The 72,089-nt window shown below is 40.8% G+C and overlaps 2 protein-coding genes across 2 annotated transcripts; both read right to left on the minus strand.

Annotated features, from left to right (window-relative positions):
- Positions 1-7,101: 7,101 nt before the first annotated feature.
- MSH2 (mutS homolog 2) lies at positions 7,102-57,312 on the minus strand. The gene is made up of 16 exons (XM_080615581.1): positions 57,218-57,312; positions 54,536-54,690; positions 53,852-54,130; positions 53,377-53,523; positions 52,185-52,334; positions 49,691-49,824; positions 34,074-34,273; positions 28,898-29,007; positions 22,100-22,223; positions 21,523-21,673; positions 18,494-18,591; positions 16,410-16,655; positions 14,708-14,912; positions 14,070-14,317; positions 9,939-10,111; positions 7,102-8,348 (listed from the first exon to the last, which is right to left on the minus strand). Exons 2-16 carry the CDS (start codon positions 54,653-54,655, stop codon positions 8,178-8,180), a joined length of 2,556 nt encoding a protein of 851 aa, XP_080471707.1. The 5' UTR covers positions 54,656-54,690; positions 57,218-57,312; the 3' UTR covers positions 7,102-8,177.
- Positions 57,313-64,273: 6,961 nt separating this feature from the next.
- On the minus strand, positions 64,274-69,166 carry EPCAM (epithelial cell adhesion molecule; the record flags this gene model as incomplete). The annotated part of the gene is made up of 9 exons (XM_080615520.1): positions 64,274-64,315; positions 65,003-65,044; positions 65,448-65,642; positions 65,770-65,871; positions 66,240-66,303; positions 67,482-67,547; positions 67,842-68,082; positions 68,635-68,739; positions 69,103-69,166. 9 exons carry the CDS (start codon positions 69,164-69,166, stop codon positions 64,274-64,276), a joined length of 921 nt encoding a protein of 306 aa, XP_080471646.1.
- Positions 69,167-72,089: the final 2,923 nt, after the last annotated feature.

Raw genomic sequence — 72,089 nt, forward strand, 5'->3', positions numbered from 1 at the left:
GATAGCTCTGTGCCAAGCTGATAGCAGGCTAACTGTAAGGACACCACTACACACTGCCTTCAAGCTTGAATTTAAAAGAATAAAAGCAAGAGACCCTACTATTCCTTAAAGCAGCAGCTGCAGCAGTTGCTCCTGGTTCCCCTTGGTTTACTGGGTGGGTGTGTTTGTTCCATCTCTGTGACGGAGACTGCCTGGGTGCAGTGCCTGCAACTCCTGGGGTAGGTACTGAGCTTTGGGGTTTGCACCAGACACCCCTCACATGCCGACTCGTCCTCCTGGAAGGGTCAAAGAGCAAGTTTTCAGGCATTATCTGCAATTGTCAGGTTCCTGTGCTCCCAAGAGAATCTCTTGTTCACATAAAACATCTTCAAGCAGCCTGACGCCTTACCTGATTTCCTTTGATAGGGAAAGAGGAAAAGATCGATCCTAAGAAGTGCATCCCTCAGGATGCATGGGAGGCACAGGGAACTCCTGAATGGTTTTATTTTCTCTTATGTGCACAGAATAAGTGAGCATCTAGTCACTGATGGAGGCATGGCTGGAATCCCTTAAAGTCAGTAGAACTGAACTTCACAATAGTAATTGGCAAGATGTTCATGAGCTCCCAAAGCTTCCCTGTAAAAAAATTACACTTTTATCTACAGATAAGAAGGGAAAGAGAGATTAAACCACTGAGAACTACTAAGAGCACAACAGCATTAGCGTGGACCCATGGGTGAAATCAACAGCCAGTCTAATCTTGGGGAAAAAAAACCCCAACATTTACTTCATGCAGTTCCTCCGATTCACACCAGATGAGCACATCTCTTACATGACAGATTACACAGAGCTAATCCTGTGTCTCTCTACAGCAGCAAGATAAACAGCACTGCGGTTTTCTCATAACCAGTGTTGTACTATAATATATTGTGCTCAAAATGCAGCCCCTACAGCACAGAAAAAGGGGTTGCTGCAAAATTTCCCTTTTGCAAATTGATTTCCTTCCTAGGGGAAAAGAAAAAGAAGAAAAATATATTAAATAGCTAAAATACTTGAAAATGTATTTCTGATTACTAGGAATAAGACTCGGGTCTGCTACAGCCTTTTTAGCTCTGCTCTAGCTGTTGCTTTGTTGAAGTGTGAGTTGGGTTCACCATATCGGGGCAGGCAGGTCCAAGCTGGGGTCCCATGGAGGCTGCAGAGCACCATCTGTCGAGTGTCTTCAGCATCACCCATGTTTTGAGGAGGCCAAACTTCCCCCTCAGAAGACTGAGCATCTTAAGCAAGCTACCCACCCATGCAAGTGCCTTATAGCACTGGCAGTCCACCACCTGCTTAATAGGGAAGAAATTGTTTGCAATGAGGGTGATAGAATACTGGCACAGGTGGCCCAGAGAGGTGGTGGATGCCCCATCCCAAGACCAGGCTGGATGTGGTTCTGAGCAACCTGATTTAGTTGAAGATGTTCCTGCTCATTCCAGGGGCTTGGACTAAATAAGCTTTGAAGGTCCCTTCCAACTCTAACTATTCTACGATTCTAAGTGCTGTTCATTTTCGAGAGAAACCTCAGACAGGCATTTTTGTTCTCACTGACGAAAGGTAACAACTAGAACAAAATATGAGTGGCCATAGGACTGCTGAAACAGCATCTTCAAGAGCCCTTGCAGAGAAAGGACAACCCGTGCTGGGGATCAGGCATCCTACAGTGACTTGGACCAACGGAGGCAACATCACACAGTCAGCACCACTGGAGCTACCCCAGCTACTACTCCCAGCCACTGCAGTCACTTTGCAGGCTTGGGCTTTCGTGCCAGATTGGAGAAGTGCAGAGCTGCTGACAGCCAAGCCCTGCTCTGCAATTTGTTCTGGTTGGTTGGTTTCGCAGTGCTCAGGGTACTGTCACAGCAAGCAACATAAGATTAAATAACTGCACTGGCATCTCCCATGCTTACTGCATGGATGGAGGTGGAACTTGGTGCTTTGGTTCCTTGGTTGGAAGTAATGAGATAGTACTGCAACCCCCTTCCCAAACCGTCTCTCATCCTTGCTGATGTGTGCATCATCCTTCATGGTAAAGCTGCTAGGACCTGTATGAAAATGGAACCTTCAGCAGGTTCACACACAGCTCGCAGGTTAAGAAGCTGATTTGGTTTTAAACCCTGGGGGCTGCTTGAGTCTCAGTGTGGACACACGTCCATAGAAAGAAGGAGCATCTCACAGAGCTCATGTGCAAGTCCTTGTTTTCCCACACCTCCATCACTAGCCTTTTGCACTTTAAAACACATCCTTTAAAACAGCACACAGGCACAGAGCAAGCAGGCTTTTTTCTTTTCTTTCAGTGTCACTGATTGCTCTTAATGTGTGAGTGAATTGTTACACTGCATCCCAGTGTCCCTGAACTGAATGATAAATGCCACAGCAGAATGAAGATATGAGAGATGACCAACTGCAAGCAGAAAGAGAGCAGGAACTTGAAAAATCTATTACTGCCCAAGGTGAAAAGAGAAGCAATCAGAGGGTATAGAAAGTGAAACTCTGATGCTGTCTTCCCAGGCCACAGCAATAAGAAGACTTTGTACAGCCAGAGCATCTGCACTAAAATCAGCATCAGAATAACCTTACTGTTAATTTTGGTGTTGAACATTGATATGAAGCTTGATTTTCACTTTGACCTTCTTCATTAGCACATCAAAGCATAAGGAAACTACTCGCCATTATATTGTGACCCTGAAATCCAAGGAAGGGACATTTAAGTCAGCAAAAACCTACAGCGGGCGGAAAGGCATGAGAGTTAATAAAAATATCCAGGGGGAAGACGATTGCTTCTAAAGAGCATTTCCAATGATCATCTCATTATCTGCAAGGCTTGCACTGTGGTGACACACCTTGTCATTCCTTGCAAGACTTGGGACCAAGCTGTGATGACAGCTACATTTTTGATCCTTTGTTGTTGAAACCAGAGGCCCTGGGGAGGAGGTACAGCACAAGGCCAGGTTTGATGGACTCAGCTCTAGCTCCCTACAGAACCAGCTCAGCTGCACCTGCGGAGGAACAGCAGATCCCAGGCAGCTCCTGATGAGGTCGAGGGGATGCAGAGAGGTTTACAAGCTTGGACTGTGGGCTGCCAGGGGCATCACAGTGGTGTGGGAACAGCCACACAAAGGGAACCAGGGGGCATGCTGAAAAGACCAACAATCTCTGGTCTAAAGGCCATAGTGGTGGATGTTTTCCTGAAGTTTTATTCCAATTCTTTGCACAAGATGCAGGACAGAAGAAAACAAGGTATTATTTCAAAATCTATATGAAATAACCCATGGCCCTCAGGGTGCAAACCAGCAACTTCAGCGGAGCTCAGACACTTTAGGAGTGCTGCCCAGGTTCCTGCCTCCCCCACTGGATGGTCCAGCAGCTGGTTGGAGATGGGACCAGACTGCCAGTGTGACCTGCTACAGCCCTCCCTGCTCCAGCTAAAGGTTTGCTGTGGCAGCCAGGCCGGTGCCAAAGCCCACAGCAACCTGCATAGGGACAGTTTTCTCCTCTTTGGAAAAATAAAGAGCAAATTAAAGCTGCCTGCTGTGCAAGCACACATGGGCCAGAGAGGTGGTGGATGCACCATCCCTGGAGACCTTCAAGGCCAGGCCGGATGTGGTTCTGGGCAGCCTGATCTAGTTGAAGGTGTCCCTGCTCATTGCAGGGGGTTGGACTAGATGACCTTTGAAGGTCCCTTCCAACCCAAGCTATTCTGTGATTCTATGGCTTTGCAGTATGCAGCAGGACCACGTGGATCAGCTGGGAAAATGTTTTCATAAGCACAGGCTATTTACTCTCAGCTTTTCCCTTGGCTCACGTTGTTTAGCACTGCTATTTTCAGCTTTCCAACCATCCCTACAAGGACAAATTACATCCCTACGGAAACTGACATGAGCATACAGCAGCTTGACCCAGGTGCCAAAGCACCTTTTTCCACAATAGTGAACAAGCAAATACATTTTCTCACTTCCAGAAAAGCACTACTCACTCCAGCTGCTGAAGCAAACACAGTCTGCCATCTGCTTTATGGTATTGTTTCCTTCAGCTACAGCCACTGCTGCTGGCCCATGGCAGGAGGGCAAGTCCCAGTGGCCACTGAGAATGATTAGAAACTGTCATTTTCTTCTTCAATAGCAGAGGTTGCTCCCTCCCAACTCGACTGACAAAGCAGCACATGTAGGGATACAGAGAGAAAAGCAAGAAATCTGAAGAGGGGCTTTTTACAAGGGCCTGTAGAGACAGGACAAGGGGGAATGGCTTTAACCTGACAGAGGGGAGATTGAGATGAGAAATTAGGAAGAAATTCTTCTCTGTGAGGGTGATGAGGCCCTGGCACAGGGTGCCCAGAGAAGCTGTGGCTGCCCCATCCCTGACAGTGTTCAAGGCCAGGTTGGACGGGGCTTGGAGCAACCTGGTCTAGTGGAAGGTGTCCCTGCCTGTGGCAGGGGGTTGGAACTGGATGAGATTTAAGGACCCTTCCAACCCAAACCATTCTGTGATTCTATGATATTCACCCCCGCCTCACCTCATGCAAAGAGCAAAAAGCACTGCTTATAGCTGAAGACACACATACATGAAATGTAGGAATGCCAGGTGCTCCCTTGTGTAGAGGAGCAGTGCAGGCACCTGGCAGGAGTAGGGAAAGGCTGCTAGCACAGGAGACGAATAAGAACATTGGAGATGCAACTGCAAACAAGGCTTTTTTTCAGCAAACAGGCAGCATCAAGAGGCAAGTTCTACCTGCAAGGGTTGTAGCCATCTCACAGAGACGGCAGCACCTCTCCCACTGTTTTTAAGGCTTCAGGCTCCTCTGGCCACTTGTTTTGCTTGTTCTCAGGTCAGAAAGATGCAAAGCATTCAATGCATGGACCTCATGCTACTTTGGATGCACAGCAGCCAACCACTCCTCCTTGTTTTTTCAAACAAATCTGTCACACTGCAGGATAATAAGGCCAAATGTCACACTGTTTTTTAGCCACAGAAATCTCTCAGCCTACATACTGGTTTTATATATGAAAACTCATTAAATGCAATGAAAACCAGTTTAAACTACCATCCTAATCTTCCACCAAAACAGATCAAACTGCTCACACAGTCCCAGACCTCAGCTGAGCTGCAAAAGCACCATCTCCTCCAGCAGAGCAATGAGCTCTCACACAGGCTTCCCTAAATCCAGAAAATTAAGACCATGAGCACTTCCAGTCACTTACAGAGTGGTTATCAACCCAAAACAGCTACATCCACTGAGAGCTGGTGCAAAGTCATTATGTACAACAAAGCCCAGGCCAGTAACATGGTTGTGAGCAGGTATCCAGTTCTCTGAGGCTTGAAAGTCTCCTCCAGCCAGCTTCAGTGCATCTGCCAGTAGGCAAGGGCTTGTTTTATGTCATGTTCCTGCCATTTCTGATTCCAAAACTACCTCAGCTCCAGTGGAGCAGAAGTGATCAAAGGAAGATAATTCCTTCACTATTTGATCATGTCTGCTCTTTTCTTTCACCCCATCTAATACAGTTTTCTTCACAAAGTGCCTTCCAGAGGAACAGTAACAGCACAGACTAAAACCACCACCCCTGCAGTAAGCATTCAGTGCCAAGCCTTCTTAAGTCAATGAACAAAGAGAAACTTGCACCTCCATTCAAGGCTGACAGTAAGCGGTCTCACCACTCCTCAAACAGCGAATTACTTTGTTCTAAAGCTTTGACAACCTTTGCATCCAATTGGTACAGCTCTGTAATATCCAGACAAGTTCTGGAACTGCTCCCATCTCATAAGTACTTTTTTGAGGGAAAAGCTAAATTTGAACTAGCAAAAATAGCCATCCTCCTGCTCACATGAAATCACACTACCTGTAACCCAGTTTGCAAGCAGCAGTGACATATGGAGACTAAACTCTGTCTGATCCTCTCTTGCCTATACCCAGCAGCTGCAGTGAGGGGGGAAAGTGTAGTGCAGAAAATAGTTGAAAAGATAAGGTTTAAAATCCTATTAACTTTTACCTTTCTTTCTTTCTTGTGAGTGCTGAAAGGCGTGAGAAAAACTGAATCCTTTCTGTTTCAAGTGTGTAACACTCTTTTTGAAGCATAGAGGAAAAAGTGCTGCCCAGAGCTGGTCCTGTCAAGGTACCAGCTGCATCACTCCCAAGCAATGCACACAAGTAGTGCTTCCACTCTCTAATGGGCAAATCTGGTTACACAGGAGCAGCCCTATCAGCATCCAACTGCAACACAAAGAAACAAAAGCAGCCTTTCCTCAGCATACTGCAGACATGCAGTACTGATGCACTGCGCCCAGAGCGGAAATAGTGGGACACAAAGATTGGAAACTAAGCCACTGAATGAAACTAGCAACCAGGTTCAAAGCAAAGTCATGGTCCCTCTTGCAGGAGGCAGCTCAGTGAGGCATAACTTGGCTAAGTGTGTTGTAGACATTGGAAGCTCACGCAGTGTCTAGGGGAAAACAGAGAAGCTCCTGGAAGAGAAAACCACCGACAGTTTTATGCCTGTTCCCATGGTAGGAGCAGGAAATCAGGCAAGGGGCATCTCTGATCAAACCACAGATATCTCACAGCACATGTAGGAAGCAGCTGCTCTAAGTATCAGCCATTGCAGTCCCTTACAAGAACTGCCTTTTTCTAGCGACAGTTAAAGCACTTTGATCCAATACAAACTGTGTGTCACTGCAGGATTTGATGCTCTAAATTGATTCTCATTGTCTATTTTATGTGTAATTCTGATAGCTTGCTTGAATCAACTGAATTTGCAAAACCAGCTACATTTTTCATTACTTTATGTAACAGATTTTTCCATTCACACACTTTTCCAGACACAGCTACTGAATACATGCATCAACTGTGCTGTTTGTAAATGCAAGTCTATTTTTGTCTTTACAAGCAGAATGCATTCTAATTTAAAAGACCAGAAAAATGTTATGCAGAACCCAAACCCCTCAAACAAGCCTTTTTCTTCTCTTGAGAAGTAGATCTAGTATGTCCAAGTTCTAGTTCAATGACAAACAAATGTTACCCAACAGCAAGTTGGACATCACACCTCTTTTATTACTATAGCTGAAATGTTTAAAGGCAAACCACTGCAACACATTAATCCCCAATACAATCCCTGTAACACAGCTTTAACAGCAGCACTGCTGTCCCCAGCACACACCCACTGATACAATCTCTGAACACAGCAAGAGTTTGCATAGCATCTTCAGCTTGATTTTATTCCTAAAATCTCATGCAATAAACACCTTTTCCCATTAATCTTTCAATACTGACAGTTTTAAATATAGGTAAAGCATTTGTGAGCTACAATTTAAAATGCTAAATTTCAAGGAGAATATAAACTCGTATCTGCATGCTTTCAAACTGTCTCAGTGTGATAAGCCCATTAGATAAAAATCACAGAATGGTTTGGGTTGGAAGAGACCTTAAAAGACCATCTAGTTCCAACCCCCTGCCACAGGAACGTGTTCTTTCTTCGCAGATAAACCTCTGACATCATAACCAACTCAGAAGTTCCAGTTAAACTAAATTCACCCCAACCTTTGCTATACTACAAATTCACCAAAATACGCAAGAGTTGTCACCACTCAGGCATGAAGAGCAGGTCTGTAGTATATTTGACTAGAGCACTGCCATCCACAGAGCCAACAAAAAAATCCCTCCTCTCCCCAACCTCCATGCAAATGCACATACAAAAATCTTATAACAAATTACATTGTTTTTCTCTAATGGAGCACTAACATAGCATTAATAAAACTTAATGAATTCTATCATACAAAAGAGAACCGTGGTACAGGACACAGATTTTGAGTGTGTATGGTTCGTTTTCAAGGCTGTGTTAGTTACGTGCCATCTCAATGGCCATACTTTCTAGCACACTTTCCTGATAAAGCATTATGCATTTTTTGTTTGTACAGTCAGTAATTCTCTCAATACTGAAAAAGCATTTTATTGAAAACTTCTAAAAGGGCACAGTGATCCAAACTAAAGCAGAAATCTGGCACAAGACGTGCTCAGAATTTTTTACAAAATAATTACAATCCAAGGAAAAGAAAAGCCTACATAAATCAGTACAAGTATCATAAAGCATAAAAGTTACAGCACAAGAAAATGATAGTTCTTGCAACGTAAAACATGCTTCAAGAGCTGTATCCTGTTCTCACACCTTTCATGATGTAACTTTTGTTCGGGAAATGATTTCATTCACAAAACTGTTGTTCTTTGCCAACACATCATTTCTCAGCTGTTTCAGCTTGATTTTGATGTCTTCTTCTGACATATCTGTCAGGGGCAATGCTTTCACTTCACAAAGAAAATCCTGAATTATCTTTTCACCTTCCTGAAATGGAGGAAAGAGAAGGAAAAGAAAATAGGATGTTCAGATTGCAAGCAGGATTCTTCCAAATTCTGTAAAGATCCAAGTATATTCATCACCAGAAACTTTTTTGTAGGCAAAAACCATGGTTATTTTTGCACATCCAATCATGTTCTCAACACCAGAACAATCCAGTTATACTGGTATCAGGAGTTCATTCCCCTTTCAATCCATGAGCAAAAGGCATCAGTTGATCAGTAGAAATAGAGTATTTAACAGTGATACCTCCTATGTGTATTCCACATTTAACTCCGGTGTGCAACTGCACTAGGTGAGGGTTGCTAGCAATAATATAGCCATATTCCACAAACTAGTTGCTTTTTGGAGGAACTGTAAATCAAAACCAATGTTTCAATATGCAAAATGCAAGAACAAATTGTAACCAAGCAACTGGAGAGTGGCCGTCACCAAGGAGAACAGATGATAATTAAGCTTTATGCATATGCTTTTACACAAACAGGCAAAGTGGAGCTTCTAAACAATCTGAACTGAATAGGAAGAACAAATATTTCAATGAACAGTATTCAGGATCCCTGTATTAGAAACAGTTTGCCCAGAATACAGAATTTTGTCCTATCCTCTGCATTTTGCATTTCAGACCACCACTACAAAGTTTTGTTTTATCATTTAAAACTAAAGCAGTGTGCTTTCAGTGCAGAAATCTCCACAGAACTTGGAAATGTGATAGCACACTTTTCCCTCTAAACACGATGTTAGCAAAGCCAGAAACATCTAAAGCTGTGCCATTCTGTTGCCTAGAGAGTTTATGAAATATTATGTATTACTGAAATATCCAAGAAAAAACCCACACTGCTGTATTTGTCAGAAGTGTTTGCCACATTAATTTAATTTACACCAATTTATGACCACACAGCCAGATCCACTAATCTAAAAAATACTATACCACGATACCTAGCAATCTAGCAAATGAAGGGTAATAGTGGAGCCACTGAGGTATTTGGATGGGGAACCTACTGGCACTAAAACATAGGACAAACCAGAGATCACTCATCCACAACATCAGATTCACTTACTGAACCAGAACAAATGCAGCAGACCTCTGAAACTGAAAATCAAGTTAACAGGTAACAGCCTCTGTCTAAAACAAAGGCTTTTTAAATGCAGAAAGTGCTTTGGATATGGGCTAACACTTCAAGGCTTCCATATACTGGAGCATTACCAAGACTACCGTGGAGATAAACGAGTTACAAGGCTGAAGTTTCAGGCCAACTGCTGGGACACAGAACTAAGATCTTTAACCAGATTTATATGCCTGCAGCAAGGAGGACCTGACTATTGGCACTAAGCAAGGCAAGTCATAAAGCAGCACATGCATTTTCTAGGAGGCTGCAACAGATATCACTGTAAGGACTCTTAAGCCAGCAAGACGACAACACAGGCTATTCTGAAAAGGCTTTCTGCAAGCTACTGCTTTCCTTTACGCTACCTGCTAATGAAGCTGCTTTTAAGAGAAAGCGAAGGGAGAAGAGAATAAACTATTTTGCTTGGGCTACTCCAGCTAGACAAGTTTAAAAAGCATTCCTGATAGCAAACCTCTCTCTCTTTGCAGAATTTCTTGGCTGGTGGTTCTCCTTCAGATTCCCTGGACTTGCCAATGTTTTGAAACTCTTCCAGTTCCAATGCTTTCTCTCTTGCACTTTCTATCACATGTTTTGGGAAAGCTGCCAACTCTGCTACATGTATTCCAAAACTCTGGTCACAAACACCTGGATACAGAGAAAAAAACAACAGTAAAGAATTCACATGAGATAATATGGCTACACAGATTATATGACCAAACTTGTAATAGTTCTCTGTTCTGAAGAATTAAATGCATGACATGGTTTGGTTCTCCCAGCAGTTTCTCATTTAATTTTGGACTACAGGGTCTAAAGAATATGCTGTTATTTAATTAAGCTCTCTCCGAACAGTAATTGCAGAACTCCAAAAGTGATTCAAGAAAAAAGGGAAAACTCTTCAGGCAGAAAGAATTTCCCTCTAGTATTTGAATGAAACTGAATAATGCTTTTTATTAAAGTACTTCAGCACAGCCTGTAGAATATAGTATATTAAAAATTATGTGAATTACATTTCTCACGTTTTTCTATATTTGAGTATTTGATATATACATTCACACATGCAAAATGCTGCATTCTCAATCATTCTCATCCTCCTTTGCATCAGCACCACTTAACTCCTCAGTCTCCAGGAGTCATCTTTAATTATATCAAAACCTTTCAACTTTAACTTCAGATTTACTTCAATTAATACACTTTATAATATTTGGTTGAGGAAGAAAAGTTCTTATAACTGCTCAAATTATACCAATTATACATAGTCACATAAAAATTTTCACTTCAGTATCAAAAGTCCTCTGACACAATCTGCCAACTCCATTCATCTCCATTACCATAATTCTGATTGGCCACCCACAAATATTACCACATGCTTTTAATTCCGGTCTCCAGCAAGGAGGTACAAATAACATATGGAAAATTATTCTTAACTAATCATCTATTAAATATTGGGTAACTAAAGAATAAGTGAAGGAAAATTTTGCATTTAGACTTTTTCTGTTTTATTAACCTTGCGATCTCTCAGGATTCTTAAAGAAAAACAACATTTTTAAGCAGAAATTGGACCTCAGATTGATTTTATATTAAAAACACACACCTCCCCAGACACTAACTCAGGTGTCTGCTCAAAGAATCCTGAGCAGAGGTATAGAGAACAGTACTTTCTGTGTCTCCTCTTCCAGTTGTCCTACAACATTCTTGAAGCATGAAGACAGGGACGAAAATACTATGAGTTCCTTGTAAAACATGCATGACATTTCAAATGATGCAAAACACTTGTTTCAAAAAGCCAGCTGTATCTGAGCTGTCCATACTTACATCCTTGCCTGAACCACATAACCCTTCCAAAAGGGAAAGGGCACAACACTACATGCAAAGACTTGAGTGAAAGACATCCAATTTGAGATGAGGTATTTTAAGATGAAGATTTCATAATGTTGTATCTATCTCATTTGACAGAAGTTTAAGTAGGTAGATACAAACTACTGTGCCTCTATGCCCAACAGCACTTCCAAGAAAACAGAGTGAATTGAAAGACACTGCATGTACAAAGAAAAGATGTGCATGACCGAAAATAGCAAAACCGATTGAAGAAAAATATTAAACCAGGCTTATAGAGTTTTTACTAGGACCAGAATGGATGAGTTAATACTGGTTGAATATATATATATAAAAAAAGGAGGACATGGAGGGTGTTAAAGAAAGAATTCACCCAGCTATCTGGGGGGTTTAATTGTAAGTTTTGCTACTCCAAAGGATTTAGAAGACAAAGAGTTTAGAATTAGGGTATATTATTTCCATGCCCAATCTAAGCACTCAAAATAAGGCACTTAAATGAAGATGGCTTGTTTGAAGATACTGTACTGCATCTCTCACTGCAATGAAAACACTCAGTTTCAATGTATGCTTGCAGCAATTTATGACTACACTTGTCTTCAGTTCCCAGTCATATTTAAAGCATTGATTTCAGCAAGGCACTCAGGGCTTTGAACCTTCACTTGGTGGAAGGAACTCAATATGTGCTGGAGAAAATGGGAGAGAGTAACCTACAAAAGAACCACAGACACTGCCTATCCGCTGGAACAAGCTGGGTACCAGGGCCACAGAACTTTGGACTAATACTCAGAAGCAAAGCCTAGGCATTGCCTAGAATAAATGCATGAACAAAAGGAGAACAAAGGTCATTTCTAAGAAAGAAAAGTCAAGGACACAAGAATTAAAAGAAATAAGACTGTGGCAGCTGGAGACATTCTAACTAGCTTTAAGCAGACTCTCAGCAAAGCCAGAAGAGAGCAGCGCTTCCAAGTCATGCTTTGACTCCCCTTGTCCAGAGCAGCCTTCTAGCTTTACAGAAAAGTACCCAAAACCTAATTGTAAGACTATAGCCATAGGGGAATACACAATTACAAGTGGTTATAAAGTACTCAAAGGGCAACAAATGAAATAATTTCATAGATTTTAAACCAGAAGAAATGAGTAAGAAACAGTCAATTAGTAATGTCATGGGAGTAAAACTAGCACAGTGCCAGCTGAATGAGACTCATATCATGATATGATAAAAACTCATTATCTATAGACACTTAATAGTATGGTGATAGCCTGTGAAGATAATAAAAATTATCTTTAAAAGCATAATAGTAAAATTTAATAACTGGACAGCATATGACATTCATTTCAGAACAATATATGCCAGAAGAAATGAACTGACAAGTCCCAAATTGGCTAAAGAAATCAGGAAATACTGGAGAGAGTTCCAGGATAACACACACAGAATATGCACTGATTATGAAATGCTGAGCTATTAGGATGAACTCGCCAAGTGAAAGAAAGTATTTGGTAGTGGCAACATGAAAAAACAGCTTTTAAAAGGAGGAATGAATTTTAGCGATTGTACCTGTAAGATGAAACCTGAAAATAAAAATATAAGAAAACCTCAGATTCCATGACTTGACATACGAGACAAAGTTTAACACCTTAGCCTTAATAAGGATGATTATATTTAGTAATTGTTTTAATAAAGATAGTAGCCTAATTCCTCAAATGCTTATTCCTTATTTGAGACAAAACCATTCCACAAGGTAAGTTGTTGATCAGATCCAGTACCGCCAGTGTTCTATAGTAATTACGTTCTATCGCTCTGAGTGTCACCTAACTCACTCCTTCCTTGTGGAGCTCAGGAAAGGAAATTAAAAAGATATTCCAAAGTGAAAACATGGTGTAATTGTATTCTGCCCACATTTTAAATCAAAATCTCAGACTAGAGGTTGGCAACCTGAACAAAATGGTCTTATGGGAACAACGAAATAGAGTTTACAAACAAAGCAGAATGCCATAAATGACCACACCTTGTAAGCCACAGTTACACAGCCCTGCTTTATTTTGCACAAATACAGGCTCCCACTGAAGGGAGAAAGAACAAAAGATTGGGGATATAGAGAAGCAGGAAGAAGCACTAACTGCGGCTAACAGAGGGGTTTATGCCTAATTAGAAATTTATCTGATTTATTACCAAAAGGAATAACTGGCTCCACTAGAGAATTTTAAATACATCCGACCTATCTTACACTAACAAAATAGGCTACTTGTTGGTTTACTATTATGCCATTTGCTAAAAACATGTGATTTTGTCTATATTCAACTACTGCATAAATTGGGCAACATCTTTCTTCAATGATCAAACCTTGTTACAATGAAATAGACATTACTAAAAACTGTCAGCACATAAAAGTTGTACTAATTTCTTTTAAAAGAACAACTTAAGGAACATAAACCTTTTCTGTCAGCAGGTTAAAATATCTGATTTTGGAAAACAGAAAATAACCTTTTGGAGCCCTTCTCTCTGCTCTTTAAGAAACAAAAAGGGACCAACCTCAAAAGCATCAACTTGAGTGGCAGAAATAACCTAGAAATCTTAAATAATCAACAACAGCACCAACTGTGTTCACACATGGAGAGAGCTCCTGCCATACACATGGTCTATAGACAGAGGAGAATACGTCTATTATGAACCCTAACACTGAAGTGAAACATGAAAATTCTCTTTTTCATTAAGATTTCTTCCTCTCTTAGGGTGAAATTAAGTTACCCTGCTCACCATTTACAGTCTTACCTTCCTTGACACGATAAAGCATCGTCAGTGTGTTGTCACTGGTCAGAGCAGTAACATGTAGGTTATTTACTGTTGGCACTTGGTCAGCAAGAGCTGTCAGTTCATGAAAATGTGTAGCAAACATACAGAAAGCACAGATTTTGCTAGCAATGTATTCTGAAATAGCCCATGCCAAGCCAAAGCCATCGTAGGTAGAAGTTCCTCTTCCCAGCTCATCAATGATTATCAGGGAGTTTTCAGATGCTGTCCTAGAAGCACAAGAGCATTTTACGATGTTTGAGAACAGCATGAACTCTGGATATTGGAATACCACAAGTTATGTTGCAGAGGCACAGCATAGAAGAGGCTAAAGAGGTTTTGTATTTACATAACAACATATGAATGAAGCACATAGTGTCTCACAGGGCTTTTCAAACTAGTTTCTTTGCCCCATTTAGACTTCGGCCTCCTGGTAGCAGCTCTATATGACCACTGAAATAAACAGAAGGCTACTTCAAGAACTTATGAGCCTGCTAAAAATTACTTGAGATCCTCCACTAGAGATCCTACATAAAAGGAAATCTTAAATGCATCTTTCTTATAGCACCTCCTTTCCCCATTAACCCCAACCAACAAAATCATGTAAGCACAGGTCTTACCTGAGGATTGAAGCAGTCTCTAACATTTCAGCCATAAAAGTAGACACGCCTTTCAGCTGGCTGTCTCCAGCTCCCACCCGAGCCAGGATACAATCCACAATGGTTACTTCTGCAGCATCGCATGGTACAAAACACCCAATCTGGGTCATGAGGACAATCACCCCTGTCTGTCGGATGTAGGTTGATTTTCCCCCCATGTTTGGGCCTAAATAAGGAATTTTGCAAATGAATTTAAGCAATGTCATCTTTTTCAATTCAGCAGTTCTTTAAAAAGGAAAACAAGCTCTAAATTAAAACAAAGAACATTTAAACTTATTACTCTCTGCCAGGAAGGAGAAGCAGACTTGTCTAACAGGTGCAACAAGTAGCTCCACTACTAATAATGCTTACTTGTATGTCTTACCGAATGCTGCTTTTTCAAAAGAAGGGTGAATAAAGAACATTAGGGGCCTTCATAAGTCTTGGGGCTTTTCAGAAGTATAAGCAAGCATTTAACACACATGTCCATACCTAAAACTAATAAGCTTGAAGTTCGAAGTCATCAGTATTGCGGCTTAAGAGAATGAAAATAATCTGCTTTCACCTCAAACAACAATTACAATTTGTCTGTAAAAATGAAATAGCTTAATTACAGGTCGGGTACAAACTAATGGGTGATTTAAATTACAATCTAAAGTGTTTCTGAATCAGCAAAAGCAAATATTAATCAGTTAATTTTAACTGAAGTACAAATGAAATAAAAAAATATTTTCCAGAAAACTGATCATTAAACCCAACCTCACACTTCTGCTGACCAGAAAAAAAGCATATTACCATGCATTTATTCAGATTTTTAGTTTTTCTTTTTGATTGTACGAGAAGTGTTCATTAATCATCCTCTAATTTCCAGTCTTTGCTACTCAGAAGGTATGTCAAGGACATCTGGATGGGAATTAACATTCAATTAAATCTATAAACACTAAAAAATGTTTTCCTGTGTGGTTAAATTACCTTAATTACACTAGAGAATAGGGGAAAAAGGGTACAGTCATTGAAACATGTTTTGCATTTAAAATTGACTTAAATATAAAACAAAAAAAACCTTAACAAAGAGGCTGCTTAAAATCTTGCCTACAGAAGGTGTCTATGAGGCTACAGTACAATTACTGTCTAGTGGAATTTCCAAATCACTTAAGTAGGTTCAAGTTCTCCAGCTCCTGAGGTTGCCTATCTTGTGGAGTTACACTCACTAAGGCAAAGAATACATACATTAAGGAAGAACTAGTTTCTTATTTTCTACTGTTCTAGCAGCTTCTCTCTTCTTCCCAAATGACTATGTCTAAATTAGCAATCACTTGCTCCAAACAGTGCACTATAACATCGTAACTACTAATTCCATGATTATTAGTTTGGAAGATGAGAAATATGTCTGTATAGGTATAAACATAAAAGAATATCCACTATCAAAGGAAATGTTTCACAAGAACATTGTGGACAGCTTCTCTTCTTAATATAACAAACCACAATAGCTTTCACTACCCTCCCTTATTTCCCAAGCTAAATCTTATACCTTATACTTGCTGGCTACTCACTCTTTGTTGATTAAAGAAATTGTTTTCACAGTTCTAATGGATTGTTGGTTTGTTTGCTTGCTGTTGGATTGGTTTTTTTAAAGACATCATTATTGGAAATAACAAATGAAAAAGAGAACAGAAACATTTACCAGTAATAATGTGGAACATCTGCTTGCCCTTCTCAAATGTAACATCATTGGGGATGAAGGCCACCTCATCTTGTACTTCAATGCAAGGATGCCTGGCACCTTTCAGCACAATCCTTCCTTGTCCCTTTTCCAGAATGACAGGACGGACATAGGGCACTGGTGCTCCATTTGACACATGAGCAAAACTGACAATTGCATCTAGTTGGGCTATCACATCATTCATCATCTGTATTGGTTCTGCATAACCTGGTTTTGATTAGACACACCAATTGAACAGTTAGAATTTTCTTTTGTTCCTGCCAACAGATATCTTGAAGCCTATATTGAGCCCATAAAATTAATTCATTTGCATTAAAAGTCAATTTTGTTCAAGACAGCAGTCATCCTCTGGGAGAGCCTAAGATGTAATCCTGAAGTTTCCCTGCTTTGACTACAAAGGGGACTTCTTCAGACCGAAAAAAGGAAGAGGTGAGGCTATGCTGATTGTTTTGCCTTAACACTAGACAATGAGAAATAGCTTATGTTAGTACAGGAGGGCAAATGCTCACATGGAAAGATGGCTGGAAATCCACTAAGTTTCCTTCCTCAATAATACACAGTATTTTGATGCTCATGCAAGCAAAGACAATAGAGAGATAGCACTGACAATTCAGACACAGCAACCTTTCATGTTGATGTAAATGATGGTATGGAGAGGTGAGATACAGTGCCCATGAGACCAGACAACTGTCCAAGGTGGCCCAGCAGCCCCAGTACCAGTTCTTAAGTGCTGGTGTTTGGGTTTTTTCAGTGAAAGGGATGATGGACAGGAGTCTATAGAGGTAAACCATCTAACACCTGCAAAGGCAATGCATGTGTCAGAAGAGGTGAGCAGTGACCTGCAGAAAGAGTCCTATCTGTACAAAGTACACCTACTGTTCTAACACCGTCTCTTGAACTGGCTAGGTATAGGTCATTAAGAGGACTTGGACACTTTAATTCAAGAATTACAGACATAATCCAGTCTTTTCCATTAAATTAGCTTCACCTGGGGAAGAAAAATTATTTTTAAATACACATTTACATTTTTAAGTCTATGACTGCACACCACAGAAGCTTTAAACAGCAGCAAAAGACTTCATTAAACATACTGGGTATTTATAGAAGATACAGTGAAGCTAATCCCATTATATAATACCCAATTAGCTTTTTGCTTTCAACATAAATATAAAAGCCTTAGCATGCCACATACAAAAAAAACCACTTAAAAATTAACAGGATATTAAAAAAAAAAAAAAATCTAGCAAGCTAGTGATTTTGCAATATACTGGCAAATTCCTTAGCATGACAAGAGGCCAAAGCTTATGAAGACTTCCACTGTAGCTTAATACACACTCAAACATATTTAATATTCATTAGTGCTTTCACTTTCCACTTCTCTCTTTGAAGAGATTTCAAAGATCTAGATTTGTTCTGCTAGAACTAGCGCCTTTGGGAGAGGTGATATGTAAATCCTGGGAATCCTCCAGACCAAATTCCCCAATGTCTCTTCTCCTTTTGGTGAAGGATTATAAAGAATGTCCTGTAAGTAGGCAATCTTAGAGCAAAATATATGGAAATTAAATTAGGAAAACAATAATCTTTTGTTGAACCATATAAGCAATGACTAACTTGATCTTACACTGCATATCAGTGTTAGCTCTTCACCATCTTTCAGAGACTTCAGGTCCCACTCCCTCAGTTCTCTGTTGTCTTTCACCTCTTCTGCCTTCTACTCAGTCTACCATTTGGGTGGACATGCCCACAGTCAGGGTGGTAGGTGGATGAGGATAGATGTGGCCTTTATGAGTATATTTTTATTCCTTTTATGGGATTAGCATCTGCATACACGCTATCATGGCATATTTATAGCAACTTCAGGAAATGGGCTGACCATAGAAGACAATGTATTTTAAACTTTCACCAACTGTCTAAAAGCCAAACCTCATTTTTCACACTAATTCTTTGGGGAATGTTACAGTCCTCCTCTATCAAGAGCCTACAAATTAACTGCAAGTCCTCTCAACATTCTAGACACTGATACACATCAACATTGATATATTCACCTGAAGCAATGTTAATGATTTCCTTAACAATTGCATCCTGAGCCTCTTCATACTCTTCTCTGTTCTTTATATATTCATCATTGATGGAGCTCAGTTTGCTGCGAACAAAACCACAATATTTAGAAGCTGTGATGTTCTGTATTCTCTGCCACAATGTCAAGCTTCTAGCCACCTCATCTATGAGTCAATACCAGTTTTCCTCACCTTTTTAACAACAAGGTTCAGTACAAGGAACACAAAGCAACTAATCTATGATTCATTCAACACCAGGGTATCAGTAAGTTTAATTCCAAGTTGAAGATCACCCACAAGGGCAAAACACCAATCTGAGCATCTCCAAACACACCATTCTGAAAAATCTTCTAGCAGTTGTTTGTTGTAGACATGCTATGTCATAAGGACTTGCTCTTAAAGCTGTATTTCTGGCCATTTTGCAACAATGTGTAGCACATTATGGAACTGGCAGAGGAAAATTGCTGCTAAGCAACTGTGTAATTAGCCCAGAGTCCTACAACAGGTTTATCAGAGCTGAAAGCATTGACTTCTTTCATTTAGTAAAAATCTCAGTGAACTACTGCCACTAAGAACAGGTTCTAGCCTTCAAAATAAGGTAAGCTGAAATCAAGAGACAGTTTTAATTCTCTCAAGTTCTTACCAAGCTCATCTCCAAACACAGGCAAGTAGTGGACCCACACTGTAAGCAGAAGACAGCCTCATGCTTATAAATGCTTCTGCAGATGGTGCTAGAACTTAACTAAGCACAAAGATGTCAGTTTTATTAATGATCCATGGGCTTCTTCCCTAAGGGAAAGTAACAGATGACACAGCAGGGGTTCTAAGTACCACCTTCTCAGTTACAGAAAAACCTAACTTCATCATTACATTTAGATTCATATTTAGAACCATTAAAAAAAAAGCTGTTTTAAATTTTAGAGAGAATATCCTCTGAGTAAATGTTAGAACAAAATGCAAGTAAGGTTTACACTTTGTTCATTTAAATAAATTTGTGCTAAATTGCTAAACTGTTGGTGCTAAATACACCAACATATTGCTTGGTGTGAACCCGTTTGCTTGCCATACTTTTCAAAGCACAGGATTTATTACAATGAGAGTGAGTGATTACCAGAAAGTCACTATTAGTAATAGCACCAGCTTGAAAACAGCTTTGCCTCATAGACAGTGCTCCTCATATATGTCTGTCAATCAAAATCTCTCTCTTGATAAACTCACTTCTCTAAGTCACTTCACTAAGTCCAGCAGGAACTGTTATACATAAAGCAACAACAACATGGCTTGTCTGAAATACTCTATAATACAGTAATCTCTGCTATTTTTACCGTTCCATATATAACACATGAAGGAGACTTAAAGAGCAGTTTTCTCCTGGACCTGCCACTGACAGGCAAGGAGGAACTTGTCAGGACCTCAGTCCAATTAGCGGCTGATTATTAGCAACATTTCTTAGGGTTGATACAGGGGTGGATTCGATTTATGCTTTGACTAACAACCTGAATGATAGGACTGAATGCACTCTCAAATGCACTTTCAGCAAGGTTTTGAGCAATACCACATTAAAGGGAGCTGTCAGCACACTGGAAGACAGGCTGCCACTCATTGGGATATATAGAGATTAGAGAAATAAGTGGGTAAGTATTTCAGCAAAGGCAAGTGCAAAGTCCTGCTCTTGTAACGACGTAACTCCAGGAAACATTACAAACTGGGGTCGCAAAGGGTATAAACCAGCTACTCCCAAAAGAGTCAGAGGACCCTGTGGACAAGAAGGTGAACAGGAGCCACCAGTGTGCCCCTGAGGCAGAGAAGACCAAGCTTATGCTGGCTGCACTAGCAAAAGCATAGCCAGCAAATTGAAGAAGTGATTCTTCCCCTTTATTCAGCATCATGAGACCACACTTGCAGTGCCGCCCCCAGTTTTGTCAGAGGGACATCAAACCTGGAGCATATAGCCACCACAAAATTTGGAGCTAGTCTGAGAGAATCCAAAATCAGCCTGGAAAGGAGAGGCACCAGACTCTTCTTGGAGATGCACAGCAGAAGACTGAGATGCTAAAATACCAAGCTTCTGCAAGGAAAGTTCTCATTAGAACCGATTAGAAAAGCTTTTACAAAGAGTGGTTCAGCACTGAAACTTGTGCCCCACCAGGCTGTGAAGGACGCTTGGACAATGAGCACCTGGGGAAGGCCTCCAGCTACCTCATCTAACTTTGAGATAGGATCCAATTTCCAAGGTGGTTCTGCTTCACATGAGGGGCTAGACCAATTAACTTCAAGAGATCACCTTCAACCTAAGTTATTACCTGATTCTGCATATGCAACTTTCTGCCTTGTTTGCTCTGTGCAATTTCCTACCTTGTTTGCCCTGTGTAAAAATAACAAAGTAGAGAGAGAGACATCTAATGACCAAGGTAGCCCTTGCTCCTTCTAAAATGCTCTAGAAGAGCTCAAAATTCAACAGAGAATATAGATCTTTTGTCCAGACAAGGAGCCACTGAAACAGCATCAATGCGATTAGCCTGAAGACTGAAATTTTTAAACAGCTTATCTAGGGAGCCACAGAAAGGCCAATACATAGGTATACAAGAAATTACAGCATGATTTGGAACAACAAAAAAAAGGTAATCACTAAGAAAATTTCTGCATGTCATTATTTGGAGATAAACATAAATAGCTGTTTTTCTATTGCAGCTTGTGAAAGTGTCTGTATAAACACTCAGTGAATGCAATTATGCTAGTAGCTGCAGCTAAAACAGAGAAATTAGACCAAGTCAAAGGACCAAAAATAGCTAACAGTTGGCAAAGCAAATAGGGAATGCAGCTTTTAACAGAAACTGTATGACGACTACTCCCTCATGCCAGTCTTGCTCAATATGTCAATCTGTGAGCCAATTCAAAAGGTGAAAATTCAGCCATTCAAGATTTAGGGAAACCAGTTTACTGGCACTGTTATAAAGAAAAGAACAATTTTGTTTCTTTCACAACAGGCTTGAAAAACTACCAAGATGATTTCATACCTGTTAGTAAATTTCACGCCATTCTTCTGCGTATCAACTATTTCATATTTCGAATTGTTACGGAGAACTTTTTCCTCCTTGCACGTTATTCGAAAGTGATGTCCAAACTGTGAATTTGTCTCCAGTTTGATGCTTTTGCCAGCTTCCAAACCTTTTAGACAAAAAAAGGAAAACTGTATTATCAAAACACCCTGCACCCTGTACTATTTCTGCTCACCAGTCCCCAGTTTGGATGAGTTTCAATGTGTGTCCTCAAAAGGATGCAAAACAGAACTAGGCCTAACCAAGAGTTAGGCAAGTTCTACAAAATGAATTCTGCCAGTAGCTTGCAACATAAATGATAATTTCTGAAATATCCTGGAATGCCATCCTTAAGGAAAAAAAATAAAATACCAAATTTTAGACCAAAAATCACTCAGTTTTCAACAGATTCTACTGTGACAAATAAAGTCACCCCACACTAATAAGAAAATAATACAAACATCCCTTAACTCCTCTGTACCAATTTTCATTTCATCACTTGATCTCAAAACATTTTACAGAAGAGGTAAGAATCAAAGGCAGTCTCATACCCTACCTAGTTCTTTTGCTGCACTTTTTAACAAGGACTGCATTTTTTCTTCCAGTTCATTCATCTTCTCTCTTAATTCTGTCAAATTAGGATCAAAAGAAGCCTTGACAAGAAATTCATGATTCTCCACCTAGGGAGAAATAACAAGAAAAAATATTTATGAACATAGGTAGTAAAAAACCGAATCACATCCCTGATCATACATGATGAAATGAATTTACTTTATCATTTATTCTGTTTATTTTATAAATAGAATTTTGTAACACAATGCTGTTTGTAGTTGAATCAGATAGCAATTATCATAAAACAAATATATCTCTTACACTTGTCTTCTCAAGTAATACACTTTATACAAGCTAAATATACCCTTTTAACTGATTCCTTTACTTTGAAATGGAGCTGTCCACATATTCATTTGCATACAAATAACTGAGCAGTAGGCAGGAAAGAAGGGAAGTCAGAGGAAATGGAATTGTTATGTAGGCTGGACCTATGCAGCTAATTAAGAATGGGGTGTTTCAAAGCAAGAAATATTTGGAAACACAAGTTTCTGAAACAATAATTCCTGTCCAAAACACACTCAAGAGGTTACAGAAGGAAGTGACCTAACACCACCAAAAATTTCACCCAATTTCAACCCAGTTGAATTGAAAAGCATATACATTTCCTTCAAGCTAATCATTTTCAGAGGCAAAAATGAAGCAAGTTTCATCTTCTTCCTCTCCCTTCTCCAAGCTTCTACTGCCACGTGTGTGTTTCTGATGACCTTAGAGGTCTCAGGTTTAATTCACAGGCACAACTTACAACTGCTCAATAAAAGAAACTCCATTTTTAATATACAAAGTTTTACAACCAACAAAATATTAGCACTGTTGTCCAACATGGAAACTAAGCACTGGCTTTCATATTAGTAATTTATTTATTCTAATTAAGTTTAAAAAACAAGCAAAACCCCAAAACACACACAACACTTACAAAGCTTCCCCTAGCCAGGAATTATCTGCAAACTTGTACACAAAGCAACTACAAATATTTTGCAAAACACACTGAAAGGTGGTTTACATACAATTTCACTTATACCCACAAGCATACGTTAGCAAAAGGAGAAGAGGAAAGGCAGGTTCACACAATTCCATTACTCCTTTCCCAGACAATAAAAGTATCTCACTAGAAAGCACGGAGCAAGAGGAACTGGAACTGCAAGAGCCACCACATGCATCTCGTTTTACTAAGCACAAGAAGCACTTCAAATCTGTAGCGTGTCAGAACAAGTGTAAAAGCATTAGACTGAAGACTCCCAGGTTTGGCAGCAGCTTGGAACAAAGACCTGGGAACACAATCTGGAAATGAACACCACAGGGCTTATACATTTTAGAATTTGGAAGGGGGAGACAAGTAAATGATCATATAAAGAACCTACATAGCTTACTGTATTTTTAAAGGATCACTACTTTATTCTGAGAATTATCATCTCCCAACAGATAATTTGATCTTCCACAGAAGCTGCATCATAGAAAATTGAACCACTGGTGCTTATTTTCTCTGTGCAATTACCAGCACTGCAAGGCGTTACACTCAGCCTGCTGTTTTAGTTCCAGTTGTGTTGTGTGCAAACATACTGAAGCCACAAAGTTTTCCAGTTGCTTAAGCAGAGATGAGGACTCCACAAAATAAAGGATTGTAAGATTTTAGAAGGCCATCTTGAAACCAGAAAGCCAACCGTATCCTGGGCTGCATCAAAAGGAGCGTGACCAGCAGGTCGAAGGAGGTGATCCTGCCCCTCTACTCTGTTCTCGTGAGACCTCACTTGGAGTATTGTGTGCAGTTCTGGTGTCCTCAACATAAAAAGGACATGGAACTGTTGGAACAAGTCCAGAGGAGGGCCATGAGGATGATCAGGGGACTGGAGCACCTCCCGTATGAAGACAGGCTGAGAAAGTTGGGGCTGTTCAGCCTGGAGAAGAGAAGGCTGCTTGGAGACCTCAGAGCAGCCTTCCAGTATCTGAAGGGGGCCTACAAGGATGCTGGGGAGGGACTATTCATCAGGGACTGTAGTGACAGGACAAGGGGTAATGGGTTCAAACTTAAACAGGGGAAGTTTAGATTGGATGTAACAAGGAAGTTCTTTACTGTAAGGGTGGTGAGGCACTGGAATGGGTTGTCCAGGGAAGTTGTGAATGCTCCATCCCTGGCAGTGTTCAAGGCCAGGTTGGACAGAGCCCTGGGTGACATGATCTAGTGTGAGGTGTCCCTGTCCATGGCAGGGGGGTTGGAAGTAGATGATCTCAAGGTCCTTTCCAACCCTGACTATTCTATGATTCTATGATACAGAAAAGATCATTTCTAGTTTGGTAGGGCAGATCCTGATCTGAAACAAGAACCAGAAAGGCTGGGATGCAAACACCACACATGCCAGCCCTTGTTACAACTGGCTTCATGAGACAACCAAGGGTGACAGCCAAGTGAAAGGTAATTTTTTTCACATCTTCAAGTAATTATTTGAAGCCTGAACTAGAAGTGCAGAAATCCCATAACCTCGGGAACAGGAAGGTAACATTCCCAAGGACCCATAACACTCTGGCAGGTCACCCACTCTGACTGTCAGTTCTAGCCTTCACCTCTACTGCCACATCAGAAAGGCTGACCAGAACTGAAGCCATGCCTTGCACTTACGATCTTCTGGACCTCCTCACTGCAAGCCAGCTTTCACTTCACTTCCAGCAAAGATTCATATGTGGCTAAAGCTTATAAATGTGCAAAAGAGCTGCATTACTGTCTCACTCTCTGCTCCATCCAGCAGTCATAGGGATGGAGTAGTTTTCATGTGCTTGTTGCTAAATCCATTACAGCTCCAACAGACCTGTGATGACAAATGAACCCAGAGGCTGCTAGTGTGCAAGAAATAAATCCTAAACTCCTGTGAAGTCTCAGGACAGGTGATTAAAATTACTTCAGCTTCCATTCACGTTCACAGTCTGAGTTAGGGACTACAGCAGTTCAAGAACCGTTTCACAGCAGAGCAGCCACTGCAGCCCAGGGTAAGGGCCTGGTGGCTTTTCCAGGTGTTGGTACCAAGTCTTCAGGACATCCAGCAGCCTATATCCCATTACCTCAGCCTGAAAATCCACCTGACTACACCCAGAGTGAAAGCCAAATGTGATTGAGTAGAAAACATAGACTCAAAGAATCAATCAGACTGGAAAAGACCTTTAAGATCATCAAGTCCAACCGTTCCCCAGCAGTGCCAAGGCCACCACTAACCCATGTCACTGAGGGCCTTGCCTACACGGTTTGTGAACACTTCCAGTGACAGCAATTCCACCACTACCCTGGGCAGCCAGTTCCAAATGCCCAACTGCCCTTTTGGGGATGAAATTTTTCCTAAAACATTTTAAAACTAAATTAAAAGTTCAGCTAAACTGCTAGGAATGTAAACTAACTGGTTTACTAAAAATATTAAAAAACTTGTGCGACTAATTAATACCTAAAACCATCAGGCACCCACAACTATATTATCCTCTAATGTTCTTCTCAAGCTGTGCTCCTCCTACAGCAGTATCTCAGATCTAATTATGTAAGTCACTTAAAGCAAACTTTTCCTTTTCTCTTCTGCAGCCCTCAGTGTGAACACAGCCAACAACAATCTGTCAGGACAAGCATTAACAGGAATGTCATACTCGAGTTCTTCGTGCTTTGTACCTAATCAATCTACCATCAATTATGGTACAGTAAGGCTACACCTCACCAGAAAAATGGGAGGAAGTATGAGTGAACCCAAGTCATTCCCCTCTCATCTTCCCAAAATAATACCCCTTCATCATAATCATATTTCAACAATATATTGAAGTATGAAGTATCGCTGAAACACATTAAGGAATGCAACAGACATGCAACAGATTAATCTGAACATTCTTGCTACCGCCTTTACTCTATATATAACCTTCTACTGGCAAGAGTCAAGCAAAAGATTATAATGAAAATAAATCCCTTAAATGCAGTACCACAGAATGGTTGGAGCTGGAAGTGTAAGTTTTTGCTCAGAGCTACTCTGAAATGAGTATTCAAAGTATAAAATATTTAATGTGGTAAGCAGCAGACCAGCATTGTAGCACTAACAACACTTTAATACCCAGGTATGTTTACTTACATGAAACAAGACCCAAGTGAGTCACATTTCCAAGGGCTGCTCAAAGGAAGGAGGTGACAGCAAATAATTTGCAGGCCCTGAAACTATATGGATTTGATCTTAAAGGTCTTTTCCAACTGTCATGGTTTAAGCCCAGCCGTAACTCAGAACCACGTAGCTGCTTGCTCACTCCCCCCTCTTCCTCCACCCCGCTCCCGGAGGGATGAGGAGGAGAATCAAAAGAATGTAACTCCCACGGGTTGAGATAAGAACAGTCCAGTAACTAAGATATAACACAAACCACTACTGCTACCACCAATAACAATAATGATAAGGGAAATAACAAGAGAAGAGAATACAACTGCTCACCACCCACTGACTGATACCCAGCCCAACCGAGCAGTGCTCCAACCTTTCCAGGTAACTGCCCCCAGTTTATATACTGGGCATGACGTGCTGTGGTATGGAATATCTCTTTGGCTGGTTTGAGTCAGGTGTCCTGTCTCTGCTTCCTCCCAGCTTCCCCTCCTCCCTGGCAGAGCGTGAGACTCAGAAAGTCCTTGGTCAGAGTAAACATTACTGAGCAGCAACTAAAAACATTGGTGTTATCAGTGTTGTTCCCAGGCTGAAAGTCAAAAACACAGCACTGCACCAGCTACTGAGAAGGAGAAAAAAAAATTACTGCTACTGCTGAACCCAGGACACCAACCTAGTCAATCATAGAATCATAGAATAGTTAGGGTTGGAAAGGACCTTAAGATCATCTAGTTCCAACCCCCCTATGTTGAGCTAGCTAATGTGAAAAAACAAGTCCTTCTGTAGAGCTGTTCTCAATATTCAAACCAAAATACTATGTACCAAAAGCACTAATGAAGTTGCCCTGACTTGAGGAGGAGTTGGGGTAGATGGTTTCTGAAAGGAACCTTATAATTCTGTGAAAAGACAGGAGAGGAAGTGACAGTTTCTCAACTTCTATTACAGCTAGGTGAATGAATAACCACATCCCACACTTTTTGAACTTAGATGTTTCTTTTTTATATCACAACTGATTATAGACATAATTTAGTTTCTATAACAACCTGTTTTCCAATCACACTCAGAATAGAGCTGGGTATTTTGTTTGTACTCCCTAAAAATCCAAGACAAATCTCAAGTCAACGTTGAAAACTTTAACATTCATATGGACAAGGTGTATTCTTGCGGTAAAGCCAGCATTGGCTCATCTGTAACTATTTTCCCGTATCTTGAAGGTGAAAACAAAAAACAAAACCAAATCTGACACACCGGATTCTATGGGGCCTGATTAAAAATAACTCACTTGTTATTTTGTTTAGAAGGACAACAAAACAAGTTGAAGAGAGATTTGAAGAGCTGGACTATAAAGGGTGAAGGCTTAGAACATCTGTTAGCTTTAAAGAAAACAGAGTCCCAGGGCACACAAACTGCATCAACAGATGGTCTGTAACTAGTATAAAGCTATAAATTTCTTCATTAGCATATATCACAAATTACAGCAACGTGTCAATCAAACAGTCTGTCCTTAAACCATAAAATGCAACTGATGAATGCATGCACAATACAAAGAGGTAAAATGTGGTGCTTCTGCCTTTGCAGAAAAATACACACGTTCAAAGTCTTAAAGCCACTGCAGTTTTCAGAAGTTCAACACTTCACCCTTAATGCCATGCCTGACACATGGTTAGGTAGTTCTCATATTTCTAGTCAGCTGATACTGACACAACAACCCTAAAAGTCTCCCACAATTTCCAAAATGACTGAAAGACTTTACAGAGAAAGGAATATTTCTAACCAAGCATGCACATTTCAAAACAAGTCTCACCAATTCTGTAACACATATAATGGGAAAAAATTATGGACAAAACTCACTGAAAAACTTGTTTCACCCAGTTAATCAATGGCTCCTGGTTTTGCCTGTGTCCTAAGTGTTCAGCATTAAACAGTAACAAATCAGTCATTTATACTCATCCCTTCTCCTTTCCGCTACAGATTCAAGAAACAAGAATGTTCCTTCCAGTTTTCTTTGGCCAATTTTTCTGCTGAAAAAATGCCAGCTTTCCCTTGCAAGCACAGTCCTATCACCAGCAATATTTCATAAGCAAGTGCAGCTGCAAAGCTAAGATAATTGTAGCAACTTTCTCTCTAATGACAAATATCTTTACACTGGAAAGTGAAGTCTTTATACCTAAGTCAGTCATTTTTCAGACAGGCAGTCCGTTAGTAATGAAGACTTAACCCCACACAAAATAGAACCAAGCCTAATGAACTTTATAGAAGCAGACAAATACGTAATAAACATTTTGGTCATGCTCCAGATTTGAGACATACCATAGTAACTTTGAAAATATGAAAAGCAGAAAAGTGCCAAAATAACTTCTCCACTTGTAATACTGATGAGGTTTTTAAAAAACAGATTAAGGTCCACAGCATCCAAGTACCTGCAGCATTTTTATATTGGATAGATAATTTCAGACAGTGGGTGAATAGCCTCTTGATATTCAACTGTTATACTAATAAGTCTTCATATATTCCGCAGCTAAACTACCACTAACTACTTAATATAGATGATCAATTAAATTTAGTGTGTGTAGAGCAGATGGCAAAGTTCAATAAGAAACTTTAATTGCTAAGTAAACCCCCTCCCACACACCAGCCCATACCTTATCCATGTCCAATGTTGTTTCTATCATCTCCAGAAACTTTGAGAAGTCAGAGTAGATATCATTAAGAGGTGTTATAAACACTGCCAACAACAACATCTGGTGAGCTCCTGTTAAGGACAAACACAAAAAATTATCATTCATAAAACCCCCCAACTTTACCACAATTCACTTACCCAAGATAAGCAGCACAACTACATAGTGAAATAATCATAGCCACTCCTAATAAAAAATAACCAGCTGACACACACACACACATATCTTTTTCCAGAACTGGCATTATTTACATTCTGATTAAGCTTTTACCTATTGTGTCACCTTTGTTCACATCTGGTGGCATTCATTCCCTTCTACTATGAGTAAAACTAAAGACAAACAACAGTTCGAAAGCAAACCTGCTGTCTGAACATTACCCATCTGGCACATAAGAAATTGAAATGGCTTTAGCAAAAATTATATTCTACAGGAAACAATTTGAAAAATACAAAGTGCAAGTTTCATCGTCCACACTCATGACATTCTCATTTCTCTTACTTCAAAATTACCAAAAATTGGAATTATTTGGTAGGTTAAAATATGGACATAAACAGAAATTTAGGTGTATGGAGTTTGGTTTTGCTTTCCTTAAAAAAACCAAACATCTACTCTAACCAGATCTTTACAGTCACTGATCTTTCCACTAAACAGGAACTCATCAACATTAGTCTTTTCCAATGTATTTTGTTAGCACAGATACCCTGTAGCACCAAGTATAACCATGAACTGCGTTTTCCCTTTGACGTAGCATGCATTTTCCCTAATGTAGCACACACAGATATTGCTGATTGTGTGAAAAAAAGTCTTTTCTTCAGGCCTAAAAATAAGCACCTATCAAGCAGCCTGCAGTGAAAACACTGCCAGTAAACAAATGTTTACATCTTTGCAGCCACTTCAAGTTAGGATTAAATCACAGAAAAATCAGCATTATTGACTATACAATTTACACAAAATGCCTCAAAATGTACTCGATACTATGAGCTTCTAGCCACTGGATTAGGTACAGAATTATGATATCTGCCTCTGATGTTTACAGGCAAGGCTTTGCACATTAACAGAGAAACACAGAACTAATCTCTGGCTATTCCAGAGCCTCCCAATTTCTTACCAGACTAAGGAAAAGGTCCTACTCTTCCCCAAGAAAAATTTACAGAAGTCACACAATAAGGACACTATTACCCAACGGAATCTCTCTTCTTTCTTAGCACTGTAACTCAAGTAAAAAGTAAAAGGTTGGTTTGTTTCTTTCTCCTCCTGTGCCTTTTTGCTTCCTCACTCCCCCAGGCTTTTAAAGTTCTTAACAGATTAGTGTCTATTAACGGAGGAAAAAATTGTATGTTGTTGAGAGATTATTGAACTTGTAAAAAACGGAGTGTTCTGCTGACTAAAAGTCTTCAAACTAAGAGAGATCTGAAATAAAGATATTGCTTTTTATTCCAAATCATTTGCTTGGTCTTTTTTTTTTTTTTTAACCCCTCCTGTAATGAGACCCATCTAAACCAACCTAGAAAATAAATGCAGGCAGTAAAGAAGAAACTGAAGAACAAAAAGAGGTTTCACGTCCATTCTTCAGAGCATGTTTCCAGTACACCAGCTGAGAGAATGCCTGGCAATTAAATAATCTTCAGTAATCTTGAATTAATGAAAAATGAACGTGCTTGAACTTAAAGTAGCAATTACTCGTTCCAATAAAAGAAACTGTAAGTAAGAGTTTTATACCATTTCATTATTTTTGATGAGTACATCTTCAAACACCATAGGAAAATGTCACATTCAAAAATTAGAAAACATTAGTTTATTAAGTAAATAAAATACTAGCATATTTATATATGTTTAGAATATGGTTCAAACTAATACATTGCAAAACTGATTTATATTTTCAATCCAACTTCATGTTCAGTATCAAAGGAAGTAAAATAGTGGAGTCAGTGAATACTGAGGACTTATAGAAGTTGTATATGTATGTTTTTCTTAAAAGCATAATAACTGCCATTAAGAGATTATGAGCAACAAACACCATTGAAAAAATTCAACTCTCACTTGGATTGCACCTGCATTTATAAACTCATACAAAAGATGTACGATAAAAACAAGCAAACAACACTTTTGCACTTACTCAACATTATTAGCATGAGGTAACCACTGAGAGACAGAACTACGTACAGGCAAAACCAGGGATAGATGTTGATCACAAAACCTATCTGATCCCAAGTAGTTTTCAATTTAAACCATAAATTAATTACTTAAGCTCAGATAAGTGTTTATTTATATGAATTAAAGACTTTTCTAGTAATATAGTTTGAAACGTTGTATAGAAATGGAAATGAAGCACTAATCCTCAAAACTTCAAGCGTTTATATAGTTAGCTTGGCAGCAAACAGAAGTACAACAACTGACACTATTCTATCAAGGAAAAAACAGCCAAATCTTGACAACTGAAGGCACTTAAACCAGAAATATTGATCGTACAAAAGGTCTTAGGAAAAATAATGAGGAAAGAACAAGGAGCAAAATCAAAATGGGGATAAAATATAGTATGGGTTTACTAAAGGCGGACCATACCTACATAGCACAACATCTGTCTGAGGTAACTGACTGCCTAAAACACAGGGAAATCTGTAGACCTAATCTGGATTCTTCTAAAGGATTCAGTATGGTGTCCCATGTGATGCTAAGCTGCAAGATTCATGATTAATACAATGATCAGAAGGCAGATAAAGAGGACATCAACAACTTGCAAAAGATGAGCTGGAAGGACACCAGCAACACACTTCCTCCAGGGCTCATACAAGCATTTATCTTTTCAAAATGTGTGAATCAATAATATTAATGCACAAAAGGCTGCTTCTTATAAAATTCACCAATATATACAATGTGGAAGGCATCAGTAGATGAAATTGGAACAAAATCAATCAGGAACATAAGTGATCAACCTTGAAAACCGGGCTAACAGAAGTTTAATTTAACAGTGAGATTACACATTGAGAGATAAACAGATTTCCACTATAAGTAGGTGAAGAATCAGCAGGAAATGATAAAGAACGTGAAACAGCCAAGTTCAATCACAACATGGTTATAACACACCACTGTCAAGGAAAGACCTGTACTAGAACATGCAATACAAGGCATTTCCAAAAGCAGTAAGGGGATATTCAAGCCACTGTATACCATATGGTAAAAAAAAACACCTGGAACCTATCTTACAATTTCCATATCTTGCATATTAACAGGCTTAAAATAGTGTCCTTCTGAGATGGAAAGGAAGATGCTTCAGCAGCTTCTTGAAGATATATATCTTTTAAGTACCTAGATTTTACATCCCAGCAGTCTGAGTAATGAACAACTGCTCCCTCTTCCCAGCAACAGCAAAATGATTTGATGACTCAGAGTCCTTTCCTGTCTTATACAGGTTTCTGAAGTCTAAAAAATAAAAACATCATCTTCACTGACTGCCCTTCTCCTCAGCTTTCATCATCTGTAAAAACAAGTATCTCAACAAAGCAATCCTTCATACTGAGGGAAAGGCAATCGCTGCTGATCACTTTATCGTGTAGTTGCTCTATTTCCTCACAGCCATTCACGAGAAAAAGTTCTGAAACTGGCAAACACCCAGTTGCAAAAAATCCTTCTGCCTTTCCATCTCTTGATGAGTAAGAAGATTTGAGTCCAAAATAGGAAAACGAGCACATCCGGTCTGAATCAGCCACGTACGCTCAAAATTACCAGACCAGCCTTGTACTTTAAACAAGGGCATACAAGTACAAAGCAAAAAGAAAAATAACACATTTCACCAATTTCAAATTATCTTAGATATACTGCTGATGAACGCCCTACTAAAGCCAACTGACTCACGTGTAAAACAGCAAGAATCTCTTGCAGTCTATTAGTTTTTCCATATGGTCACCTTAGCAGTTTGGCTTACACAGCTTGCTCCTCAAAACTTCTAAAAATGGAATTGTTTTCCTACCCCAGTATTATGACAGAGAAATTTCTGTCAATTCAAATGAGAACTAATAGAGTAAAGATAAAGTGAGCATTTTGAATTAATACCTCAGTTTAAGACACAATTCCAAGAGCTCCATGCCAAGGCAAAAGACAAGCAGAGTCTGTTTAGAAAAGCCAAGGGACAGGACTGAGGCTGCTGAACCATGGCACAGGTCTTCACAAAAAAATAAAATAAAATAAAAATTGCATCTGCCAGTTCTTCCCAGCTTTAGTCCTTAACTGCTTTTGGAAATAACACACCCAGCAACCACAAATTAATTCATCTTCAGATCAATACTTTAGAAAATAAGTATCATTACCTGAAGTCATAAAACTGTAGTACAGAAAAGTAGATAGATACACACACATATATATATGAAATAAATTTTTGTAACCATACCATTTCAAAGTATTTCTCTTTAAAGCTTTGGCGTTTCCCTTATGCAAAGAGATTTTCAAATTAATTAATGGGTTTCTACAAAAATATGCTTTCTACCATGCTAGGATTGCTACTGCTGTACTGAGTCAACCCCCTTGTTATGCTGAACAATCTTATTCTGCATTTTCTCAATAACACCTAGAGAAAAGGAATAGCAACCTTTGTATTTTCTAGACCTGCTTGTTATAGTCTTGTGTTTCCCACTAACGAAGATCAGAAGAAACCTTGCCACATTTCTCAAATACAGAAGCATGACAAAAAACAAAACAAACCCAAACCAAAGTCATTCAAATTATACCAGTAATGCTTAAACAGGGATTTTTTTGTTTAATTACAACCGAAAGTGGAAAGTGTCTGCAAAAGGAACAGAACCCTATTGTATGAATGGTATCTTGTTTCTATGATCATAATTCACCAACAATTGGTCAAGAATTCTTAGAGAGAAGTCAAGATCAAAGATTACCAGACTGTCACCCACCAGTTTAAGTACTTCAGCTACACACTAATTAGAATGCTTTTTCATGTAAAGATTTCGCTATGCTCAAGTATCTGACTGACATATCAGAATTCCAGCTTGTTTCAAATCCAAATGTCTTTAATGTTTATTCCTGCAACAAAAGTACACAGGAAAAAAAGTAATCTTTGGAAATCTACACACTATTTCATTGCATCACGAGTGTATTATAAAACACTGAAAACAGACAGAGGTAGCATTACCTTCATGTTTTTCTAGTGCTTGTACAACATTAGGCAGTTGATTAATAGCCTGGTACATTCGGTAACAGTCCTGTAAGTTTGCTGCTTGTCTCTGAAATTTCTTCGCCAGCCGGTTAAGATCTGGGAAGCGACGTAAGAGATCTTCTTGAAGGCACTGGCGTAGTTCTGGATCCACCACAAAAGCTTCAACCAAATTCAGCCTAAGTAAGAAGTCAGTAACAATGATTAGCATGGAATGGTCTATAATCCTTTTATGTTGCTATGAAAACATTTATCTGGCAGTTTCCATCTATCCTTTCTCTGTGGCTGTATCCTGATAAAATTTCCTGATAAAAACCCAAATGAAACTAGGACAACACATGAGCTGAAAAAGCAAGGACATTTAGCCTGTATCATGCTTCTGTATTTTTTAACAGGTGCGGTATCTAATGAACAGCATTGGAGTGCAACCATTTCAAGCACAAACATCTCTTCTGTAGTATGCTGAAGACCAGAATCTACTTTGAGATTAATCCTTTCCTTGCACCATAAAAACAGTCATCTAGTAGTCTGTGAAAGAACACGTATTAAGTAGGAAAACCCCATATTGTAGGAAAAAATCCCACTCCTGGCAGAGCTTAGCTGCCTGTGGTCAAGGCCAACAGTGACATTTTGCAGCTGTGCAACCCTGGAATACAGAATTGGAATCCTTGAGGTTGGAAGGCATCTCTGGACATGGACTACTCCAACCCCTTTGCTCAAAGTAGGGTCAGCCAGGGCCAGCTGCCCAGGATGGTATCCAGTCATGTTTTGGGTATCTCCAAGGATGGCTCCACTCTCAGCCCCTGACGTACACCATTAGTGACAGGCCTCCAGCTGGACTTGATGCCCCTGATCACAACCCCTTGAGCCTGGCAGCTCAGATGGTTTCAGTCCACCTTCTTGAGGACTGGAAGAAAGCAAATGTCTCTCTTATCTTCAGAAGCCTTCTCCAACCATCATGGCCTTTTTAAGACAATCAAGATTGACCACACAACGACTTTGGACAGCTTTCTCAGCACTCATGGGTGTATTCCTTGGGTCCCACAGACTTGCATGTATCCAATTTGTTTAAATGTTTGATAACCTGATCCTCCTCTAATGAGGTTGTGTCGTGTTTGCTCAAGACTTTGCCACTGGTTTCAGGTGTTTGGGATTCCTGAAGGCAAATCTCACCATTAAAGACCACTGTGAAGAGCTGTGTAAGAAAGAGGTGTGAGAAGCCTTGTCTGATGCCTCCTCACCTTCACTCAAGAGCTGCATTCACACTCAGGCACTTGTCCTCAGGTTCTCACGTGAGCTATGCTGCAGCCATTCCTGTGCATGTCCCCATGCCTGGCCATGCACCCCACTGATACAGACCAAGACCTGTTGACTTGACTTTCTTGCTCTATCTCAGACGATCACTACAGATTTGCCTGGAGACCCAAACTCATGGCTGAAATATACCCTGTTTGCTTCATGCAGGTACTGGGGGGCTGCATCCTTATCAATAAGGGTACTGTCTCTACCTGCCTTGCTGTAACTGTTGACTCCCAGTTAGCCTTCTTAAGCCTGCCCTAGCTGATGCTCCCCAACATTTTGGGTTTAGAGTTTAAATAGTGAAATAAATATTCTTTAAGTGCTGAAAACAAACATAAATCTCAGTAAGAAGTGACAGAGCATTGAATTATATTTTGCCCACTAGAATGTAAGTGAACTTTCCTACTTTTCTTGCTTTTTTTCCATCAGTTAACATTGCCATCTTTACTTACTTTGCATTACTTTGCATTTGCAGTTAAATAAAGTCAGACATTGTTCAGTTCGGAATGCCAGGGAGGTCAGTGTTCCTTGGTCACACTTTAGGAATATGAAGGAAGAACTCAGCCCCCTTCAGATGTGATATATACCGTGCCGATTTCTGGTTAATCACATTAACATGCTATCTATCAATATCTTAGCTTCAGCAGGGAAGTTAAATTAATTTAGAGACATGAAAGCTTTCACCACATTATTTCTACTGTTACACTTACTGGCAGAAAAAAGCATCAGTTTCAGTAACAAGAACATCTGCATTAACAAACTGCATTGGAAATGACAATTTTTTTTTGTTATTTTGAAAGCAGCAATATCTACATTACACCATGCAGTTTTCTGCAGAGCACACCAGCCACTGGAAACAGTACAGACGTTACCACGGTACACTGCCTCAGCTAATTAGTACAGAAAGTCACTCTAGAAACAAAGATTTTGTCTAAGTTAACAAAACAGAGAGAGATCGCTGGACAGGTAGCAGTACATTTCAGTATATGAAAAATTCACAAGGAATGTCCAGTTGCAGCAAGTGTTCTACCCATAGCACTCCAGCGAACCTCCTGTATTATTCTGAACAAAATCAATGAAAAAGACAAGAGAAAAACCATAGAACAGTTTGGGGTGGAAGGCATCTTAAAGCATATCTAGCTCCAGCCCCCTGACTTGGGCAGGAACACCTTCCACTAGACCGGGTTGCTCAAAGCCCCGTCCAACCTGGTCTTGACCACTGCCAGGGATCGAGCAACCCACCTCTGTACTTACCCATTCAACTATTGCATTAACAAGTAAGCTTAAAGATTGGACATTACTGACCCATAATGGTGCTTTATTTCCAAGAAGTTTAGGCAACATGGGGAAACTCTAAAAGATACAGTAAAGTTTCAGCATGTATACAGAGCTTGTGAGAAGTAGACAAGAACATACTTCAGATGCCTACTGCAAGAACACAGAACAAGATTTGTATAAGATATCCATGTGAAAGCTTTGTAAGACACAAGCAAATTACGTTTATTCTTTCTATACACACTGCTTTATACTTATTAAAATACAAACTATCCTTGTTCTATCCAGTCAGCCCGTTTTGGTTTTCATTAGAAGTTTGGTTCTCAGTAGTGTCACCTATAAAAACATCAGTACCTTACAAGCCAGCTACTACCCTGACTATCTGAGAATATCTCAAGTGCAGTGTCTGAACTCTTGAGCTTTACCCTTTGCCAACTGTTTTTTTCTTTTGCTTGTGCCTTTTACACAAAAGACCCTTCACTTTCATCCCACGACTTCCTCAGCTTGTTCAACAGCCTCTTGGATAAGAACTTGTCAAAGGCCTTTTGAAAGCTCTAATTTATTCTTATTTTCACCCCCTCCTTTGTCCACAACAATGACAAGTTCAGAGTTCTCAAATCAGCATGATACACTTTTTCTCTGTCAAAACCATGCTAATTAGACTAACATCTCATGACCTTCCTAGTACTGTTCTATCTTCCCACCCCCATCTTTGCCAACCATGAATGTTAAGCTGACAGGTTTGTTTCATGCCACATTTCACATAACAATTTGCTCTGTAAGAATACATATAAGGTTGCTGAATAGGAAGGGCTACATTAAGATAATGCAACTGTAAGCCATGCTGAATGCTCACAAGAAATAATGGAATCAAACGACAAGTTGTTTTTTGTATAAAGCTTAACTGAGGAAACAATAAAGAGAAAATACAAAACCAAACAAATAAAAAAATCCAAGAAAGCTTAATCAAACAACAGCTGACAATACTGGATCATTTGCTTCTGCCATACAGCCAAAAGTGAAAGGAAAATGAGGCAAAACTTTCCATTACAGATCTAAGGCAGCCCAGCCAAGGTAACAGAAACAGTTAGAACTACTGAAACCACACTAGAATGCACATGAACTTTGTTCCAAGATAGTTACTGAAATTTGCAAATTAAACCACAAAAAACAGCAAACAAGACAAATGTAAGTGAAAAGCAACGAAGTACTTTTAACTTGGAAATGACAACTCCCCTTTTTTTCCTGCTATTCAAAATCATGGCTATCTATCCACTGGATTCTGTGCAATAAGAAGTAACATTAGGCTTAGTGTCCTCTTAGAGGGAAAACCAAAAGTAACTACCTATCTCACAGTTTCTGTCAGATATTCTGGAATCCAACAGAAATAACTTCATCTTTTTCCATGGTTTGTTACTGATAATAGTAGATCCAAGAAATTCCTCTTAACAGAAAGAAGACTAACACTCCACACCAAAAAAAGACATCAAAAAATCTGTTTTTGATCTAATAAACAGCACACGCTTTCCCAAGTCTCATCAAAGCTCCCGTTCCACCAAGGTTTACATCTCATTTGACATCAGAAAAAATTGCTTCTTCCTTTGCTACATCTATGCAGCATTTTTGCATCACGATTTTAAGGCTATTGCACTCAACACTGCCACAACACAGAGGTTGTCAGGAAGGTTTAGTTATATTTCTAGACTTTCACAGAGCTAGATGTAGAACTTAATGGCAAAACATTAATCAAGCCTGATTTGTATACAGATTTAATAGAAGGGTGAAAAGAATTCTGTCTGTAGAAATAATAACTAAACTAACAAATTAAAACACCAGAGATAGAATGAACAGAGTATTTTTAATACCTGAGCAGGATCAGCCAGCCCAAAAAACCCTAATAAACCAGTGAGTTCTACAACAACTTGAGCTATAAAACATCCAAGTTTTAATCTCTCCTCCACTAAATTCCTGCAAAACCCTAGGCGGTTCTGCACTTCCCTGTGCATGCAGGAAGGAGAATGCTTCTTCCAAGCACCCCTGCTCAAAAAAGGGACTCTGTGGGGGTTTTTATCATATTATGAAACTTGGTTCCACATATAATGAGCAATATGTATATATTTAATAATCAGTATAATATATATTTAACTAGAACTACAGAGTAGTAACTGAAAATCCCAGATTCTGGTAGATTATTTTCATGGGAGGGAAACCGTATTACCTAAAAATTCCACAGAACACAAGGAAACAATGTTAAGACTGAAATTAAATTAGGAATGCACTTACAGGAGAAGCTGACCTCAGAAGATCCTAAAGGTTGGAACTCCCATGGCTATGCAACAGCTGAGTCTTCTGAAGATCACGTATTTGTATTCTCTGCCTGCTAAAGGTTTTCTATGACTGCAGAGTAAGATCAATTTTCTGCCCAACAGTTCAACTTGATTAGAGAGCATTTTCAAAAGCAGCATATGAAGGACTGCTTTAAGATACACTGAGACTTTTCATCTCACCACAAAAGTTTCCGAATATACACAGTTAAATTAATTTCATATTTCCTTTATGCAAGGGAAAGTGGAAAACACATCATGCACCATTATTTTAGTTTCCCTTGGGTTTCTTTCAACTTTGAATCTCTTCTTAATCCAATGTAGCCAAGGTAACCCCCTCCTGGACAGGCTTAACCCAGATGTAAAACCGGTAAATTCTTCTTTTCTAATCCCATAGAAATTATCAGAATAATGCAATAGACTGCAATCTCAGGTACTGCCTCTTCAATAGAAGTGCAAAGCAAAGCCAAGTCACCATCTTACTTGTCCTAACTGGGTTTTCTCTTCTACACAAAGCACTTGGGATTTTAACACCCTGGAGAAAGGCAGCACCAGAGCAAGCTGCTGTAACTGATTAATACCAGCATTTGTGTTTTCCAGCCAGAAATAAGCAAGGCACTGTGCTAAACTCCCTGGTAAACCAATTATTCCCTAGACAAACATCTGTGCCACAAAACCCAGCTGACGTTTAGTTATCACTACCTCAAGTAAATAGTAAATATCACCTTAAATTTGCAAAGCTCTTTTCATGACAAAGAACCCCAGTATGCTTTACAGCGTTCGAAGTATTAAGCCAGACATCTAAGATGGACACACAGGAGCCTAGATCAGATATCTGAAGCCTGGTACTAAGAATTACTTTACTCCAGTCCACATCTTAGCAGCATAAAGAACACACAAACCATCCCTCTGTCATTTTGCTCAATACAATGAGAGTTGTTACATGCATTTATAAAAATAACATTCAAATTTACCAGATAAGCACAAAGAAATAACAATGCAAAACATCTAGCCAACCCACACATGCTTTTGGAAGTGCTCAGTTATGCACAAAAGACTTTGTTATGAAACTGGAGCAATTACTGTAAACAATTTGAAATAAAAATAACAAAGCCTGTGGATAACGGGGAATGGCTTTAACCTGACAGAGGGGAGATTTAGATGAGACATTAGGAAGAAATTCTTCCCTGTGAGGGTGCTGAGGCGGTGGCACAGGGTGCCCAGAGAAGCTGTGGCTGCCCCATCCCTGGCAGTGTTCAAGGCCAGGTTGGACGGGGCTTGGAGCAACCTGGTCTGGTGGAAGGTGTCCCTGCCTGTGGCAGGGGGCTGGAACTGGATGAGCTTTAACCTCCCTTCCAACCCAAACCAGTCTGGGATTCTATGAATAACGAACCATCAGCTTCAGACAGATTAATACCATCAAAAGTCATTTTCTTCCACTCATAGAAGCTTAGTACCATTGAACTTCCCAGTCCCCCACTCAACTTATACGCTCAGCTAACACAGGACACTGGGCAGACAGAAGTTGCTCTGATTTCTGGCAGCAAGCCTCCAGCCTGCAGGGGTTTCACCACAGCACCAGTTCTTCCCATACTCTGAAGACACAAAATCTGAATCCAGGTTTCTGTTTCATCAACAACTCTGAACATCGCTCTCTAGATGAGTTGCATACATATATACCCGAGCACATCTCACATATGAGAGAGAGTTATTTCGGGCAAGAGGTCAAAATCTTTCTGTTATTTAATGAAATTGGTACAATTTGGCCCTAAAATATCATTAGGGTCCAAAATCTTATGTCTGAGTGTCACAAGGTGTCCATCAGAGTAAGCTCGCTTTCAGCTCTCCCAAATCCACATGCATGCACAAGGGCCTGTAGTTCAGAAGCAGACAGCCCAACTCAACTCCAACAGGTCTGTGCAAGAGGCTTGCACCCAGGCAAGCAAGGCTTCTTCCCACTCTGCCAAAAAAGGAGCCTGCACCTTCACATGTACCTCCCTCCATGATAAACAGCTCAAGTTGTTGTGTTTCCTGCCTGCTCTTGCCCAAAACATGCAACCTGCTCTTGTTCCTTCTTAGCATGCTAACATAGAGTTGGTTCTGTTTCCTCAGTTAAGAACAAGTTATAAAACTTCTGTAATATGAATTGACTTCACAGCTAAACTACAAGATACAGACTGCCTAAATAACAAAAATTCTAAGACAACAATGAAGGGGTACAACAGTGTATGTACATCTTCAGTTTGGCATCTAAAATGCATTGCTGTTTTATATGGGGGATGTGAAATTACAGGCTTCTAGCAATTAAAAATACAGTATAATAGAGCAGATTAACAGAATCAGCAAGCCAGGAACAAACAGCCCCATGATGATGCATCTTATAGGTTACCTGTAATCTCTGCATTCTTACAAAGGCAATGCTGTCATCCCAGTAAGATTACAGCGATCATCGTACTCCAATAGTCAAGTCAGAAATGAACTAAAATCAAGGGATCTCCAGGCAAGTATCCGATGCCCTCAGGACGTATTTAGTACTAGAAATCAGCCTTCATTCCACTATTACAGGGCAGGTCTTTGGATTTAATTTGCTACTGTTGCCTTTTAATCTCAAATGCATAACTTTAAGCAACAATAAACATGCTGACTATTTTTTCTGCAGCTCTGTTGAAGTAGTACCATGTAATACAGAGTCCAAGGTTTGAAGCACAGCTTTAGAGCCCAGGAGAGACACAGAAATCACACGGCACCCACTTCCAGAGCACTATGTGCACAAAGCGTGCTACTAAGCAGCTGGACAAAAGTGCTTCACATTAGGCTTCCTGCTGTTTAACCTGAAAGATCAAGCAATATAAGAGAAAGACACATCCCAGCATCAGTCCCCTGCCTTTTCTGATTTTCCTAATTAGAGTCCAAACCATCGTACCATGAAAACAATACTGGATATTTGTAACCTCAGAATGGTCCACTTACGGATAAGTTTTTTAATTAAATAAATGCATTCTTCCAAATAATCAGTTTGCTCCTCTACATCAGTTGTATATATATATATATATATATATGCAACCCACAAAATTAATAGGTATCGGGGAAGCAATAGACTCTTTCCCACCCTACATGCATTCCTTCAGGTATCATTTGAGTATTACGTTAAAACCTAATGACAGTAAATTAAAGCCCCTAGATAGGGGCTAGGAGAGGTACCAGGCACAACACTATTTTCTGTAATAACCAAGAAAAGCTTTGGAAGCTCTATGTATTGACTGTGAGGCTGCAAGCTAATGAGCTCAGAATAAAAAGCCAGAACAGAACTATTGGAAAAAGCATCATTAACTCCAATATAATGGGGTTCCCTCCCTCCCCCAGAGATACTTAAATGCAGTCTTATGCATTCTGAAATAGGTCACCAATAATTCATCGGTTTTGCACAAGTGTTTAAATGTTTTCCAACCCCAGCTGATTAGGCAAAGTGAAAACAATCCTTCAGCAGAAAAATAAAATCTTGGGTCTTATCCTTGCCAGTAAGGTACTACTTGATGCAATTAAGATCTCACTCCTGAAGCAGGCTGCTGCAACAGCAATATTTTTAGACCTTGAGGGAAGGGAGTGCCTGGCATCATTCTGAAGCATAAGCAAATACAGCAGCCACACACAAGCAGAGCTCTGCTTTGCCTCCTCTAGACAGAAAGCATGTCAAAGCAAAGAACTGCAGGGCTCCAAGGTATGCACACAAATTCTCTACAACGAAAAGTAAGAGAAGCAAAAAGGAAACATTATTCTTCATTTGCAAGGCAAGGCTGGCAGCATCTCTGATACTACTGTGACCATCTGCCTCTCACCATCTCCTGCTGATGGCTTGCTTTGCAGCTGGGACCACTGCATGCTCTCATGGCAGACAGGCTCTGCTCTACAAGGCTTGGGTCCTGAAAACATTAACACATTTTAAAACAAAAACTACTATTCCTGTCTATATTCTAAAGGAACTTCTGTACACCTGTGCATCCCACCTACACGGTCACTGCAGTCACAGTTAAAACCAAAATCAAGATACCTTTCCACACCCTGGGTATATTACTTTCAGTACCAGTCAGCTATCCAAGTAATAGAGAAGTAAAACGCTTCTTACAAATTATGTTTCCCAAATAAGAGTAGAGTTTATTTTTTTAATTGTTACTGAGAACTGCCATTCCGACTAGAACTTTATGTAACGGCACTATTTAGATTCGATTCACCACTCCTCCTCAATCTCAATTAAGAAATAACAGAATTATTATCCTAAAGAAATTGAACAGCTCCACAGAAGAAGAGCTGGGATAAAAAGGGAAAATTTCCACCTTACAGCAGCATGCTGCTTCACAGAATGATAAACACTGTTCCCAACTTTTCAATGTGTATGTTTATAGAATCAAAAAACCACACTGCAGATGCATCACCCAAGTTGAATTTTGAACATAAAATGTTTTACACAGCAAACCCTTTCCACCTCAAAAACCCAACACAATCTTGCTGGATTCAAGAGTCTCTTACCCTGAAAGAACTGTACAGACAAAATGATAAGAGGGTATTTCACAAAACAAGATTCTCTAAGTATCTCCTGCTTTGTCAGAGAAATGTTTTCTGTCTCCCCAATGTTACAGAAGACTTCATTTATTAATTTCCATGCATACGTTATTTTTCATAACATTTCTACTGTCTTCTGTAGGAGCTGAAAACATTCAAGCAGCATCTTCATAGTGAATTTGCCAGGAAAGCAGCAGGTCCATTGGTAGTGAACAGCTCCATTCCACACAGATTCAGACACTTTTCCAACTTGAGGCTAGGCACATATCCAATTTACCAAACTTGTTACAGGAGGATAATGCAACTTACAACATAAATTAATTAGTGTGAAGTCTAAGATAGTCAAGATGCCAACAGAAAGCAAACACTGACAAGTCAGATTATTAAATCTGAAAAACAGGCTTTTAGTATTGCCTGATCTGCATTTAAGATGATGTTAAATCTTCTCATGTTTATGATGATAGTAGGTCATGGACCACTGCAGAGGTGCAAAAGGATACATTTTAGATGACAACTTTCATCACTTCATGTACTAGCTTTCGTTAGGTGAAGAAGCCAAACCAAATTATTCTGTAGCTATGAGACAAAAAAAAAAAAAAGGAGCAGAAGGAGCTGAAGGCCAGAAAGGGGAACTGGAATTGCCCCTTTTGACCACTGCCTACTTTTACTGGATTAGATGCTATATATAAATAATTAGATGATTATTTTAGCGTGCTAAATTCCCCATCTAGAGATGAACCAAGCAGCTACATGAACACTAGCGGCAGTGCCAATAACAAGGGAACTGGTAACAATACATGGTCAGGGAAGCATGACTACCCCTTTTGATTTAAAGTGGTTACAGACAGTGTCAGCAAACTATGAAACAACTCCCAACCACAGGCTGCTGCATGATCCATAAGAGTCAAAACTAAATGAAAAACCTTCACACAATTCTGACCACAGAAATCCTACACACAGAACACCAAGTGTGAGCAAGTGTCAGGGACATGAAGGGGAAAATACCCTTATTTGAATGAAGACAAGAACAACCAGTTCCACAATACTTTTTGTGAACATTGCCATTCCATCAACATAGTCTTTAGGCTTCTGGAAAACAAATGCCCACCTTTAAAGTTACTGACAAACCTCCATTTCTTATATGATAATAAAGAACAATGAAGACAACAGAGCAAAAACTCATCAAGCACTACCCAGTCATGGACAAATCTGTTAACTCCATATAGTGAAACTGCCCCACCCAGAATCTTCCAGAGAAACCTAGGACAGAAAGCAACTAATGTTGCTTCTCTGCATAATGCCGTGCACCAGAGAGGTGGTGTGCCAGTCTTCCTTTCCAATTAAATACCGCATTTGGGGATCCAGTGATACAACAGTATTACTGCATGGTCTTCAAAGACTAGGGACAGTTGAGTTTTCCATTATTATTTTTGTGTGTTTTATTCCTTATAAGTTTCTATACATTATTAAAATTAAGAGTTTATTACATGAGTCCATAAACACTAATGCTCTTTTAAATTGCTAACCTGTGCATTTCCTTAAACTTCTGCACACCAAGAGCATACTGAACAAGTTCTGTTTCTTTGCCATACAAAAACCTCTCAAACTGTATGTAAACAAAACATTAAAGACTTTACAATCCTTACACACATGATAAATGAACTGAAATTATATGTCGAGACAAAATTACCTTGCCAAGAACGTCCACTGCAGTTCCTTAACATGCCTCCTTTCTAATGTGTGTGGATATAAAATAAACAAAGCAGAAACGCTACTATGTTTACTGTTCTTTCATGGAGAATATACCTACTATATACCTGTATACAATGTTCAAAGTAGTGACCACCAAGAATACAAATGTTTTCATATGGTCACACTCTAACTGGAAACTTCATGAACTTACAGCTGCATTTAAAAAAGAAAAAAATCCTGAACAATTAAGCACAGATTCTAAGTAAAATTTAACAACTGCAGCAATTACCATCCACCTCCTTTTGGCAGGCTGAGAGCAAAAGAACAGTATGGCAACTACAGATTCGCATTTCCCTAAATAAACAGCAATTTCATTATTTCTTAAAAACCTGAAAACCAATTTGACATTTGAACCAAATTTTCATTTCCCTTGAGCCTCAAAATTCAGATGCAAAACACTGACTAAAAGCTTAATACTTCTGTTTATTTTGCGTAAAGTAAGGACTTGTCAGGATCATAGACCGGTTTGGGTTGGAGGCGACTTTAAAGCTTACCCAGTTCCAAGCCCCTACCACGGGCAGGGACACCTTCCACTAGACCAGGCTGTTCCAAGCCCTGTCTGACCTGGCCTTGAACACTGCCAGGGATGGGGCAGCCATAGCTTCTCTGGGCAACCTGTGCCAGCGCCTCAGTACCCTCATAGGGAAGAACTGAAGTAGGAAAGCTGGAAGTATCACCTAGGACTACCTGCTCCAGTGCTGCAGCACTGAATGCCACCTATAATTTACTGATCTGAAGTGTTGGCTGCTGATCCTTGACCTAGAAGACAAATTATTTGGATAATCATGCAAAATACAAACAGCTTTTAGGTACTTCTCTAGCTCAAACAGCAACATTGTCTTTCCCACTCCCGAAGGTGTGATGAAAGTTGTTTTTTCTCAGCTCTTATTTACATCCCCTGTTCACTCCTCAACCAAGAAAACTAAAAGTGAGTCTCTTGCAACACAAGAATCTAAGCTTTTCAATAGGTTTCAAACACCTGAGATTTTGATGGAGTTTGTTTTCTAGTGATGTGGCCTGACATTTACTCGCTAATAGAGCTTTTGTTTAATGTTTCTAGACAGCACTCACTCTGAACCTTGGTTTTACGAGCAAACCCAAATGAAAACACAGTTGATCTGCTAGTTTTGAAAATAGTAACCATAGGTGAAGGGAGAGAAGAGGGTTAAAGAAGCAGCACTGAGAGCTTCAAACTCCAAACATTTTTCTAGGGGACTCACTGATGACAACTTTCAGAACGACAAGGATGACATTTCTAGACATTCTAACATTTCTAGAAGCTTACCTGGAAAGCCAACACCATTTCATGTCACTGGGATGACAACTTCCTTCATGCAAAATACATACTGCATCATGATCTCCATGACAATGACAAATCACATTTCTGTCTTCCAGCCTGTTCAGATTCAACCTGTATTTCAGAAGCTTCTTCACAGGCATTAAGGGCACTCCCAGAACATTAAACTGCACTTCAATTAAGCAATTCAGACAAACCTCCAAGTTGGTCATGTTCTCCCCTCTCTTACTGAAGACACAGGCCACCACCTACTAATTTAACTGCCTGAAATCAGTCTGTTGCTGTGGAGAAGTACTGACCTGTACTCAGAAAAGCACAGAAAGTCTTTCCAGAGCTGCTAACCACAATGACAGAAGCAACAAAACCTATCTGCAGGGACCGCTGCAGGTTAGGAAAGAACACAAAGGAGCAGTGAAAACCTAATGCAGAATAATTTACGTTGGAAGGGAACTTAAGGCCTCTAGTTCCAGCAATTGCTCAAAACAAGGCTAATTTCAATTGAATGCTTAACAAGAACAAAGATCCATCTCTCTGAGCACACATTCCAGAGACTCACCATCCTCATAGCAAAGTTGGTCTCTTTTCTTTATATCCAGATGGATATAAAGACCAACAACCTTTGGTGAAGTTGCTGTTTGTCTCATGCTTTTGCCGTGACCTTGCAGAAGCACATGTCTTCACCCTCTGATTCCCACCCACTAGGCAGCTGAAACCAGCAGTTAGGTCTGCCCCTTAGTCTTCTCCAGACTACAAACCCAAATCCCTCAGACTCTCCTCGCACACCATGTGCTGCAGCCCATGATCCTGGTCTTCTGTGTGGACAGGCTCCCCACCTTGATGGGGAAATGCAGGTGTTCACCATAACCCCCCTCACCTTGCTGACCCTTCTCTAATCCTGACCCATAAGCTCATGATAGGCCTAATGCCCTTTCTGCAGGTTTAAGCCATACCTTTGCAGAAACACACCCCCCCTATACCCTCTTTGCTCAGCCTTCAAGAACATGCACTACAGCATGCCAGTTGCATGATGACATTCGAAGGGAGCTCACGGGCCTGCAGTGCACAGAATTCTCATTTCACCTGGCCATTTCTCATCCACGAGGTGCATTTGCATGCACCTGAGATGCTCTTCCAGTTTTCCGAGCTACCCCATATGCATTACCCCACTCTGTCCCCCCATTTATCTGCTTGAGAAAGCATACGTTAGTTAACTTACTGCTAAATAAAGCACTGTAAAAGCATTCAAGCCTGCCTACACAAGCTAGCAACAAGTTAGGCTTTTTTTCATTTTTAAACAAGCTGCTACTTCAATTGTCATTCAAGACCTATCCATGAGAATGTTCTACAAAGTTGGAAGTTTTACCCTCCTAGCCATTTATTCACTTCAAGCTTCCCAAATCTATTACTTTCTGACTGACAGAGATGGAGCACTTTTCTACAGTGTCCCCCCCATGCAGCATATTTAGGAATGCAGGAGAAAAGCTCAAAACAGGCTTGAATCAGGACAAGTGATGTTAAAGTACAGGCTTTAAGCCCTGAGATGTCAGCAACTGCATTTTAATTTCAGAAATATGCTGACTATAAGGCAAGGAGCAAGAGCTTCATGTACCTGCCTCCTGAACATACCACATGGGAGAAAGCAGGGCTGAATCTTATATCCTAAGACTAATAATTATGTCTTCCTCATCATGGAAAAATCAATCAGACATGGGCAAAACCCCCACTCTTTCAAGACAGGCAAGTATCAGGAACCCCTGTTTCCTTAGTTCTGTTGCAGTATATAAACATTATTTTACCTGATGTGCGCTTTGTACATTAATTTGTGTTGCTACTGTTGATGGTTAATATGTATTAGTGATGTAACACTTGTGTTCTATTTATCCATAAATTTAACATATTGCAGGTTACAAACTACCGAATGAGGCTGATCCATTTAACTCCAAAAGATGACTTGCACCACCTACAGGTCTTAGCAGAGGCTTACAAGAGAAACTTTCTTTTAAAATGAACTTTCAGACATCCATTTCTACATTACTGGAATGAACATTAAGTCAGAATACCTCCTGTATAAGCAAAACAGGCTTATTTCAAAAACTGTCACCTAACATCAGTCCAGTTTGGGTAGTTCAGCCTAGTCTGATAAGAGTTTTGCACTGGTTTGTGTTAAATGGGGTCCTATAACATGGCACACTTCAAGCTAAGAAATAATCAGTGACTCCTCTTGACAACAAAGGAAATGTAAAAGGAACAGCTGTCCAGATATTCCCTTCTCAAATGTTCTAAATTATAGTTTGTAATTCTTAAAACAGCCACAATATATTGTAAAGTACAGAGAAAACAACTTGGAGATCCCCTATCTTTCAAATATATTTAAGTCTGCGAATACATCTCATGAGTCCCACCAACAGCTTCTCTTATTATACTTGTTCCTTTGGATTAAAAAAAGAATGCTTTTCAAAGCATGCAAGACTGTTAAGATGCTCCTTAGACATCTTATAGCAGCTTCCAATACCTAAAGGGGACTTCACAGGAAGCTGAAGAGGGACTTCTTACAAGGGCATGTGGTGACAGGCAGCAGTATAAAAGAGCAAGGAAGAAAAAGACCAATTTCTTGGCAAGATATGGTAAGTGTGATCTACTGCAACCAAAAGGGCTTTTTTCTAGGAATAGGAAGAGGTCACTACTGCTTAGTTGTCTGGGTGTTTTGTTGATTTATCTTTTTTTATTGGTAAACTAGAAGTGACATCAAAGTATCAGTACATAGACTGAGCATTTGCAGTATAAACAGTAGTTTAGGAAGCGGCTGCTATACTACCTTATTCTATAGCATGAATCATTTGACCATCTAAACATATCCTACCTCCTCTTTAAAAATCATAACTGTAAAAAGCATTCTATCTAGCAGTAAGCTGTCCATTTGCATCTCAGGGAAGAATGTTTTCTGCTCTGTTTAACTACAGTGTCTTACAGGACAGCACACAAAAACCTCCAACCACCCTTATTCTTGGCTGTAGGATTTTGAGCTTAAAAGGAAACAGCCTCCTGTAAAAAGTTACAAACTTGTGTAACTCTATCAAACATAATACTGTTACCTTTCTTCAATTCTATTCTTGTCCATAAGCGGCTGCTTGATCCATTGATTAACTAATCTTTGTCCTTGAGGGGTTCTGCATTTGTTTAATAAACCTGCTAGAGACTGTGCAGTATTAGCATTTTCCACAGAACTCTGGAAAGGGAAAGAAAGGAAAGAGAGTTAGTGAAGTTTATTAACACCCAATGAATGGTACTTGGATACCCAGGAACAGATCAGTGCTTTTTCTGTACTCAACTCAGCACCCATCAAAAAAAGCAAATGGAACAACACAGCATTGAAGCACGTTCACTCTGGTCTCTAGAACATGCCAAGCAAGGAAGAGCTTTGCCTATTCTGAAAATAATCCTGACTGAACAGGAAAGTTAGAAACATACCTGGTCACTGGGCAGTTTGCCCTTTGAACAGGAAAAGTGGAAATATGTCTAGGTATTTGCTAGCTTCCCTTCGTAAGGTCAAAAAATAGAAGTCTTATCCATTTAAAAAAAAAAAAAAAGCATCAAGAAACAAGGCCTGGGTTGAAGGGTTTTGGTTGGAGATGTTTGGGGATGCCAGGGGCAGGGACACAACAAAACGAGGCAGAGGGAAAGAGCACACTTACCCAACTTCTCTCAAGCTTCCCCAGATCATTTTTGTACTATAAACATCTCTAAACTTACTCCATTCAGATTATAGTTTACTATCAGTAATTTAGGTTTAATACTAACTGGACTCAAGACAAGACTTTGGGGCATTTTGCTTGGGGTTTTGTTTGGGTTTTACACAAATAGCTAGAAAGCAAAAACTTTAACACTGAAAAACAGCAAACAAGCTTGTTTCAACTCAATTTGAAATGAAAATATCAACCCTCTCTACCCACGAACACCTGCAAATAAAACAGCAGGTAAGCATTCAACCAGGAGCAAGCCTGGATGCCTGTAAACAACTGGCATGTTGAACTAGCATCACCACAACAGGAAATGAATGCAGTGAGATGTACTGACACATTTACCATTTAAAGTGGATGTGCCTGTTTTCAGTGTTCTGAGCAGCATTACATTTGAAAGCCGCCTGAATCCTAGAGAGTGTCACAGAGTATATACTATTCACGAATAACCTAGTTGGAAGAACACTTTCATATACTCAACTGCATCTGCTGCACTGTAAGAACTTTACCTACATACCTCACAGAGCAACCCAAATTACAGATTATTTTGCCTTTGCTTTAGTGCCTGCCTAAAAACCTCCTCACAAGCAGCCTGCCACACAGGCTACAACTCAGCTTTCTGCGACATGGCAAACCCCTTAGTCCAAAGCTCACAGCCCCTAATGAGAATGGCAGTGTATTTTCCATTAAAAAACGTGTAACATCTGCAAGGATTTGTAAAGGAATGAAGCTAACTCAGTGTTGAACTTCCTAGAACACCTCAATAAAGCTTAAGAGACGTAACATTTGCTTCAGTCCCTGGACAGTGGCAGAGAATCAGGAAATAAAGAAAAAATAAATAAATCAGAGAGCTCTCTCCAGGGTTAACCAACTCAGATACTGAATATATGCTCTTTTATCCTCCAGAAATCTCTTTAAGGTAAAGAGGGGACCGTATTTGTCATTTATTCCTATAGATCTGAAACTTAAGTAAATTAGCTCCAAGCAAAGATCACTAAGCAGGAACTACTAACATGAAAACAAAGAGAAAAGCTGATACACACCACTTTGAGTCTACATTTTCCTAAATTTTCCTAAAACTATAAAAAGGGGCAAAGCAGAAAAAACAGACGTGGTGGGAGCGATAGGGAAGGAGACTGGCAACCTGCTTGGATTTGTTGAAAACTTGCGTACAAAGTAAAATTGACACTGGCCAGTTAGCATGCCACAGTGCTTTCAGAATGTTCTTGAGTACTGTCCTGTTCATTGCCCTGCCTGCTGTAGCCAGCCCTGCCTTTCAATCACCAACAGCAGTGCTCCTGCCATATGTTTCCTGTTCCCCTAATACTAACTCAGGCTTCTACCCTCATTCCCCAAACCAGCACTACCGTATTAAGCAATTGTATTTTGGAACTCCCTATCATACCACAAAACTACAGAACTCTGCTGCCCTCCTGCACTCCAGTCTGCTCCTGCCACGGGGAATGTGAACTGCTCTGACAAAAAACAAGGAAAGAAAGCATCCTCCCCACTGCTTAGCCAGACTCCTCAGCAGCTACAACTATGAGGCACTTCTACAACTCTTCCCATATCTGCATTTCACATAGACACTTGTTTGTGGCCACTTCCTACCTCCCTGATGATCGTCTCTTCTGCATTAAAAGTAAGGTAACAAAACAAAACCAAAATATGGCGGAAACAGCAGCTAACTGTTTATAACACCCACTGTACAGGAGCAGCTGCAAACAAAGCTAAAATGTTAAAGTACTAATAATCAGGACCTGGGAAGTTGTGACAGGGTAGTCAGGCTACTTATCAAGCAGCTAAATAAGTATACCGCAAAAGACCAATTCAAGTGCGTACTTCTTACCTGAAAAAGGTTGAGGGCTTGAACAGCTGCATTATCTAAAACCATATATTGACTAAGATCAAAAGTAGTCAGTTCAAATTGCCCAAAATTAGACTCATCTGCCAGCAACTCTAAAAACTTGATAACTGCCGACAAAGACGAAACAGCAACCTGAAGTTTAAGAAACAAACAAAACACACCACATTCTAGTCAGAAACACTCCTGAATCTGAGAGTATTTGATAAATGCTCCTAAAAAAAAAAAAAAAAAAAAAAAATCCACAAAAAAAACCATTGGGAAGACTTTGAGCTATGTTGATTCCAGCAGGGCTATGAGAGACTAATCCTGTTTGACTAGACTTCATTTTCATAGGGATGTACCCCAGTGTCTTTCTAGGTAGGTGCAAGAAACACAAACTAGGTATTTGCATAAGCCGATAAACAAAATGTGACATGCATACTTTGCCAGCTTTCAAAACCTCTTATCAGGATGTTTCTGGCTCAGAAACACAAAGAAGTTATTGCAGATAAATGAGATATCATGGATCATCTCTGAACATGGTTTCAGGCTTAGTTTTCAGCCAGAACAACTATCTGCTTGACTCACGGCATGGCATTACACATGCTAGTGCCCGCTCGAAAGAGGCAGCAGCACGACTGACTTGTTCAGCTGCAACATACTCCAAACAATTTTAACCTGCTGCAAAATCACACATTGAGAGAATAATTCTGTGCCTTACACCTGCAGCGAGCATCAGCAGTGAAGAACATTTTACTACATATTTATCTCAAGCAAATTACCTCTTGTTTGCAGCAAGAACAAACACATTCAGTTCACATGCAGGCACTAAATTGTATGCTTGAGCCGTAAGATGATATAAAACACAAAAATATTACCATAAACATTGTTTTCAAGTACCAATTTTCCTGTCATGCAAAATAATTAAAGTATTGCATTTCAGTCCTTAGGTTAGGTTGATTATGAATAGGAATCTCCCCTTGCGCATGATTTATTTGCTCACCAGAGTCTAGTACTCTAAAGAGGTAAGTGAAGGGTTTACTCATTTTCTTCCAGGACCCCTGGAATCCAACTTTGACAGACTCAAGCTGAGCAGAACTGCAGAACACTTCATCAAGAATACAGAGATCAGCTCACAACAGGTACACAGGCTACCCTGCTCCTAAAAAACAGGAGCACACTAAACACTGCTCACCTGCTTTTCCATCTCTGGCAAGGCTGCACTATTCATTTGTTCTTGTTTCTTTGATTTTAACAAGCGATTGAGATCCTGAACAATATCTTTTGTTGTGAAATCAGCCTTCTTCCTGTCTGTGATCAGGATTCCTCCCCTCTGAATGACCTGTTATTCATAAACACACACAGTTATCAATTACTTTCAGTATTCAGGGACAGATGCTCATCACATAGAAGCAAACCCTGAAGAGGTATTTATTTACTGTTAGGTTGCAGAGAATGTCAAGGAAGATTTTAGCCTTAGAATAATTTTTGCTGATTAAAACACAAATGAGTCAAGAGAAAAGCAAAACATTTTGGATGCATAAGTCAAAAACTTGGAGTTAAACTATTACTCCTCATTTTTCCAGAAATCATGGAGCCAAGCTAATAAGCTAGAATACAGCTTTTTAGATAAAGCTTTGTCTATCTCTAAGCCACAATGGTTCCCTTACTTGTCGTAGTTTTCCCATCTCTCCTGCAGTCTCTCCTCCTGGTAGCACACACTCCTTCGGTCCTAGTTGAACCAGTAAAGCTTCAAGGTTTGAGAACTGATCATTATCTGGAAACTCACAGACACTCAGTTTCCTCAGTGTAGTGTCGACATAGCCCACTCCTACTACTCTTTGTCCATCAGCAGTAGACAGTTTGACCCCCACAACCCCAATGGCCATCGACATATCATTGTTGGCAAAGAGAATTTCCTCAAACTGGGCAAGATTTCCTGGAGAACCCTATTTGGAAATGAAACATACTTTTAAAGACTGCATATACACACATATACTTCCCCCACCACCACCCCTTTGAGAAGGACAACTGCTAAAAGTAAAGACTGAACAGTCCGTTAATATAAAATATACAGGTGTTCTGGTTTTTTAGCCATTAAAATTTTACATATCATCTACACAAAGTGAACTGCTTCAGGTTTTCTTTATTTCCCAGCCTATGGCAAAGATACAGAACAAGCTTTTCCAACCTTAGAGCAGTGGAAGATACAGATACATGTAACAGAAAGCACAATTTACCATCATACCACCATCAGCCCCTGAAAATCCCCAAACTCCGAGCTCAGGGGCTCAGAAAAGAATCATGATTTTTTTTTTTATCTCACCATCATAACGAAAGGTTGAAAAACGCACCTTGTATGCTAAATACCAGTCATTTTCTTTGACAGATTTACTCCCTGCTTTGTTCTTGTAAACTTCAACTCTGTAATGACGAACCAGAAGCAGATCTCTCACAAAAGATTCAAAGTTCATTTTACTAAGCACAACACTCTCAAGCTTCTGAGTTCCTACAAAAAAGGGAAACAAAATTATGATACACCTAAATTTGTTCATAAAGTTTTTATTCTCTGTAATCAAAATCCCCAAGAACAGCCTTCAGTGAGCACACTATTCTGGTATCAAAGAAACAAACATGCAAAATCCATGAAACAACACAAAACCACAACATTCAACTGGTTAATATTAAGAATGAAGACAGCATATCCAAACAAAAACAATGTTCATTTCCAAATTTCACTAAACCTACACATACATATATACAAAGAAACCTGTTCCTCTCAGCCTTCCCCTCTCCAAACAATATTCTTGATTTGGCTTTCTAATTAGTGTTTCACACATTTTAATCTAATGAGTGGTGGTGGAAGCCTGCTAAGAGTTTTCCTTATGAATAACATCTTTTATTTCCTGGATAATCCACTTCTGTTAGCAGAACAGACCATCACCCTCGAAAGATGACAAGACACAAGTGCCAAGACATTTCACTTTTACCACAAGTATATATACTGTAAAACCAACACATTCTCAGAAAAGCTTAATAGTTTACATTCAAATGACTTAGAAATTGCCTAATTGACAAACTTCCTGCTTCTGTTCCTCTAAGAGTGCAGGCAGATGATACAGTTGAACAAATTCAATCCCATACACCTGCCAAGAGAAGCAGAACCATTTCTAGCTCCCCACCTCCCATGCCACCTCTGTGCCAACCTACACACAGAGTAATTTGACTACCAAACAAACTGAGGTTTTGGGTGGGTATAGTAAGTTTTCTGCCAGATAAGCAAGTGGAATATCAGAGTGGTGTCAGATACATGAGAGATCAATGACATATAAAGTAAGCACAAGGAATCGAGAGGGATTATCACATCCCTATTTCAGTAGCAGGCCTACATCACATTTGAGGCTCTTCCTCCCTTTACATTAAAGACGTTAAATAGTGAATTTCCACATCACAAGAATTTACGGGCTTATTTTAAATAGGCTTTTTATAATTTCATTTTCTTTCCCTAAATCTCTAGCAAGGCAAAAAAAGCAGGTAAAAAACCAATTCCACAAAATGAGCTTCTTGCTCCCAGCGCAGAACTGTCCAACAAAACACAACTTTCCTTTTTCTCAGCTGAAACTATGTACTACGCTAGCAGGGGGCAGCTGTAACTTATGTGTGCTTTGAAATCATCCTGAAAGTAAAAAACATCGTTTTATGCCAACTTTTAGTTCGATATGCTAGGTAAGGCTTTAAAGGTCTTAAAACTGGAGCTGACAGTCACAGGCTTACATCTGTGAAATGATCACTTCTAAATGGAATAAAAAAATAATCCTGATGCCTGTACTTCTAGACTGGAAGATGTACACATAAAACTGTCAAGCTCTACACCTTCTCCATGAATTGGGGAGTTTTTGTGGGTTTGGAGAGGAACTGGGTTTTTGGGGTTTTTTTGGTTTTTCTGACAGATTAGCTCATCACTTGCAATAGAAAGTGAGAAGCAAACACGAATATGATTCTCTTTCTGATGCCATTGCACGCACACACAAAAAAACCCATTCACAGATTTATTTTGTTAAGTATGAGCCAATAACTTTCCAGTATTATGTTCCTCGAGATTTAGGATAACACTAAAGTTTGCCTCTTCTGACAAGATAATTCATCTTGATGCTCTTACATTCAACATCTGCAAGCTCCATTGTTTTGTACCAAGAGATAAATAAAGAACAGCAGGGGGTGGAAGGAAGAGAAAATCTTATGCAATACGTAATTAAATGTTATTCATTTCTGCAGGCCAGCACTAATCAAGCGTGATGTTTATCTGCCACCTGCACTACAGAACTGCAGGAGCCCTGTTCTCAGCCATCACAGAAAATACCCTGCAATCATTTTCACAAATGGAAATCTACAGAGGCACTGGAAAATGTTATTAACTGCTGTTAGCCCATGCAACAAGTTATGCTCAAGCAACTATCCACATCTGACAGTCCTATAGTAGGAGCTTACGTGACGAGAAGTCTATACTCGGAATCGTGCTGTAGATACCTTCCCACGGCCGTACTCCTACATCTGTCACACACATCCTACTCAGAATGGATACTAATTATCATTTCAAAGCCGCGGGAGGCTGAAGAAGAAAGATTTGCATTCAGCCAAGCTTCTTTCCAAGCCGAAATGAATCAGACATTAAAATCCAGAGACCTGTTGACACCTCCCTTCCCACATGCATCAACACAGACAACAGCAGCGGGTACCCGGAGTGCCGCAGGCTCCAACAGTCACGCAGCGACCCAGGGCTGGAAGAGAACCGCAGCATCTCACGTTCTCTTGCCCTGACAACGTCCCCATCATTTGAAAAACGACGTGGCTGAGGAGTCAGGCCCGAGGTAACCACGGAATACAGTGGCCGAAAACACGCAGCTCCCGAGCGACATCTCGCAAACCTTGCCCTTGAGAACCCAACACCGCTGCACCGACTGCGGGGGGAAGCTGCTGTCCTCGCCGCTATCGGCCCTGCCCGCCGCCCCTCAGGCCCCCGTCCCCGCCGCACTCACCCGATGTCCCCGCCAGTTGGCGGATGACTGCGCGGGTGCGGAAGAGCTCGCGGGCAGCCAGCCGCGCGTCCGCGCCGTGCACCGTGTAGTAGTCGCCGCGCTCGAAGAAGCGCACGGTGGTGTCGGGCTTCTCGGGCAGCGAGAGCACGGCCCGCACGAAGCCCGCCTCAGCACCCGCGCCCTCCAGCCACACCGCGTCCCGCGGCGCCTCCACCGCTGCCGCCGCCATGCTGCTACCTCCCGCCATCGCCCGCCGCGCAACGCGCGCGCCGGCGGCACCACCCAATCGCCGCTGGACCTGCGTAGTGCGTCACGCTCACCCCGCCCCTATACCGAGCAACCTGCGCCGCGGGAGCGCGGAGGCTTGGGCCTTCCTTCGCGCCTCACGCTGCCATGGCAACGCCGGAGCTGCGAGGGCGCCCCCCGCAGGCCCGGCGGGCCCCCGTGAGGCAGGAGAGGCGGTGTGCTTCCTTCAGCTCAGCGCCCAGCCCCGTGCCGTGGTAGGAGAGGGACGGGAGTGTGTGAGGGCTCTGTTTGTGTGTGTGATCAAAGTTCTTCCCAGGGAGGGATCCAGCCCCGGCAGCCGTGCTGAGGTGGTAGCTCCTCTTCTCCATGAAGAGGACTCCTCCGGAGCAGGAGCGCGGAGGCCTCAGGGCTCAGCGTGCCGCGGAGCTGCAGGAGGCAAATGCTGTAACGCAGCAGGAGTGCAGGGCTGTTGCCGTGCTCACACTCCCGGGAAGCGGAAGGCTGTGGTGTAATGGGCCCTCCTCTGCTTCCCGGGGGAATGGTGTCCAGGGATCCCGTGTGCTCCGTCCGGCAAAGAGAAAGCAACTCTCACGGCCAACTCCTCCCAGGCAGTGCAAGGCACAACATGGGAAATGGCCAATATAAACAAGATCTGGCTCTAGTGTACACACCGGGTCATCCTCCTCAGGTACGAAAAGGGCACTGACCGCCCTGCGGTGCTCAGAGGTACCTGCTCCCTGGCTACATGGGGGTCCCTGTGCCCAGTGCTTCGTTTTCTTGATATTTCATGATCTTTTCCTTCCCCTGTCCCAAGAACTCTGTTTTTCCTTCTGCTAAAGACATAAAGGAATAGAAACGGTATAGCTCACAATCTTTCATTTAGTGATTACGGTTTAATAGGAAATCCCAGGTTTCATCAGCTGAATCAAATCTTTTTGGAAACGTTCCTTGCCTCACACTGCTTTTATTTTTTTCCAGTCAGTTCTAAATCATTATTCTTGTACCTCAATTCAGCTGCCTGCACCCTATCACCTACAGACAAAACTGGTCTTAAATTCTACATACTTAAGCATTTCTTACATGAACGCTTAATCCCTTCTTCTGGTTTGAGTAAATTGCTGCTTCAGAACATCCCCTTGTGTGTATCCCCTTGCTTTCTCTCCCGTTTTTATATTACCTGAGCTTCTACAACCTCATCTCCCACCCTTCTTCCTCCCAGCCCGCTGGTCCCGGCTATGGCACAAAAGTGTGGGAACCTCTTTTGCTAGATTTTGCACCTAACTTCTCTCTTCTTTCCACTCAGTGAATCAATGTGCTCATCTTTAATATTTCATGGTGTCAATAGGTGCTTTCCTAAAGGCCCTCAGAGGCCCACATAAGGACTACTTCAGGTTTTCACACTATCCTTTTACCACTGAAGCCACCCTGATACCTCGATCTGAAGGTCTTACCATGTGCTGGCAGTCTCTCCACAAGGAACACTTTGTTGTCCCTACTTCTGCCCTGCTGCTGCCCAATGTCACCCTGGGCTGCCTGTCCCCACCTCAGCTGCATATGGAAAAAGTTATTAACTGCTGTTAGCCTTCCCCATGCAAACCCCAGTCCTGTACCCCTGAGGTAACACAGCTTTTCCAAAAAGGGCCTTCAAAGCCCTTTTGCAAATGCACTCAGTGAAGGAACACTGGCAGAGAAAATAAAGTCCAATTTGCCTTCATTTGGCTTGGCAGGGAAGAAGCAAAGCATAACAGCACTACAAACATTGAGAGGTTTGTAGTTGCCCAAAATCTTCCTCTTATCTCTGTAACAGTTGTAAAAATTACATTTCTCTGGCAGGGCCCTTGGATTTACTTTCAGTATGAGGGAGTGTACTTTTCCTAACCTTATTTTCAGAAGTAACTGAACTATCTGATCTGATACCTCCCTCCACCAAAAGTGTTCGCTTGCAGCAGTACTTACCTAGGCAAAGTCAGCCTAAATAATTGTCATTTAGCAAATGCAAAGCACTCATACTGTTAGGCAATCTTGCCAAGAGGTGATAATACCAGGTCAGCCCCAAATATACACTATGAATAGCTGGGAGTACTTGTCTTTATACATACTGATGACTACAGATTAGGCAGAAGATAGGAAAAAAAGAACCTGAGAGGAAGTGGGCTCCAGAGACCTCATTACCACCTTCGAATGAGACAAAACAGTGTCTGCTAAACTGCAATTGCTGCATGTTGCAGTGCTTTCTTCTCTCTCCTCTGGGCTGGTTACACCTTTTGTTCATCAGTTAGCTCCGGGCAGCTGTACTGAGATGCAGGTTCCCATTCACAGAAAGCCACCACCCAAACTGGCTGCTAATGCTCTTAGAGTGGCAACCATGAAAAACATTTATGGTGTGACAGCTCTTGCACAGAACATTACGGATTGATCACCTTTCCTATGAGCTTCTGCTGTTTTCTTTGCCTCATCTGTTTTTCCAGGACAGCTCGGTGCCCTGGCTGACCCGCAGAGGTTTAACTCTGAATGGGGACCATCTCCCTGTTGCCAGGCTTGGTTGCTTTACTGCACTGTTGCTAGCAGAGTGCTTCTTGCTTTCTCCCTTGCTTATCAGGAGCAGGAGAGTTAAGAAGATGGTTGTAATTGTTAGACACATGGGAGATGGAAAATGGATGCTAATCTAGACTTTAATCAATTTTCTTGCCGCCTTATGCATAACTAGCATATGGATGCATAACTAGCATATGGACAAAAGTTGCAATGGCTTTTCAGGTAGGAAAATGGTTGTACTTTAACCACTCTACATTAAAAAAAAAGGGAGAAAGAAATCCTTCTTCACCAAAGGTTAGTTAGCATACATGTGTGATCAGTGGCAGCTCTAATGCTCATTAGTTGGTGGGGATGTCACCAGATTTTGTACTAGACTGATGTGTATGTATGCGTGCACACGTATAGTGCAGCAGAGACTTAATATTAACAAGATAAGAATATTTAGTTAATGTAGGTTTGAAAACAGAAAATGTGGCTATTGCCGTGCAAAGAGCCTTTTCACTTTCTGGTATGCATTTTATTCACTCTGACCAATTTGGCAGAGCCATGCAGACACCTGAATGTGTAAGAATTCTGTGGAGTATTTAATGGTTAGTAGAGCAAAACTCACTTCTTACATGTATGACATTCTTATAGGCTGTGTTGCTTCTAACATTACACACCACCTCCTTTTATTTATCACTCTGTCCCTTGCATACATCTGCCAGACATATCACTGCTAAGACAAGGACAAAGATTTTAGCAAAGTTCATAAAGCTCTGCAAGGATGGGTCCATAAAGCTCTGCGAGGATGGGATCTATCCCCAACACACGAGGCATTCCTACAGCTTGCCTGAATGCATTATGCCCAGCAATGGACCTTTGTAGTACCAGGCTGCAGCCTCTCTTGGGAGCTGCTAGAACTCAGTTCGAGCAGTTGTGAAGTTGGGGCAGCAGAGCTGCTAGCATTTTTGGTTTCTTACAATATTTTTCAGGCTATGTCAAGCAGTCTGTAATCCAAACCCAGTGTATATTAGAGCAATCAAAGTCCAGTAGGTGAGGATATAAATAAACATGGTTCACAAACAAGGTTATTTCTCTTACTGAACTCACTGTGATCGTGCAGGAAGGTTATGAGCACGCTATTGTCAACAGACTGTACATACAACATTGACCTTTCATTTTGTAGTTGTGGAAACTACAGTTAGGGATTGCTTAGGTCTTTGAAAGAAAGCTGTATAAGCTTTATTGGTCATGCTTTCTCAAATATGTTATTTGCATATCCTCTTCAAAAAAGTCTCTCATCTTCTTTGCATAAACATTTAATTTTGCTCAGTGGTAATAATAATATATACGTATGCTAGTGCAGTAATTCACAAGTAATAGATTTGCACATGGCTATAGAAACACTTTTTCCATGCTGTACATAGGCATTAAGATAAATATAATCCATCCTCTCTAACAAAAGATCTCATTTATTCAGTCTCAAAATACTTAATAAATCTTCAGTCTGCCCGTCCTATCCTTTATCGCACTGACACACATTAAAAGAGAAGGAACATGGTATCATAACTTTGTGTAGAATTTTAGATTTAAAACCCATGCTCCTTTACAAAAGGAGGTTAATGAATTAGGCAAAGGGAAGCATCCAAGTAGTTACCTTGTCAAAAACTGATGCAGTGACTAGTACCCTTTTATTGAGTTTTGTGGGATTGTTTCTTTTACAGAAAACTTGCTTTTTAACTTTGCTGAATGCTTTCAAAGTATTAAAATAGAGAAAAGAGTATCTTGCTATTTAATACCATACTGTTTTTCAATAGCAATCATTTTTGTCAGCAGTTCAAAACTGCTCTGAGAAGAAACATCACATGCATAGGTGGAGAGTTGATACTGATAGTGGCCTTTTATTATTTATTTCATGTTAGCCTCCTCTAGAATATTATTAACATAATAAAGCTACAGGACGCAGATACACAAGTTTCTCTTTTCCCCCTTTTCCCTATTTTCCTATAAAAGCACATTTCTATGTAGCTGGACTGTTGCACAAGTGCAGCATTCAGTAAACAGAACAAAAGCCAATATAAAGATCAATAAAACTATTCAGAAAAGGAAAAGCATATTACTGACCACCATTTTGAGAGCTATGCAGCATTATGTTTGCACTGTAGTAACAGAGCTTAGATACAGATATAGATAGTACAATCTCTTCAGTTGTGGATTTAGTTAAACTTTCTTCTATTTTTTAATTAATTTCAATAAACTTTATGGTTTTCTAACCTTTTGGCTAGTTTCAAACTTGACAAGGAAGAAGACTGTGTCAGAGACACTAAGCTTTATATCTAACATGAAAAGCCCCATTAGGTAAAAAAAAAAAAAAAGAGAAGTATCTAAATGCTTTCTCCTACTGTGGGAAAAGTAGGGAGAAAATGATGTTCAAACAACTGACTGGGACAAGGTCCAGGCCACACAGCACATACATACCAGCCAGTCAAGTCAGCACATGTGTAGCTCCCGCCCAGCCACAACACACATCTTTCCATCTCACAAGCCAAAATAAGGTATGAAACAGGGAGGGCAGGAAGAGGAGGAGAGGAAACAATAGCATTATGACCTTGGGGAGAAGAAACGAATGACAAGGATACCATATTGTAGACATTTAAGAAAGTATAGGATACAGAGAGCGAAGAATTGGGGAAGACAGTAACTCACACAATTGCTGAAGACCAGCTTACTGAAAACTAGGCTTCATTTATCAATTTACACAATTGTATAAAATTCATACCTCAGCACACTGCCCAACTACAGTATACACAGGTACCAAAGCTCACAGCACCAGACCATGGAAGAACCAAGGGAACTGTTGCTACCTACATTTAAAACATCCAACAGCAACACATGCACATCAGCTGCAGCCTTGCTCAAAGGCAGAAGATACCATGGTGACCTGTGACACTGGAGTCCAGCAACTTCCCTGTTGTATTTAGCAGACACACAAGCTAATAGGGAGTATTTCACATTAAATTTTATGAAGACAGTATGTAGAATACCCTCTCTACTAATACTTTACCCTACTTTTCCTGCTTTAGGCAGGGAGGTCAAAACAAACACTGCATTAGTAATCACATTTGTCATTCAGTCCTTTATCTTGTATCTCATTATTTCTTTGGCAATAGGAATTACAGCATTTCCTTTATAAATCAGATATGCTGGACAGACTATACATGTTTCTTTGCTAGCCAATATACCTTACAGGTTACTGATGGGCAAAACATGCTCTTTTATCCAAAGCTCTGAGAGGTAAATAACCTGTGTGAGTTTGATCAGCCAGCAGGACAGCACACAACAGCAGAAACATATTTTAGCTGTGTAGCAACCAGGCAGTGGGTAGCTACACAAATTATGGTAATAGTGCACTAGCTCTTCCCCAGGTCCACTGCCAGATGATAGGCTATCCATTCCCAACCCTATACCAGAGATGTTCTAGATTAGAGGCTCATTTTATAATAAATACTCACATACCATTTGAAAGAGCAGTCTGCGCATTACTGAAATTGCTACATTCACAGCATGTTTATTTTTTATACAATCAATCCATTATTTCATCATTTTACTTGTGGTGCACATTAGGAGTGGAAAAGAGGGTAAAGCTTACTTTTCACAGCTTAAAAAAAATCATGCTATTGAGATACTAGGTGGCTAATATAAACTTTGTTAGAGTTCTAGAATATTTCCACCTATGATGAGGTTGGTTGCTTGCTTTAAGGCAATACTACACTGCTGAATTTGTAAGCATGAGAATTTAGCAGATCATCCTCATTTCAACATGGAACAATTAGAAACCTGTTTCAAAGTTTTATTAATTCAAGTAATAAAAAAAAAGTTACAGCAACTTCAAATATGTACAAACAGCCATACAAACACCATGTTCAGTTATACAGGAGGCAATCTGTTAACAACTTGGCTACAAAAATCTTTATTCTCAATAAACCTCCCACACAGGTAAAATAACCATTTAAGCATCTATGCTCCAAATCCCTAGTAACAGCACTTGTCAACTAATTTCATCCTCATAACTATTGCTCCCTGATTTTATTTTTTTAAGTTTGACTTCAGTAAGATGGGGCCGGTTTTTAACTCTCAGAGTAATAGCATAGTTACCAGTCTTGGCTGTTAAGAGTTTTAACAATCATTAAGTGAGCACAACTGCCCCCCTTTCAAGAGGGATCATTAAAGAGTTAAGATCCATGCCTCCAATGTTTCCATCATCTTGTTTGAATCTTACTTTCGCTGATTACGTTATGCATTCAGTCCTTTACGCATTTCATTCATTTCCTTAACCTGGAAGGGAGGAGGTAGAAGATCAACATTTGTGCTGCTTCCCAACGTAAGACCCAAGATGCACAAACATCCCAGATTTTCATTAGCAAAGGGATCTGATGTAACACCAACAGAATCAAACATGACAAGACCACGGTAACACTTCAGCTTTTCAAATACTTTTTAGAAAATGGCAGTCTTTAATAGTGTGCTCCCTACACAAACCGTATGAAGCTACAACATTCTTTAGATTCCTTTCGAAAGGCTTTTGCTTGGGGTGAAACACTTCTGCACTAGTAACATTTGTTACTATTCCATTGGAACGTAGCTCTTCAATAGAAACTGCAAACTCCATGCAAATACGTCAAGTTAAGGTCTTCCTGACAGAACAAAGCAATCAGTGTTTCCTGTGGATTGTATGGCCCTTGCTATAGATATGTAAAACCAGTACTTAATGTTAGCACCGCCCTCACCACGGGAAATGCAGCAGATCACCAGCAGCCTTTGAAACTAGTGCAGAAAGGAGCGTGGTGAGCTTGAACTCCTATATAGATATGAAAACTAGTTACAGAATTCGCATGCTTTCAGTCTCCTTGAACACATCTGAAGCACCCACGGAAAGCTGTTAACCTACAGGAAACTTAGAGAAATTTCTGGATTCTAGCCAGCCTCCTCCCCACACATACACCATGAACAGAAATTAGTTACCTCTGCTTTCACGTACTTCCCTTTCCTCCTCCTTGTGAGGACCTGCGAGAGAAGGACAGAATAATTTTGAAGTTCTTTTTAAGTCTTACATCTACCTTCATCTGGTTAAGACTTTAAAACTCCAAACTTGAAGCTGTCCCTTCCCCATCCTTCAAAGCAAGGTTCGCGTGAGGCTATCACTTTCAACTACTTTAAACCAGGAGGCAAGAGAAGTACTTTCCTCACCTCAATCAGTTTTTCCTATTATACTTTCATTTTCCACACAACACTCTTCAGTCATGACCTAAAACAGTGATGCTGTGCCCATCACCTCTTTCCCACCTCCCAAGTCTCAAAAAAGAAACCAGTTATGAGGAAAACTGTTTCCATCAGAGTCCAATTACCCTAGACATATTATTTCCTGAATTAGTTACCCATTCTGCTTGGCAGCTTTATTAAAACTTACCAGAACAACAATTGCAGCAACTACTGCTATTACTATGACTACAATGACCGCAATGAGGCCAGGAGTCAGAGACTTCATGGAAAACTCTGGCGCTATTTCATCAACGTAGTAGACCACTGTCTTTTCAAGCTTCAACATTTCGTTATCAATGGTGACGTTGAGTATGTTATTATGAAAGATGGAGTCACCTTTTACCTAAGAACAGATAGGAAAGATCTAAGCATTGCAATAATTCATCTTCCTTCAGCAAGTATACGGTAAGGCTACTCAATGCAATATAAACATTTAAGTCTTTGGCAGACTTCACCCATGACAGACTTACATCTTTCTCAAAGTAGTAGGCCACATCAGCTATATCCACATCTCCAGAAGATTTTTCTGAGGAATTTTGCTTCAAATCAATCGTAATGTAAGGTTTCTCATACTGCAAAAAATATAGTATTAAGAAAGGGCTAATTTAAATCCAGTTATCAAATACACAGCAAAGTATTATATTCCAACTTGTGAACTCCCATTCTGAATCATATTTATGATATTGTTTAAGCCAACTGTTTACAGTAGGATTCAGATTTCCTTTTTAGTGAAACAAAGAATTTATCTACTGACTGAGAGCAATATGTAGTTTCTTAGTATTTCATATGAGATACAGCAATTTGGTAGCTGCTCAGCATCACCATTTCGAGAGCTTCTAGTAAGACTCATACTGTACTGCATCTGTCAAACAGGAGCTTTCAAAATTATTCACAACTAAATAAAATTCAGATACTTGTTTAAAAATTATGTGCCTCTTACCAGAACACTGCTTATATAGCGTCCGTCCAGCATGTAACGACTGGTAATTGTTTCCTTGAAAAACCTGTAAGGATATTAAAACCATAGTTCTAAAACCAGTACTATTTTACACATCTATTTTCAAAAGCAGAGAAGACTAGTGTAATTGGTTGTTTTTTTCCTGCAGTCTCTTTGTGGTGGGTCAACCCCATCTGGCTGCTAAACCCTCACCTAATCTCTCACTCACTTCCCCCTAGCAGGATTGAGAAGAGAATCAAAAGGGCAAAAGCAAGAAAAAACACCCTAATGGGTCAAGGTAAAGGCAGTCTACTAAGTGAAAGGGCTAGGTGGCGAAATTTAAAACCCCCAAGCAACGCAAAAGCCACCACTCCCCACTAGCAAATTGATACCCAGCCAAATCTGAGCAATGGCTACTTACTGTCCAATATGGGATCTCCCTTTGGTCAGTTCAGGTCAACCACCTCTGCTGTATCCCCTTCCCAGCCTCCTGCCTACCCCCAACCTACTCACTGGGCCAGCAGAGTGAGAGTCTGGAGGCACCCTTGACAGTCAGCACTGTTCAGCAAGAAGTCACCAGTGCTTTAGCACCAACACCATTTTGGTCACTGGTTTAAACCACAGCACCGTAGCAACTGCTACCAAGAAAATTTAACTCCATCCCAACCAAACCCAGTACACTCATTATGATACTAGAGCTCTGTGAATTCCTGCAGTTCCTGCAGTGTTAAGAGAGAAGAGTTTGAAGTCTTTGGAATTCAGAAGAGGAGTTAGAGAAGCAACCTTTGTTCTGGGTGGGAGGGGCAGGTAGGGGTGGGTGGGGAACAGCTACAAGCACTTTTTTCTTTTGCTATATGACCTCTAAGAGAGAAGTAAGATTTTATTTCAGCTAAAAATAACCAAACTCTTATTTTTCCCCTGTTGCTGCTGCTATGCAGGCCCTCCATCATCTTTTTCAGTTTACTTTTTGGGTAGTTTCACCTTATTACCTTCCATCTTTTTCAGTACATTGACTTGGTAAAATAAAAACTAGCGATCAGTTAAAAATGGAAATAAAACTCCTTAGCAGTTATTTTATCCCCAATAAAAATTAAAGAAGTTCCATTAAGGATCTGTAGGTCACTTTTAAGATTTCTTAGAACTGAGTACAAGTTTGACAACACTTTTAAACGTTTGATTAGAAATATACTAGGTACCAAGTAGTGCATGCAGGCATTGCCATGACATCTTACTATCATCACTTACTTCTTTAAAGACTCAGTGTTCAGAGGAGTATTTCTGTCAGCATGTTTCATTTCAATTATGATCCACCTAAAGCAACAGGAAAAATACAATAAATATTCCTAAAGCACGTAGGCAACAATGCATAGTAAAAATCTAACCCCAGGCAAAAGAAACCCCCACAAAGCAATGAGACAAAAAACAAAGAAAATCCCCTCCAAAACCTGTCAATGTCTCCTTGTTTCTGAAGGTAAAAAAAGAAAAAGCAGTACTCAAGTGTTCATTGTTCCATCTTCATTCATCCCCAGCACATTCATGCAGATAAACACAAAACCTAATACAGGAATGTTTTCACCTCATAGCACACCCTGTTGAAAGACATACCTTGTTCTGACTAATTGATTGCACTTCAAGTCTGCATCATGTTTGTCAGTTCTTCTAACACCAGCTGTATTCACACACCAACAGGTAGTCCCGTTGCACTGCTTTGCCTTGAAAATACCAGTGTTTTCACACTCGGGATCATAAAGGCCATCCGTATCCTCAAATGCATCTTTTGGTTTCTCACGGCGACCTGATTTTGAGCCCATCATTTCTGCTTTCATCAGCAGGCATTTTGGAGTCACTGAGAATAACCAGAAAGTCATGTTATGCAGCATCAGACCATACATGTTCAGAACAGAGCTCCCGGTCTATAAAAACACAAGGTTGCATCAGAAGCAACCAATTTGAAGCTATTACAATGAAGAGCGGGTGTCTTGCACGTAGGTGGTGGATCAGTTGACACAACTGGGCTGTGTCAGTTTCTCAAGATGCTTAAGAGGTCCAGCCAGCTTTCATTTCCTACAGCATAAGTGTTATAGTTGAGCTGAGCTTGAACCAAGAGTAAGGTCCTGAGATAAGGCTCTTAACCACGTCTGGATGAATAGGAAAAGTCATGATATGTGCTTACAAGGAAGCTAAACCTTTGAGAAATCCTTGCCATTACAGACCAAACATTAAGACGGACGGGGCACTTGCCTCAATATAGGTTGACCTGGAAGATCAGGAAGCAGCTTTCCTTCCTTACCGCCATTATATTCAAGGGATCAATGGCTATTTTCACACATCCCCTCGAGTTCGGCTAGCCCTGCCCCTCGCTGCCCCGCACCATCGCGCACGCCCGCACTGTACTCACGCGTGCTGCAGTTCACAGTCGCACCGGAGCCCACCACGTCGCACCAGCAAACGCCGCCGTCCACCCTGCAGTTGGTGACGCGCTTGTTCTTCTCGCAGATACATGCTGGAAAAGAAACACGGCCGTGAGTCCGGGCACCACTGCTCCGCGGCGGGACAAAGCCGCCCCTCACCAGCCTGCGCCGGCCAGGCGTGGCGCATCCAGACCCGCCGCTCCCCACCTGGCCACCGGACCGGCCCCAGTGAAAGGTGAGAACTTCGTCAGGACCTCGCCGCGGGCCCCTGCGGTCGGGGACAAAGGGACGCGGAAGCCTCAGCCCGCCCTCACCTGTCCGTCAGCCCACGGCCCCGGCGGCGGGGGGTGCCAGTTTGTGTCGAAGTGGGGCGCCCCCAGCGCGGCCTCAGAAGGGGACCGCGGAGGCCGGTTAGGAGCAGGGGTGCAATGGGGGAGAAGAGCGCGGGCACTCACAGTGCTGGGCACAGGCAGCAGCGCAGAGCAGCAGCAAGAGCGCAGCCCCACAGAACGGCTTCATGGCTCGGGCTGCCGGCGGGGCGCAGGGAAACCGAGACAAAGTCAGCAGCGGACCCGGAGCGGTGTGTGCGCGGCGGTGAAGCCGATATGAGCCGCCCAACAGGTTCCGCAGGTGATGGTGGCTGCGCCGCGCCCTCCCGGCTCCGGTTACACCTGGGACGCGCAGGGGGTGGTGGTGGCGGCTCCTCCTCCCGGGCCAGCTAGGCACACTGGTCCACCACCGGCCCTGCCCCCCGCACCTGGGCGAAACTGGATGGGGCAGGGCGGGTCCTTCACCTGGCCCGCCCCGAATATAGCCTCTAACGCAGGGCTGAGGTGGGGGAGAAGTGATGGGTGTGTTGAGGTGCGGCTGGTCACGGTGGAGGGGCTGTGAAACCTCCTCGCCCGCGCTGTGAGGGTTAGGGCCTGGGGGTGTCTGTCAGGGGCAAAGGGAGAAACTGTTAGTCACCGGGGAAGCTCCCGGGCGTGTTTGCTCTCCAGGGAGGGGATGGGACAGGGCAGGAGGCAACGCCGGACGGTGACACACCGGCCGGGGGAACAGAGCCTCCCCCTCTCGGGACTTCCCGATGCCGCCGGTGACCGTCACCGCGGGCAGGACTCCCCGGGGGTGGCTGCCCCGAGGTATCTGCCCTGGCCTTGCGGCCTCCGGGCCCGGCCTCTCCTTTGCCTCAAGAGACAGACGGGGGCTGTTTTCCCTCCCCTCTGCGGGCGAGCTGCCACGGATCGCTCCCGCAGTCTGCTCCCGGCAAGATGAGAGCCGGTAATAAACATTCACACCTTGTAGTTAAGGCTTGTTCGCATCTAGAGGTGCCCTTTGAACTGCTCCATGAGGACTTGGTGTTTAAAACAAATCAGCGTAATCCCTCAGTTAATTTAAGAAAATCCAGAACGCCTGTCTGCACAGAACACACGATTTTGTAAGGATTTTTTCTTTTCTAAAGCACACATTAGATAGCTCTACCTGGGGACTGCTCTCAAGAGACCTTCTGGTGCCGCAGTACCTGCACTTCCCTGGGCTTTGTCTCGGAGCAGCACATCTTTGTGGGAACCTACAGAATGGTGGGTAGTGCCAGAGCCCTGCAAGGTTGCCGAGGAGGAAAGGTAGGGAGGTCTGCTGCAGGTTTTAAAATGGCTTTCCAAAGTGTGAAAGCAATGGCAAGACAGAGGACAAAAGATAGGTATGGTACATCGGAAATATTTCTGAAGGGTTTTGAGTTTATTAATTCAGTTAAGAAATAGGCATAGATCTTTCTGAAAGGTACCATAGCGACCTAGAAAAAAAAAAAACCAAAAAACCCAAAAAACCAAATTATTTAATAGAGAAAACCAGAATCACATCCCTCTAAGTCTGTTCTGGCATTTATGAGGAATTGCCAGCTTTTCCAAAAACTTGGAACTTCCTCTTACCATTGTTCACGTTTGCCATACAATAAAAACATGTTGATGCTTTTGAACATGCAAACCTCAGTTAATGAAACTGAAACCTGAAATGTAAGTGCAGATCAGCTCTCTTTGCGGTTTTGTCTCTGTGTGCAGCTGTTTGTGTGGTATCTTGGAGTTTGTATTTACTGTTGTCTACAGTGCCTTCCTGCAACTAGGTACCTGCTGTCTTGGGTGGGTCTGAGTTAAACGACTGTTATTTGGGTCTGCTCATGGTATGGCCTGAATCGGAGTTTTGCAGCATTTATCTCTTCTTGTGGTTTTGTTTGGCTTCTTGATGCTCTTCTGGTACGCTCGTCCAAGACTAAAATAAGAGCATGATCTTAGCAACTGAAAATTTGGAAAGACTTTAAAGTCTCCGATATGGACTTTTCTCATTGCTGCTGTCAAATGATGGTGTTCTTCAGGAGGATGAGCAGGATCAATAGGCTCAGGAATGCCTGCCTTATTGTAAATCTCATTTTCTATGTAAATGCAGAGTTTTGTTCAAGGTAAGTGCTACCCTGTTGTTATCACCAAGCTGAACTATGTGATCCTTGCTAGTAATGAATGGTGGATATTATGATAGGCTTTTTTCTTTAATATGCAAATGGAGAAGAGAACAGCCTGGGTGCATGCTAATCCTCCTTGTTTTCTTGGCTCTTGATCTGTGTAGGTAAACCTCTGTGCCTAGTTTTAAAAATCCAAGCCTTAGTCTGCAGTCTTGAAACCTCTCAGTGGCTACTACTGAAAGTAGCACTGCTTCTTCAACCACCTCCAAGTACCAGGCAGATCTTTGTTGTCAGTATACAAAGAAACAGCCTTAAACTTTAGTGTCTAAGGGTTGAATGGTCCGAGGGTATTTGTGTTTACCAAAGCAGCCTCTTACAGCTGTTTGGGCTTTTTAGCGTGACACATTATGTTTTCCCTAAGCTGTTAGGTATCACCTATAGAAAGCAATACCATAGCTGTGGTGCAAAGATAGGTGCATCATGTTGTTTTTTGTAGTGCAGCATTTAATTTGGCTCCAATTTGCAGGAGCTCATAAAAAGCTTGTTATCTATAATGTCTCCAGGTTTCCAAATCTGAAGAAATTATTGTTGAAATGTTGCTCAGTATTTTAGAAGCAGAGAGAGTTGCTTTATACAGTGTCACTCTCCAGCAAAACAATGGCTGGGAAGGACCATTTATAGTAGTGTTAACTTTGCCCTCTTTCCAGGTTATTTTGAGGGAAATTTCTCTGTCGAATCAAAGCCAGTGGAGCAGGCATATGGTTAAAAATACAAAAAGGTCCAAGTATCAAAGTAGCTTCATTAAAACTACTTTTCATTAAAGCTACATTAAAACACATACCTTGGTGTCTAGGGGGTTGGAATGCAGTGTCTTTACGTGACCTTATTCAATGGCTATTCTAAATAATCTTTCCTCAGCATACAGCTTGGAAGATAAGGCCTTGCTTACTGGTTTTAAGCAGGATAATTTTATCAAGTGTTGGAGATACCTCC

This window comes from Psittacula echo (assembly GCF_963264785.1).
Source record: "Psittacula echo genome assembly, chromosome: 4".
Lineage (NCBI taxonomy): Eukaryota > Metazoa > Chordata > Aves > Psittaciformes > Psittacidae > Psittacula > Psittacula echo.

What these genes read in the sequence shown, in the direction of transcription:
- MSH2 (XM_080615581.1), bottom strand. Translation starts at nt 54,655, where the DNA reads ATGAACTTTGAATCTTTTGTGAGAGATCTGCTTCTGGTTCGTCATTAC. An exon ending in AGATGGGAAAACTACGACAA is followed by an intron (nt 53,524 to 53,851) that starts GTAAGGGAACCA and finishes TATGAATAACAG; the next exon opens with GTCATTCAGAGGGGAGGAAT. An exon ending in GAGACTGCTTCAATCCTCAG is followed by an intron (nt 14,318 to 14,707) that starts GTAAGACCTGTG and finishes TTGTGCTTCTAG; the next exon opens with GACAGCATCTGAAAACTCCC.